At 43.5% G+C, this 71,938-nt stretch overlaps 3 protein-coding genes across 8 annotated transcripts; 2 read left to right on the top strand and 1 right to left on the bottom strand.

The window, feature by feature from the left end:
• The first annotated feature begins 13,461 nt into the window (after positions 1-13,461).
• On the top strand, positions 13,462-20,619 carry LOC119301491 (monoacylglycerol lipase-like). Of its 2 annotated transcripts, none has more exons than XM_037578465.1 (8): positions 13,462-14,079; positions 16,523-16,561; positions 16,636-16,706; positions 17,151-17,215; positions 17,317-17,409; positions 17,530-17,622; positions 18,776-19,191; positions 20,491-20,619. In XM_037578465.1, exons 1-8 carry the CDS (start codon positions 13,688-13,690, stop codon positions 20,492-20,494), a joined length of 1,173 nt encoding a protein of 390 aa, XP_037434362.1. In that variant the 5' UTR covers positions 13,462-13,687; the 3' UTR covers positions 20,495-20,619. The 2 variants fall into 2 exon arrangements, with proteins under 2 accessions (XP_037434362.1, XP_037434363.1); XM_037578466.1 differs by having other exon boundaries at positions 18,776-19,196; positions 20,491-20,593.
• Positions 20,620-21,658: 1,039 nt separating this feature from the next.
• On the top strand, positions 21,659-26,983 carry LOC119301490 (type IV inositol polyphosphate 5-phosphatase 9-like). 5 transcript variants are annotated; one of them, XM_037578462.1, is made up of 9 exons: positions 23,485-23,622; positions 23,722-23,749; positions 24,600-24,778; positions 24,858-24,965; positions 25,069-25,387; positions 25,488-25,672; positions 26,027-26,135; positions 26,240-26,391; positions 26,488-26,983. In XM_037578462.1, the coding sequence occupies exons 3-9, from the start codon at positions 24,651-24,653 to the stop codon at positions 26,645-26,647; spliced, it is 1,161 nt and encodes a 386-aa protein (XP_037434359.1). In that variant the 5' UTR covers positions 23,485-23,622; positions 23,722-23,749; positions 24,600-24,650; the 3' UTR covers positions 26,648-26,983. The 5 variants fall into 5 exon arrangements, with proteins under 5 accessions (XP_037434361.1, XP_037434360.1, XP_037434359.1 ...); XM_037578464.1 differs by lacking the exons at positions 23,485-23,622; positions 23,722-23,749 and adding an exon at positions 21,659-21,773; XM_037578463.1 differs by lacking the exons at positions 23,485-23,622; positions 23,722-23,749 and adding an exon at positions 22,907-22,997.
• Positions 26,984-28,710: 1,727 nt separating this feature from the next.
• On the bottom strand, positions 28,711-33,178 carry LOC119301489 (probable plastidic glucose transporter 1). Its single transcript, XM_037578459.1, has 12 exons — positions 32,853-33,178; positions 32,631-32,769; positions 31,893-32,093; positions 31,640-31,739; positions 31,384-31,496; positions 30,865-30,958; positions 30,641-30,791; positions 30,166-30,312; positions 30,012-30,085; positions 29,699-29,787; positions 29,350-29,464; positions 28,711-29,250 (listed from the first exon to the last, which is right to left on the bottom strand). The coding sequence occupies exons 1-12, from the start codon at positions 33,088-33,090 to the stop codon at positions 29,053-29,055; spliced, it is 1,659 nt and encodes a 552-aa protein (XP_037434356.1). The 5' UTR covers positions 33,091-33,178; the 3' UTR covers positions 28,711-29,052.
• Positions 33,179-71,938: the final 38,760 nt, after the last annotated feature.

Here is a 71,938-nt window from a genome sequence, read left to right as displayed (position 1 = left end):
ACATGAATATCTACTATAAGGGGGGAGTCTGCCATAATGGTTTGACCTTCCTCCCATCGTAATGCTATTATCAAGTTTTCTAACCAAAAATCATTTCTGAAAATTTGAATGGAGACACGAGACAATGGTGTTACTCTGGAAGATATGAATGGCCTGCATTATCTGTTTGTGCCGAACAACCTAACCCCATTATGAGGTGCACCATATCTTTCCTTTGCCTCTGCTATATTGTAATTTGTAGGGCTGTTACCCTGTTTTTTCCTTTCGGTTGCTCTATTTACTTTTGTACCATTGATATGAACTTCCGCTGCTGCAGCATGGAACAACTATACCACAAGACAGTGTATTTATTTTAGTGGAAACCACAATGAGCGTTATCTTAGCGACCTTTTGGTTTGTGAAGCTAATGTGATAGTGCAGAATGTCATATATTTTTGCATCCTACTTTATCGTTAGCTCATACATGGGGGCTATATGAGCAAATTATCTTCACACGCAAAAAATTCTATTTGATTGTGATAGCAACAGTGGCAAGATGTTTTTATTGGTCGGGTTAATTTTCCTTTTATATGATAGAATTGGCATGGTATTTACATAAAATTATGTGTAAACTTACTAGCTTTTATGTATGCATTACTTGGCCTTCATGTGGAAAGGGCTGGATAAATGGAGTCAATTAATTAAGTTCTGGACAAAGAAAAGTGCAATGTTTGTTCCCCTAAAATAGGTTGTCTGAGTTCTGATAGTCCAGGACTCCGTATAGGTTTCAGAACATAATTGAGCTTGAAGATTATGACTTAAGTAGGAAGGTTAGAGGCAAAAGTATACAAAGGTACATTCAGTAGATGAATAATTACACTTTATTGACAAAATATTAGTTTCAGTATGGTTTCCGTTTATGCATCATCATGCACTGAAATTTTTCGTTGTCATTTTTGAACAAGGTAAATGTACATATGTTTGTTCCTTCCGTCATGCTAAATTATACAGAGTTGGAATTACTTGTTGTGATAGAGTGACGACTAGATGTAACTACTAGATGTAATAAAAACAGAGTAACGGACTATTTGTCTTCAAGAATACACACTCCAAGCTTATGTAGAATTCACTGAAGGCACTGACAGAAGGGTGAAGAGCTTATAATAGCTTAGGCCCCTAATTTATTCCCCTTCTGTTTTGATTTGATCATTCATCTAAGCACAAATTCAGTTTCATTAACTAAATGTATCTGTAAGTTGCACTTATGCTTTCTTCACTTTCTGATCCATATTTCTATGAAGGACGTGTGTGATAAACAGCTGAAACTATCCATATTGTAATAGTATTGTAATGACTCTGCAAGCATATGATCTGACCAAAGCGTTACTATGTTAATTCTACTTCTAATTATAATGTTGCGTAGAAGATAAGGCTCACCAATGGTTGGGCTGTAACTTGAACATCTGGTCTGATTATCTTGGCATCTCGGTCTCATATGTGAGCGGAATTGGATGTGTTGAGGACTTCAGGTAAAGAAGTAGTTGTAGATATTGGTAAGTAATATTAGCAATGTGGCATGACTAAGGAGTCAGACATAAAATGCGTTATAACTTATAAATCAATGCAAACTACATGCTGAAATTTCGTAACGTTGTAGAGATGTTAAGTGGTACTCGCACCGATCCAAAATAAGACGTCACTTATTTTGGATCGGAGGGAGTATGTATGATTTTTCCAATTAAAATCCATCTTCTTATTCTTAGAATCAGCTGAATGGTTACTACTGCAGCACTTAAATCACTTAAATTTCATTGCCTTCATATAACATTTGGTACATTTCTCGTTGCTCACTTCTTGCATTTTCAGGAATTTTTGTTGTTGAAAATAGAAACCACTTGATTTTAAAATTATGCGGCTGCCTATCTGAACATACTAACAGTGGTCTAGCTTTCGAGGTTTTCATGCAACCTAATAAATATTAACGTTATTTAGACAAAGTATAAAAGTTATTTCTTAACTGAAATATGTTTTATCGTGGTTGCAGGAATGGTCTCTCATTCTCTTTCTATCATCTCTACACTTGGTGTTTTGATGTGTCTCAGCATCAAAAGATTTGGACAGTGAGCATTGGAGTTTGAACGGACACGTTTGATATGAGAGGAAGAGATGTCTTTGATGCAACTAGGAGTGGGTTAATGCCTTGACGGTGTGGCAGCTCTAGAAAATGTACAAGCTATTTGTGGCAGCTCAGGATACTGTACAAGTGATAACATGGATTTCATCTATCAAGTTCGATCAAATTATAGATCTTAATGTTTGCTTCCTTTCAGCACTTAGCTGTGGCTTTGTTCGCAGGTTTTCAATGTTATTTAGTACAATTGATATCTTAATTTTTACAGTATGTTTTGTGTGCTGATACGTCATGTAGGTTGGTACAGTATAGTAGAAAGACACTACTCTCTCTGAGCCCAAATAATTGACGCTGCTTTAGTACAATTTTATACTAAAATTGTACTAAAGTAGCGTCAATTAATACGGATCAGAGGGAGTACCTTTTTCTCAGGCTAGTCATAGTGGGAGTAACTTAGCTAGTAATATGGCACACTTTATTTTTTTTTTGCTTATGTGGCAAGTAATTAATGAGAGGTGGTAACATAATATGTTACTGTAACATAGCGCTTTCCAAAACAAGATGAGTCTACAAGCTAATAAATGAAGACATCTAAGATACTACTATTATGTTACTTTGCATTATGAAGATAGTAACTTAGGCTAGTGTCATATGCATGAAACTAGTCTAAATTACTCCCCACTATGACCAACCTCATGAGACCGAAAGAGATGTTCCACGGGGATGGAGTGGGTGGTACTTGGTGTAGGAGATATGCCCTAGAGGCAATAATAAATGATATTATTTATCTCCGAGTTCATAATTATGTTTATGTTCCATGCTATAACTGATATGGTTCTCGAGTCTGCAATAACCACGAGGCTCGGAGGAAGACTCATATGCACGTGTGGAATAATAAACGGTAAAATGTATTCCTAGTCTGGCCTCTAAGACTAGCTCAAGTGTTGCATGATGGTTCTGTTTTCCTGATCATGGGCATGTCTATGCCAGCAACCTTGAGGGCACAATGTTAAGAGAACATTTGTGTTGAATCGACCCGGATTGATGTTATGCTAAGAGATTCATTCGTCACAAGTTAATGGTACATAACACAGAGATGGTTAACGTTTGCATGATTCCTTAGACCATGAGAGTATCGAGTTTCTTCATGCTTGCTTCATGAACTTTGGGGTTTGTTAAACGTCATCCGTAAATGGGTGGCTATTACGGCGGCTTACGGGTTCATGGAAAAGTGTGTCAAGTAACTTGATAGCTCAAGATTGGGATTTGCTCCTCCGACGATGGAGAGATATTCTCGGGCCCTCTCGGTATTACGGTATCCATCATCGTCTGGCCAGACACAGTGTGATTTGATCACTGGGATGCCGGAACACGGAAACGAGAAAAGAGAACAAAACCAGTAACGAGGTAACTTGCATGGTGGACAAATGGTTCGTCCACGGGGATGCAACAAATCTCACCTCGGGTGTTTGTGACATATCACGAAGCAACAGGAATAGCTCACTGCAACTGGAGGTTCACTCGAATATTTATTCGTGTGGGTATAGGGGTCAATATGGGTGTCCACGGCTCCGATGTTGATCATTGATCGGAAGGGGTTCCGGGTCATGTCTATACTTCACCGAACCTATAGGGTCACACGCTTAAGGGTCATCTATCTGCTGAATACTAGACAAGGAGTTTGAGAGAAAAACACCAAAAATGTTTCGGACACCGGAAAATTTTTCGGACAGCGGAAAAGGTTCCGCAGAGAGAGGTCATCGAATGAGTTTCGATGAAACTGAAAAGTTGTTTCAGGGGATACCATTAAGTCAAATTGGTTTCAGCACATGCCTGATAATTCTTGTAGTGTGCCAGAATCATTCTGGAAGCTTTCTGGAATTTTCCGGGATAAAAACCGGATATGCTCCGGAGCTGCCGGAACCACTTCAGATGCTTTTCGCAGATGAAAATCACTAAACCGGAATTGTTTCGGAACACGTTGAAAATCATTTTGGTGGGTACTGGAAATGTTCTAAGCCCACATAAATATTTTCAGTTCGAATGGACGCTGAAAAATGTCCTCGTGAATAGTGAAAATCAGCTTTATGGTTACTTTGTGGAAAGCCACCTTTTGGGGCTTTGCTCCAAAAGATCTTGGGGATGACATGGATGGATAGGAGCCATTTTTTGGGCCCCTCATGGGGGTGTGGCCGGCCACATGGGGTATCCCCCCTTGGAGACCCTCTTGTTCCTTGGTTTCACTCCTAGGTCCTTGTGGAAGGACTTCATTCATGTGCATTTTGGGTTTTTGTGTGAAACTACCCTACCCCTTGGGATTTCCTATAAATAGAGGTGGAGGGGCAGCCCTCCACACTCACTCTTTCTCACATACAAGTGCCATGCATGATCTGGCTTCTCTCTCCCTCCCAGCGAAACAGTTTCGTAGAGCCGAAAGGCTGTCTGGGTTCCGGCAGGAAGTAGTTCTGGACGGCGAAGCCCTGCCGGATAGATGACACCGTATGTGTGCAACTCTGTAGAGAGGTCGTAGTTTCGATCTTAGTGCCCGAGGGGCTGTTCGAGAATGCCTCCCGAAGGGCTGTCCAAGTGACGGTCCGAGTTCTGTGAGTCCTCCCGAAGGGCTGTCCGAGTGACCGTCCGAGTTTCGAAGGTCCTCCCGAAGGGCTATCTGCAACACCGTCCGGGGGACTGTTCGACCGCCTCCCGGAGGGCTGTCTGAGGAGCAGATGAGGGTATACATCATCGCAGTTGGGAGGTTGTAAATCCTAGCTGCGGGGATCTGCACCGCCGATCGTCATCGACTCTACTTCCCGCTGCGCTACGAGTCGGTAACGAAACAGATCAAACCTTGTATGCAGTCTCCATAGTGGTCCTGGGCTGGTGCGTAGGTCGGAATTTTTTTGTTTTCTGCTGTGTTACCCAACAGTGGCATCAAGAGCCATACTATGCGTAGATGCAGGTTTCGATCTAGAATACATGGAGATGTATGGGTATTGCATAATATAATTAGGTTTTAGATGAGATCTATTGCTGAAAATTATTTATGCGGGTGACAGATGAAATCTGTTACCCGACATTCTTGTTGCTTTCCTAGAATTTGCGTTTGCTCAATCTCGAGATAGCATGATGGAATTTGACAAAGTTCTGGCAAACCGTGATCCTGATTGATCATGGAAGTGCTATCAGTTCTTTGGGTTCCGCCATAGTCAAAAGAAAGATGAAATTCGCTGATGAAAGGGCATTGCAGATATGATCTGCAGGGGGGTCATGCGTATGATGGAGTTTAGTATGGGGCTCGAGATTTAATTATCTCGTGTTTCATACACCCCGAGATGTTAATCTAGCAACTTGAATAATCATACTTGTTGATAAAATGTTGGTAGATGCGGTTTAAGTCAAAACCTTAGAAGCCACGTAAAAATAAATTTTTGCATAAACTGATTAGAGGCGTCTAACTTGGTTTTGCAGGATGTGCATGTGATGTGGTATAGCAATGCTCATATTCAATTTAATTATGTATGAGATGACTATATGATGTTATTAACATGACTTGCGTGTCATGATTCGGCATGATGGCTGGAGCCATATGATTGTCACTTTAATGACCTGCGTGTCAACCTTGTTGTAATGCATTATTTTATTAGCTATAGAGATAGCAATATTATCTGGTGCATCGACAAGGTGGTGGCAATCTTCGCGAAGGTGAACACCGACGCGAGTGCCGAAGACGAAGAAATGAAAGACTTCTCCGTCAGAAAGGGCTATACCATATCATGCTAATTATGAATTGCCTAAGATTTTTATCCCTTTGATGCACCCTTCTTGATTGCGCCGTAGTCGCTTTTTATTAGGGTGATCTCTCACAAAAATATCAAGTAGTTAGTGTTCTCCCAAGTGTAGCACCGTCACAGCACCTATCTTTTCGGGATGCGCCGTGTCACACGGGTACAAACGATTAGAGAAGTGTGAGGCGGGTGAGTTGAGACCTCGCAGCGAGATCACTTGGTTGTCTTGACGTTCAGGCATGACCGTCATGAGCTCGGAACACACGCATCGAAAGATGAACAAGAGTCACATAGAGATGTGATTGGCAAGTTGGCCTACCGGTTGAGATTTTTGTCATCAGTGGTGTTACACCAATGGCGTTGAATTGAAATGCGGATCTTGAATCACTCATGATCAATTATGAGAGATATTGATTTGAGTGGGAGCGCACTATAGAATTAACTCGTTTAATTCTCAGTGCAATTAATTATGAACACTGTCTAAGTGTTTCTTGCAAAATAGTTGTAGAATAATGGCTCGCGTTTCCACCTTCCCTATTACAATTGAATAGCTATTAAATATCTGGTTAAAACTTTACGATTGGTAACGTAATGTGAGGATTGTCCTCAAAAGTGCCGAGAAGGACTTTGTCCTATTGCATGCTTTCCGTATACTCCCGCTAAATGCAATGGATGATGAGACTCTCGTCCTTCGATCCAAAAGCTAGAATTCCATTGCGGTCAAGTGCAATATGTTTGCTTCCATGAAACTCGAACTTCGAAAGTTTGGGATAGTTATGTGATATTCATGGAACTGAAAATTATTTTCAGATACAAACAAAGCAATGTTTGTTTGCAAGTATTAGTAAAAGTGTTTACTATGCATTTGACTGTTGAGAAGGGGATCCAGAAGAACGCCTGTCATATAATGAAAGGTGAATAAAACAACAACTTAAAGAGAAAGGTAGTATCCAAAGGGTGTTAGTATGACTTACACGCCTAGGAAGTCCGGGGCTAACGCCACTCTTAAGTTGGGTGCTTCTTTTGCGAGTAGGAGAAATACTAAAAGTTAAACTGTTAAAAGTATAAAGGCAGAAAGAAAGATGACTGGAATATCCAGCTCATGTATGAATGTCATACAAGTTTTTGATGTATAGAAGGCTGGTTAAAGATATAGTCCTTGGGAATTATGATTAAATTGTTGATCACTGATTCTTGGGTATTGTGAGTTAAATAACAAAGATACCCGCTCGATTGCATTCTGTTGCAACTCGATGTAAGAACTACTATGGCCTAAAAGACTAGACAGAAATGAGGTTTAGGTATACACAGGGAACATAGTAAATGTTACTATACCTTCCATTGGTGTATTGCCGTCTGTATTTATTTTCATAATTCATTTAGAGTTTTACAAACTCTAGCCTCTTGCAAGAAGGTTGTTCATAAGAGAACTTTTTATGTTCGATGTTATGAATAACACAAGGGCCATACTTTCATTATGAATGAGATGTATGTTATGAATATTGATAATAATACAATACCTCTAGGTTTACTTTCATAATTCATTTTAGAGTTTCATACACTCTAGCCCATTGCACATTGTTTGTTGCAAAAGAGTTGTTCATAAAAACAACAATTATTGTTAAGTATTATGCATAACATGAAGGGCCATGCTTCCATCCAAGATGGGATGTATGTTATGAATATTGATGGTAATATGATACATCCGTAACACTGACGCTAAATGTCACAAGACTAAAAGAATACCACACAAGTGTGGCACTACATTTGTTCACATTGGAGAAACCCGCATGGAAAATTCCATTATGATGGATTTTGAAGTCTTTTTGATTTTGAATCATCTGACACTTGCAACTTTCCTCCGAAAAGTAAAGTGACTGAAATACTATTCACAGGCCATAAGGAATGAGCAACAAACATATTGGTGATCATACATTTTGATGTGTGTAGTTCAATAAATGTTGTTGCAAGTAGTGGATTTATATATCTTCAGAAATGACTCAAGTAGATATATGGATATTTGCTTGATGAGACGTAAGTCTGGATCCTTTGAAATCATTCGAAAGGTTTCCAAAAATGAAGTAGAAGTTATTGTAACAAGGAAATTATGTTTCTACAATTTGATTGCAGAAAGGAATATCTGAGTTACAAGTTTAGCGAATGTCTGATGAGTTGTGAAAAGAGTTTCATAACTTACACCTTCCGGAACACCACTATGAGTGGAATGTCTGTGAAGATGTAATCAAACTATTTATGACATGGTAAGGTCAAAGATGACATAAATAAATTTGTCATTATCCCTTTTAAAGTGATGCTTTAGAGACTACGGCTTTTACACTGAAAAGAGCTACATCGGGTCTGTTGAAATGAAGCCATGGTATGGTACACCCAACCATGTTATATCTTTTCTTAACATTTGGAATATGGGGCTTGTGTAAAATGTTATAAACCTATTCCAAATCAGACAAGTGCTACTTTGTAGGTTATACCAAAATGTTGGATATTCCTCCCTCACTATACCAAGGCAAATAGTTTTGCCACGAAACGGTGTGCTTTTAAAGAGAATGGTTCTTTCAAAAAGGTGAGTGGGAGAATAGTGCAACTCGACGAGATAAACAGTACCTTCATCATCAGATCAAAGGAAAGAGACCTTGGAAGTAATTCCAGAGTTTTCTACTACGACTGATACGGAAGTCTCTACAATAAAATGTATGAACTTCGATCGAACTTGCAGCTGAACCACGTAGGCAAGGCTCGTGCAAACCTCTCAGGTGCGCAAACGAGATATTGTTGTTAGACAACATTATACCTACGATACACAAGGAAGCGTTGATGGGCCTTGACTCCGGAATTGGCTAAATGCCAATACAACCCGAGTTAGTTTCCATATAAGTGATTCAAGATTAAAACCTTGATACACCTTTCGGAAGACTTAGAGTCTAACGAATATTTATGGAACTTAAAACTGATACGTATAAAAATGTTTTATCCATAAAGCTCGACTCGTTGAAATAACAAGTTCAAGAGTTGACTACGATGAGGTTGTTTTCACCGTAGCAATGCTTAAAGTCGGTTCGGGTTGAACTAGCAATTAATACATATTTCAATCTTGAGATATGATACATGGATAACAAAAGGATTTCCATCATGATGGAAAGGAAACCTAGGACTTGTATGTGATACAGTCCAAAGTAATTTGTCGATCCAGAGGATGCTAGTAGGTATGCAAACTTTAGAGTTCCAGCGATGGACAGAAGAGAGCAAAATGGAGTTGGAATCTTCGTGTTTTGATGAAATGGTCAAAAGGGGTTTTGACTTCATCAATGGGTAATGAAGATGCTTATAATTCAAGAAAGTAAGTGGGAGCACAAAAATATTTCTAAAAACCTTGTGTGCTTGACACATTGGTAATTGGAAATAAATTCCTTGACACGAATTAGGACTTCATTTGAAAATAGTTTTTCGACGAAGTGCTTAGGCAAAATAGCCTCAATATTAGGCATGATGATCTATGGAGATAGATTTACCTAATGGGGCTAAGCAATGAATACATATTGACAAGATGCTAAAACCTTTTAGCATTTAAAACACCAAGGAGTGATTCTTGCCGAAGTCACATGGAAAGAGTTTTTACAAGACTCGGTGTCCCAAAACACTGATGAGTAAAATACATGATGGAGATTCCACACACCTTCGTGTTTTGGATTAATCATGTATTCCATGGTATGTAAAACAACCAGATATGTCTGATACTCCAAAGGTGTTGTGAGTATAGATACCAAAATGGTCAAAAGTATTGATCATAGGACAACAGTGAAAGATGTCATTTAGTACCAGAGTAGTACTGATGACATGTTTTCTCGCAAGCAGAGATTATGAAAGTGCTCGTTGTAAGTAATTACATAGATACAGTCTTCATCAATGCTCCATGCGATTTTCGATTTAAATTAAGGGTTTTTGTGTGATACACAATATGGTGGCACGGTAGTTTGAAATTGTTCCAAACAATATACTGTGGCGATTTCTATAACAAGGGCTAAGTATGTTGATGCTTTAGAAGCGACAAACAATATGTTGAATCATATAGTTCATTCATGAACTTAGTATGGTTCCAAGAAGGCTTTGGTCAATGGGACACTATTGCAGATAGTTGCTCCATAACTCAGTTTGAGGAATCAGGTTTCGACCAATGATTCACATATATACAAAGCCAAGTCCGCACAAAATATGAATTTTGTGAAAGCGTGAAAACACGAGGATATGCAGAGATACACATGGAGCTGAAGTCGTCAGATCCGATGGACATCAGGCTATACCACATACGAAGCATTTTTTACACCGGTGTGCCATAGGTGTAAAGTGCATTTGCATTAACTAGATTATTGACTCTAGTGCAAGTGAGAGTCTGTAGGAGATATGCCCTAGAGGCAATAATAAATGATATTATTTATCTCCGAGTTCATAATTATGTTTATGTTCCATGCTATAACTGATATGGTTCTCGAGTCTGCAATAACCACGAGGCTCGGAGGAAGACTCATATGCACGTGTGGAACAATAAACAGTAAAATGTATTCCTAGTCTGGCCTCTAAGACTAGCTCAAGTGTTGCATGATGGTTCTGTTTTCCTGATCATGGGCATGTCTATGCCAGCAACCTTGAGGGCATAATGTTAAGAGAACATTTGTGTTGAATCGACCCGGATTGATGTTATGCTAAGAGATTCATTCGTCACAAGTTAATGGTACATAACACAGAGATGGTTAACGTTTGCATGATTTCTTAGACCATAAGAGTATCGAGTTTCTTCATGCTTGCTTCATGAACTTTGGGGTTTGTTAAACGTCATCCGTAAATGGGTGGCTATTACGGCGGCTTACGGGTTCATGGAAAAGTGTGTCAAGTAATTTGATAGCTCAAGATTGGGATTTGCTCCTCCGACGATGGAGAGATATTCTCGGGCCCTCTCGGTATTACGGTATCCATCATCGTCTGGCCAGACACAGTGTGATTTGATCACTGGGATGCCGGAACACGGAAACGAGAAAAGAGAAGAAAACCAGTAACGAGGTAACTTGCATGGTGGACAAATGGTTCGTCCACGGTGATGCAACAAATCTCACCTCGGGTGTTTGTGACATATCACGAAGCAACAGGAATAGCTCACTGCAACTGCAGGTTCACTCGAATATTTATTCGTGTGGGTATAGGGGTCAATATGGGTGTCCACGGCTCCGATGTTGATCATTGATCGGAAGGGGTTCCGGGTCATGTCTATACTTCACCGAACCTATAGGGTCACACGCTTAAGGGTCATCTATCTGCTGAATACTAGACAAGGAGTCTGAGAGAAAATCACCGAAAAAGTTTCGGACACCGGAAAATTTTTCGGACAGCGGAAAAGGTTCCGCAGAGAGAGGTCATCGGATGAGTTTCGATGAAACTGAAAAGTTGTTTCAGGGGATACCATTAAGTCAAATTGGTTTCGGCACATGCCTGATAATTCTTGGAGGGTGCCAGAATCATTCTGGAAGCTTTTTGGAATTTTCCGGGATAAAAACCGGATATGCTCCGGAGCTGCCGGAACCACTTCAGATGCTTTTCGTAGATGAAAATCACTAAACCGGAATTGTTTCGGAATGCGTTGAAAATCATTTTGGTGGGTACTGGAAATGTTCTAAGCCCACATAAATATTTTCAGTTCGTACGGACGCTGAAAAATGTCCTCGTGAATAGTGAAAATCACTTTATGGTTACTTTATGGAAAGCCATCTTTTGGGGCTTTGCTCCAAAAGATCTTGGGGATGACATGGATGGATAGGAGCCATTTTTTGGGCCCCTCATAGGGGCGTGGCCGGCCACATGGGGTATCCCCCCTTGGGGACCCTCTTGTTCCTTGGTTTCATTCCTAGGTCCTTGTGGAAGGACTTCATTCATGTGCATTTTGGGTTTTTGTGTGAAACTACCCTACCCCTTGGGATTTCCTATAAATAGAGGTGGAGGGTCAGCCCTCCACACTCACTCTTTCTCACATACAAGTGCCATGCATGATCTGACTTCTCTCTCCCTCCCAGCGAAACAGTTTCGTAGAGCCGAAAGGCTGTCTGGGTTCCGGCAGGAACTAGTTCTGGACGGCGAAGCCCTGCCGGATAGATGACACCGTATGTGTGCAACTCTGTAGAGAGGTCGTAGTTTCGATCTTAGTGCCCGAGGGGCTGTTCGAGAATGCCTCCCGAAGGGCTTTCCAAGTGACGGTCCGAGTTCTGTGAGTCCTCCCGAAGGGCTGTCCGAGTGACCGTCCGAGTTTCGAAGGTCCTCCCGAAGGGCTGTCCGCAACACCGTCTGGGGGACTGTTCGACCGCCTCCCGGAGGGCTGTCTGAGGAGCAGATGAGGGTATTCATCCTCGCGGTTGGGAGGTTGTAAATCCTAGCTGCGGGGATCTGCACTGCCGATCGTCATCGACTCTACTTCCCGCTGCGCTACGAGTCAGTAACGAAACAGATCAAACCTTGTATGCAGTCTCCATAGTGGTCCTGGGCTGGTGCGTAGATCGGAAAATTTTTGTTTTCTGCTGCGTTACCCAACACTTGGTTGTTGCGGAAACTGAGAACCGAAGAACTACGTTAATATTTGGCATGGCACAATCATATACCAGAGGCACGCATTGCTTGGCATTTGCATTCATATTTTTTTATCATTTCAATAATGTCTAGCATCTCTGTATTGTCTCGTGGCAACACACGAGCATTCAATTAGTATAGATATAGATATAGATATATTTTACCTGTCATTGCTTTACTCTCAAATGAACTTTTCGAACGGTCTCTGCACCCGGTCCGAGCCAGCCCTCGTGCACCGCCCTACACGCTTCAACTGGGACTGGGACTGGGACGTGCCCACCGCCACCACGTCCGAGCTACCCACACTATTTTATTGCACTGACCTAGAGCTCCCGACCCGTTCAACATCTCGTCCGGACCCATGTGCCATCGGTGCGTACCGTACGCCTTCCAGCGCAGCACTTGTGCGTAGGGGTGGACTAACGAGCAGCTCGGCTCGTTAAGCTCGTACTCGTTAAGCTCGTGCTCGTTAAGGCTCGGCTCGTTAAGCTCGTTAAGATTAACGAGCAGAAAACTCTGCTCGGCTCGGCTCGTTTAAAGCTCGTTAAGCTCGTGAGCGCTCGCGGGCGCTCGTTAACAGACTATAATGTGTTATGATGTACATGATGAATGTGGAGGTATGGTTTTCAAGATGAAATATGATGACAAAAAGAAATGAAGTAGTTTGTTGCCTCATATGTCGATTAGATTAAATAGATGGGCTGAGGTGCTACAAAAAAAAATTGTCACGTAAGATGAAAATATGCGTTGTGCTGTTACTAACGAGCTTAACGAGCTACTCGTGAAACTCGTTAGCTCGCTCGTTAAGCTCGCTAAAATCAATTATTGGCTCTGTTCATTAAGAAACGAGCTACGAGCTTAACGAACCGAACTATCAAGCCCTCATTAAGCTCGCGAGCTACGGCTTTTGGTCCAGCCGCGGCCCACCTCCTCACCTCCGCGTTGTTCCAAGCGCCACGGCGAATGTCTACGTTAGAAAACTCTCGCCAAATATAAACATCGAGCTCAAGGAGAGACCGAGGGGGAGATTTGACGACAGATTTCTCGCGAAGCGAAGAAGCTTCCATTGCCAGATCCCTCCCGCTTCCGCCCCCGTTGTTCCATTCGAGCCCACCGTTTCCACCAACGCTCCCTCCTCCTCGGAGCGACCCGCCCGCCGCGCTCGGCCGACATGTGGGCCCCGGCGGCCTCGCCGGCGGGCAGAGCGCCCCGACCACCCCTGCGGTTGCCGGCGGTGGTTCGGGTCGTCGTCCCGCTGCCTGTCGCGGCGAGGGCGCGGCGGCTGCCGCTGCAGCCCAGTCGGCTCTGCCTAGCCGCGCCGCGTGCATCGGAAATGGCGGCCGCGGCCGAGGACGGGGAGGGGGAGGGGGAGAGGAGGTGGTGGAGGGGCGCGGAGGAGATGGACGCGGCTGTGAGGCGCGAGCTGGCGATCCGGAGGCTGCAGGAGGAAGCGGAGGAGGCGGGGACGGGGAGGAGTAGGCGGGAGTTCGCCGTGTTCGAGACGGCAAGGGGAGACACGCTCTTCACCCAGTCGTGGACTCCCGCCGCCGCCGACCCCGTCAGGTATTCCCACCTCATTTGCCAACGCAGCATCGTGCAAATTCCATTTGTTATCGTAGTAGCACCGATTCACCCTGTAGCGGCGCTTTTTTCTCTGCTGCTCGACGCGGTTGTGGCATCACGCGTGTCTGCTCTCTGTAAGTTAGTAGTTGGAGATGATTTGATCTGTGTTACGCTTAATTTGGCGCAATTTGATTTGATCTGTGTTGGTACCATCGAGTAGTGCATACACATTTTTTGTCTTGGGTGCCATCCGTTGTTTGATAGTAGGGAATCATGAGAGAATGTCAGAATATTTTGGTTCCTTGCACGTGATTTTGTGGGGATTAGACCATGCAAACATGGGATTACATGACAAATATGTTTGTTTACCAACCATAAGGCTAGCTAATGTTAAGATTTCTATGTGCGCGGACTAGATTACAAGGGACTAATCATTCTGTCGGAGTGTTCAGGGACCAGTGTGGTTACTTGTGGTGGAATCTTTTCATTAGCACGGGGAAGCATACTGGGGAGACATTTCTGGTGATGGGTTTTATTACTATATATATTATTTGATTCATGGAGCTGGGGCAGCAGATATTCATGGAAAGCACTAGTTGATGAGATTTTAAGTTTATTTTTCTCAGAAGTATGAAGACAGGAAAAATTGTTAATAATCTCAGCCATAAATTGGGCTCTGTCTAGTTGAATGTAGGATCTACATGTGAAGCTGCACATGCAAAATTAATCCCTAGATTAAGTAGCATATCCAATATTTATTGTGTTATTAGAACATTGTGACAACAAAGTTCTGAAATGAGGGACTCCTGCAAAATAGTGGAAGCGATGGTGCTTACCAAGCCGCAGGCTATAAATTTGACATTTTGTTGTTGTATCAGATAAACCTACACATATATCTCCAAAAAAGAAAGACAAACTTTTATGGGAACTTAAAAGTGAAGTTAGCAACCTGTACATAGCTATAATGACTGACAAACCCACAAAAGAAGTTTTTGGCTGTTTTCTGTCTAGGCCGAAAACTACTTTGTCATGGTTGGCCCTTGGCGTCAACCTGTAATGACAGAGTGGAAGCATATTCTATCTAGGAAAAGACTGTTATGGTTCGCACTTGGCGGCAACTTGCTCATTAATGCTGCTATTTCGTATAGTTTAGTACTTGGGTAGGGAACTCGAGATACGTTACTGAAAATGTATATTACTTCACAAAAAAATTCATTTGTACTTCCTCCGTTCCAAAATAATTGAAGTTCTACAATTTTCATAAGTCAAACTTTTTAAAGTTTGACCAAGTCTATAGAGAAATCCGCAAAGATCTACGATATCAAATAAAATATGAAAATGTAATTCATAATGAATCTAACAAAGTAATTTTGGTTTTGTAGATGTTGATATTTTTTTTATATAGACTTGGTCAAACTTAATGAAGTTTGACTTAGGACAATTCCAGAACTTTGATTATTTTGGAATGGAGGGAGCAGCTCGTTAAAACATAAGAATGCATATATCATATTTAGACATTATGCGCTGCTACTGCATGCTTTGCATTTTCAGCATGATGTGCGGTTTCAGTACTACTAGGTGTGAGGAGGAGGAGGTTAGCCTTGATGGCCAGGTGGTACCTCAGAAGGACACCTTTCGGTTTTTGGGGTCAATGCTGCAGGAGGATGGGGGTATTGATGAAGATGTGAACCATCGAATCAAAGCCGGATGGATGAAGTGGCGCCAAGCTTCTGGCATTCTCTGTGACAAGAGAGTGCCACAAAAGCTAAAAGGCAAGTTCTACAGGACGGCGGTTCGACCCGCAATGTTGTATGGCGCTGAGTGTTGTCCGACTAAAAGGCGACATGTTCAACAGTTAGGTGTGGCGGAGATGCGTATGTTGAGATGGATGTGTGGCCACACGAGGAAGGATCGAGTTCGGAATGATGATATACGAGATAGAGTTGGGGTAGCACCAATTGAAGAGAAGCTTGTCCAACATCGTCTGAGATGGTTTGGGCATATTCAGCGCAGGCCTCCAGAAGCTCCAGTGCATAGCGGACTGCTAAAGCGTGCGGAGAATGTCAAGAGAGGGCTGGGTAGACCGAATTTGACATGGGAGGAGTCCGTTAAGAGAGACCTGAAGGATTGGAGTATCACCAAAGAGCTAGCTATGGACAGGGGTGCGTGGAAGCTTGCTATCCATGTGCCAGAGCCATGAGTTGGTTGCGAGATCTTATGGGTTTCACCTGTAGCCTACCCCAACTTGTTTGGGACCAAAGGCTTTGTTGTTGTTGTATGCTATTGAAAAATTTACAGGATGTATGATATATAGGAGTTTATAACTAGCTAACTGTCACTGTATCATCATATGAGCTGGATGCTACTTGATCTACTGCATTTTCTACTATATAGTTTTCTGTAGACACTTATCTTGACATCTTTGTTTTTTCAAATCCTGTAGGGGTATTGTTGTTCTGCTACATGGTCTGAATGAGCATAGGTATATATACTATATGGATATACCAAGATCGATTTCGATAGTGGGTTTTGCTGACAGCAGTGAGTGTCCCGCAGTGGAAGATACGACCATTTTGCAAAGTTGTTGAATGATCAAGGTCTTAAAGTTTATGCGATGGACTGGATCGGTGAGTTAGTTACCGTAATATACTGGGCTTTCACCTGATTATTGCTTTTAGTAAGATTCATAACTCATTATGTAATCCCTACTACCAACTATAAAGTTCACCTGAGGTTTATGATTTTAAGTTCTTTCAAATTAGATCAAAAATACAATATGAAGTTGATAGACTCATAATTTAATTAGGTTATCATCTTGCTCAAGTTAATCTACACTGTTCTTAGTAGTCGCAGGATACCTGTTGCCATGTCAGCTATGTATGCGGTTATTCAGTATAAACAACCTTATTAATATCATATATACATGGCACAGTATATACCTACTACCAAATATTTCTTCTGCTGCTTTCGTCCTGGAAGTTAACGAACTGGTTTCCATTCTCAGTCCTCCTTCTCTTCATACACTTGGAGTCTTTCTTATTAAATTGTTGCATTGTGTCTTTTCTCTCAAGGACATGGCGGAAGTGATGGTGCGCATGGTTATGTTTCATCGCTTGATCATGCTGTTGGTGACTTGGTAATGTTTCTTAATCTTTTGAATAACTGCAGAGATATGGAGTTCTAGTCATAGCTTCTTTTGTATCTGGGCTTTCTTGAACTAAGTTTCTCTGTGCGCAGAAAGAATTTTTAGAGGATGTCGTCTTAGAAGAAAACTATGGCTTGCCATGCTTCTTATTTGGCCACTCCACAGGTGGAGCTATTGTTTTGAAGGTATGCTGGTATAAGAAGCAGTTATATAATATTGTTTGATTCTCTTGGTGGTATTAAACCGTAAGCATCATAACTGGAATACTAAGTTACTAACTTGTATTCCTTTTGTTTGATTCAAAGGCAGCACTAGACCCTTGTGTGGAAGTTCATATAGAAGGTTTGATCTTGACCTCGCCAGCTATTCACGTTCAGCCATCTCATCCGATTATCAAAGTAAGCACATTTGAACAATGCCTTTCTTTCTAGTGGTTACTGCGCCTTTCTTTTAACCGAAGGTTGCTGTGGAGTGGCTCTGTGGCTGGGGTCTGTGTTATATGAACAACAGCCATCTTTCCATTTTCTACATCTTGCACTCCTGGAATACTATCCTCATATGCTTGATGTTACTTGAATGAAACGAGATTAGTAGGGTAATATCTATCGACACCGGGGAGATTTAGCTCCACATTTTAAATGATCTTATCATGTCAATACGTAGAAATATTGGTATGCTGTGCTAAAATCCATTATCCCTGTTACTCCCTACTTTCCTAATTATTTGTCTTTCTAGAGATTTCAACAAGTGACTACATACGGAGCAAAATGAGTGAATCTACACTGTAAAATATGTCTATATACATCCGTATGTGGTAGTCCATTTGAAATCTCTAAAAAGATAAATATTTAGGAACGGAGGGAGTACTTGCCATTGTGATATGCTTCCTTAGTTATGTTTGTTGTACATATAGTTTTAAAAAAATGAACTGTAACAGGTGACAACAATTGAAGGAAGGTGCATTTTATTATTCCTTTATTTATATGGATATATATACAGTGTAAAATATTTTGCATTTTTAACCTTCTGTGTGGACCAGGCCGTGAATACATGTAATATTATTTTAACTTGTAAGGGTTGCAATATACTCCCTCTGTCCCAAAATAAGTGTTGCTGATTTAGTACAACTTTGTACTCCCTCTGTAAAGAAATACAAGAGCGTTTAGATCACTAGATCACTAAAGTAGTGATCTAAACGCTCTTATATTTCTTTACTGAGTGAGTACTAAAGTTGTACTAGATGAGCGACAGTTATTTTGAGACGGAGGGAGTAGTTTGTTGTGAAGTTTAAACTTCAGTATTCCAACAAGAGGGTACATATTTAAACTGTAGAATCGAGTGTTGCATTTTTTGTTATGAAAGAATCACTGCTTTCCTCAGTAATTTTGATTTGTACTTTCCGTCATATTTATGCAAAGAATTGACTTTAGTTGGTAATCGACATGGGATGCAGTCGTTTCATTTGGTACTAGTGATTGCAGTAGGAACCTTGGTAAAAAATAAGTGCTGTTTTCAAATTCTTATATATTTTTTGGTTATTCTCAACACCAGGTTGTTGCACCAATCTTCTCGGTGCTAGCTCCGAAATACCGGGTTAGTGCTTTGCATAAGAGAGGACCTCCTGTTTCCCGTGATCCAGAGGCTCTGAAGATCAAGTATGCAGATCCACTTGTGTATACTGGACCGATTAGAGTTAGAACAGGCAACGAAATCCTCCGGATATCATCATACTTGCAGAGAAACTTAAGTAGAGTTACAGTCCCTTTTCTAGTTCTTCATGGGACAGCTGACACGATAACTGACCCAAGAGCATCCCAACGACTTTACCAAGCATCAATGTCGACTCATAAATCGATAAAGCTATATGACGGATATTTGCATGACCTTCTCTTCGAGCCTGAAAGGGATGATATAGCCAATGACATCATCACTTGGTTGAGTTCAAGACTTAATGCTCTCCACAGATGGTAAGGTGAATCAGCTACGAGGTGCTTTCACTTGTAACATGGTATATAGGACAAGATAATTGTAACACACGATGTTTTAGCATCTGCGGCTGTCTTCATAGATGTTTTTGTCTAGTTATTTACTTTTTAATAAAGGGTATGAAAGGAGCTTACCTGAGATGTAAGTTATGCAAGAAATAATGTACTTCCATTCTATTCCATTAGTTAAAAAGAAAAGTTATTAGTTCAATATTTGTTGCTGGATTGCATTTGGATGCTCTTACTGGTTTCTAGTAAATTTTGATCATCCATCTGATAGCACAACTTATCAATTTAATTTACATAGTAATGGTGTGGGCATAGAGCCAGGCGATATGTTACTGATGTGCGCACTAGCAGATTAATGATGAGCTGTATTGGTTATTGTGCAGTGTCAGCTATGTTATCACAATTGACTATTCTTTGATGGATTGCCACTTGCCAGTAACATAGTCCAACCCCTATTACAGTCTTGTGTGGTGTAAGTTACAATGGTAGTTTTGTCTGCAGACATTACAACCAGGCAACATTTCATGGTTACCTATTTTGTTAGTCCCAAAACTATCAATACCATGATCTTAATAGCATACTACATCATGCTATAGCCAATAGGATGTCGATATGCTTCTCCCTTTGTTGAGTCAGACTTCAATGGTATATTGGTTATTTCATCTAATCATCATGAAGTAAACTAATGCTATATAATTTTGCTTCTAACAAAGGTTGCACTTTAGATAGGGCATGTAATGTACATAACATACTTGCAGATGCCATTTGCTTCTATGTTAAATTTTGAGGTATGATGGTTGTTTCTGAAATGAAATGATGATGTGGAATAGATTACATTGGAGGATCATAGTTTTATCCTTAAAAACAATGACTATTATTGGTGTGTGCATATTATTAGCCTTTTGTCTGTGCAGCAAGATGTTTTATTAATGTATCTTTTTGTGCAACAGTGCAATCTAACCACTTACAGCACCGCTTGCATGCTTGTGCACATATGAGTAATATATGTGTATCTCTTTCAGTTCTTGTGTTATGCATCTGTGCTGTTGAAGGCAAAGATGATATATATGAACTTTCTTTTCGTGTCAACTGCGCTATAATTTGAAGTCCATCCTTCTGTACCAGCTATACTGACATGGCTATATCTTTTTTAATTCTGAAAAGTGGTGGAAGATTCACATCTTATTGGTTGCAAATATGTCGCTCTCGTGTATGTGGTGTGACCATCTCTGATATCATAAATTCAACCCTATTTCTTTGTGCATCTCGCAGGTAGTGTTGTTCACAAATTTGTACCTAAACTATTATCAGAAGATATCTGTATGAGGTTTGAGGTACCCCCTCTGTTCCACAGCAGCATGCATCGTTTCCTTTGAAATTTTGGTCTATACGTCGTTTGTCCTTGTACATTGTGTTTGATGGGTTCTGAAACAGATACAGATTCAGCTCATTTCCAGTAAATGATAATATAGAAATACTGCAATTGGAACTTGTAACAGTAAAAAATGTGTAGTTCAGTGTCCATCTTTTCATCAGTTGTGCTATTATCAGTAGAAAGTTCGACAATATATTGAACTGCTCTTGACCAGTTATTGATTGATATACACTAATTTATATGAAACAGATACAGTTCATGCTGGGTACAGTTCAGCTCATCTCCAATAAATTATAATATAGAAATACTACAACTGCAACTTGACAGAAAAAAAAGGTGCAACTCAGTGTCCATCTTGTCATCAGTTATGCTATTGTAAAGAAGTGTATCAATTTGCAAATATATAGAACTGCTCTTGACAAGTTATTGATGATATACACTAATTTATATGAAGTGGATATTCACATAGCGCCGTTGTGTCAAGCATTATGCACCAGTTTTTTTTTACCAATAGAGATTTGTTTTCCTGTGGTGGTATTGGTTTGTTTTGCTATCCCGCTGTGCTGAAGTTTTCGTGATATGATTGTGTAACAAGTGCCAATTAGGTGCATGCAGTGAATTAACAGTTCAGAAAATGCTGCAATCCATCAAGTGTTATTTGATATTTACAGAAGGCAGACGTTCTTATTTGTCACTGACCGCAGAAACCCCGATCACTTGTTTGCATGTACACAAAAATATATACTCCTAGTTTCTATCCATTTTATGGAAGGTATATAGTGACAGTTGAACAATCAGATATCTCCTTTGCTGAACTTATAGTGGGTTTCAATATTACTGAAGTTATAGTGGGTTTCCTACCATCGTCATAAAAGAGAAGATACCATGTATCTAACTCAGACCTGATCATGTTTTCGGAGTTGGATAACACAAGTTATTATGGGATTATGAGAACCATGATCACATCGATGTGGAAACTAACTGTTATTGGAGTTATGCTACTCAAATTATGTATGTAAGCTGACATGTAGATAACCTCTGAGTCGCGTGCTCGTGGCTCTTCGATCTGCATCGTCATAGTCTCTGGCACATGTGATCCTATCAGACGGACATCATCCAAGTTGACCATGCAACTCAAGTGAGCTGGTACCAGTCCGTTCTTTGTCAAGATCTCATCAAGGTTGCTTGCACAATTGTTTACTGTGCCATTTATCTAAATATCTGTAATGTGTGCTTGTAATATTGACTTATGATAAAATCTCCCTCCGTTCCAAAATACTTGAAGTTCAAAGTTTGTCCTAAGTCAAACTTCTTTAACTTTTGACCAAGTCTACAGAAAACTATACAGACATTTACAACACCACATTAGTTCATTAGATTAACCATAAAATATATTTTCATACTATATATGTTTGATATTGTAGATATTAGCAAAATTTCCTGTACACTTGGTCAAACTTAAAGAAGTTTGACTTAGGACAGACCTAGAACATCTAGTATTTTGGAATGGAGGGAGTAGTTAATTGGCAACTCTTTTCTTTGCGTGTTTAGTAGTTCCAAGCCCAATATTATTTTTAAACCTCATATACTTCGAACTGGAGGTACACCAGATATATTGTATGCTTTTCTTGTTCTTGTTTATAGATAAAAGGTGTATACCTGTTTATCAGTAGTATACAGAAGATTGTACATTTTTTTTTGAAGTAAAATGTTATTGAGTTATTGAAAATGGATATGCATGATGTTTTTTCAGTCGAACTCTTAAAATATGAACTTGTCATGGTGGTTGAAATGTTCGTAATAATGTTATAAGTTAAGTAACAGTACCGAAATATGTTTCTCATTCATACCACTGTTAGTGGTTGAATGCAAGATTGATTTTTTATAACGGGTCGTTGTGAATGCTTGACTAATTTCACATTATTCTTGTTATTTGTATGCATACAATTTCCAAAAAACTATCGCATGCACACAGCATCTCTTGACCCAAGGGTTGGCAACTTATACATTGTCTGCATGTTCATCTAGCCACTAGCCTTCTACCAGTACTGACGGTATGCAACTGGAGACTCGCTGGGAACCACCACCGTCCATTTACTAGGATCAGGATGATGATACATGTGGGCATGTGGTTACAAACCTGCTTTTAGATTCCCACAGCTGTGTGTGACTACATTCCAATGTGTAGTTAGGTACTTAGGTCTCTCATAGAAATGCACGAACACAATTTTTCCTCTTCTGGTTCAGGACCATCCTACTCCTGCCTTGGTTTCCTCGGTGCAAAAAGAACGATGATGGTTTCATGAGAATGGTGCCTTGTCCAATGAAGAAACATGGGACAAGCTAGTAGCCTCCAATTTAGTTGTTCGGGAAAATGGACGGTGGGCAGTAGTCTTGCCTAGAGGTGCTTGCTTGTCTCTTTTGATGTCCCTTTTTTTATATTCTTTTATTGCTCTTTTGTGATTCTTTTGTCAAATCACCAACTTGTAGCGTCTCCATGACCACTAGAACTAAAATATACTCCCTCCGTCCCAAAATTCCTGTCTTCAATTTATCAACATATCTAATCGTACGCACTAATAACAGGATTAGTTCTAACAGATACGGATGTATCTAATACTAAAATGTGAATAGATACATCCGTATGTAGACAAATCTAAGACAAGAATTTTGGGACGGAGGGAGTACAACATGAGTTCTTCTGTTCATTTTATCTCTAGTACCTGGCCCATGAATTCACCATTAGTAATTGTTTTTCTCTGTGAAGAGGAGCCCATGAATTCACTATTGGTAATTGTTTTTCTCCTCTGGGAAGAAGATCCTGTGAATTCACTATTAGTACTCCCTCCGTTCCATATTAGTTGTCGCTGAAACGGATGTATCTAGACGTATTTCAGTGCTAGATACATCCGTTTGAGCAACAACTAATAAGGAACGGAGGGAGTAATTGTTTTTCTCCTCTGTGAAGAGGAGCCCAACCTGATAAGTATCAAATGTAATAATATCTTCCACTTGGAATTCAGGCAGAGGTAAGCCTACTATGACATTTATGTTACTAAAAACACATAATTGAGCGCTTTAACTCTAATATGATTTTTTTGGGTCTATGTGCCATATGCCACCTGCAGGATCTATCCACACCATGGCACAAAGCTGGTACAACCTTGAGATCTTTTCTCTATCTTTCCTTTTCTCCTTCCGAGAAACGTAGTCTTGAGATCTTTTCAGATAGTGGAATAGCTACATACGTAAGTCCAAGTTCTAGCAAAGTTGAAACACCAGTTTGTGGTTTTCGTGCCAAAACCAAAGGTGTCATCACAAACAGATAATAATAACAATATATATTGGGTAAGCAAGTTGCACAAGTAGGCCTTTTTATATTCCCACCCAGCCATTATTCAACAGAGAATGGTTTCTTCCCCAGCCAATCAAGCATGACAGTGTAGCTCGCCTATCAGAACACTTTGGATTGCATATTTACATTATTTCTTATACCACTTGATCATTTTTTTTCTTCTGATGTTACCTGTAATATCTCTGTACTATTTTATATTATTTTAGCATAGAGCCATTGACACAAGTGACGCCAAAATTGTAAACTAGCTGTTATCTTCTGTTAAGATCAGAACCAGCAGTAACTAATTGGTCTACAGAAAGCTTAACACGTCTTGGACCAATTATGTATCATGTGAACATTTTAAGTTTTGCACAAAAGAGAAAAAAAAAATCATTTTTGGAGTTGGTGGAAACGATGAGAAGCCTCTTGACTTGCAACTCTGTCAACATCTTAGCTACTGCTTTCTCCCTTTTCTTTCCTGCCCATTTGCTCAGCTATATATTTGCAGCATTCGCTGTGTTTATGATTACTTGCTGCATGCCACTATTAGACAGCAAGACAATCTCTTCCTTGTCCATAGTAGGCTACCACAACATGGGAGAGAACAGGAAGTTTGGACAAGTGAGCCAACATGCATTTGTAACTACGCCTTCCTTCTTTCTGTTGCAGAGTTGAAGCATATAACATATGATGTTCTTCTTCTAGATCATCCTGCCAAGGATGACGACAAATAAGATACTGCACCACCAGGAGCTACATGGCGATCAATCCATCTCTGATGTTTCAGGCATAGTGGATGAGACCTTGGGAAAGAGTCCCTTGGATAGGCAGGGTACACTGAAATACAGGTGATTTTTGTGGTATACCTCGTAGCACCCGAGTTCGTTCATTGCATTTCGTTCCTGACAATGTCTTGTGGACATGAAGGGTGTTTGCTAGTACTTGGAATATCGGTGGTGTAGCACCAACAGATGATCTGGACTTGGAGGATTGGTTGGATACAAGAGCTAACTCCTACGACATCTATGTTCTAGGGTGAGTATCTAGTTCAGTTCAACGTGCTAAGTGCCAACCCATCTAATGTTATTAGTGCTGTTTAGTTCTAGCTGAATAATATTGTGTGCTGATGGTGTTTTAGGTTCCAAGAAATAGTGCCACTGAATGCAGTAAATGTGCTTGGTCCTAGCAAGAGGTGTATCTCTACAAAGTGGAACTCACTAATTGGGAAGGCACTAAACAAAAAGAAGACACGGGATGGAGCACAGTTGCAGCATACAACTACAAATAGTAGTGCAATGGAAAGCTTTGCACAAGAGGGGTGCTTTATATGCATCAGGAGCAAGCAGATGGTGGGCATCTTTACCTCAGTCTGGGTGAGAAGCAATCTTAGGTCATACATTCACCATCTGGATGTGTCATGTGTTGGTTCAGGTATCATGGGCTATCTAGGGAACAAGGTACACATTGCTTGCACTCATGAGTATTAATAAGTGTGTATCATCCGTCTGCACAATCTCATGACTGTTGGCCATGCATATGTTGATATGTGGATTGCAGGGTTCAGTATCAGTTCGATTTCTGCTGCATGAGACGAGCTTTTGTGTTGTTTGTTGTCACCTGGCTTCAGGTGGCAAACAAGGGGATGTGCTGCTAAGGAACTTTGATGCAGCGGATATACTTGCAAGGACGAGATTCCATGGTGGTGGACATAAAAAACTGCCAAAGAAAATCCTCGATCACGAGTAAGTTTACAGCATCCGCACCTCATGTGTTCGTATGTCCTTTGCATTTGGTGTTCCTCTTAGATTTCTTCAACAGGCAATCCCAAAGCATCTTTAAATTTGTGCTGTAGTATCAAACAACCACGGATATTAACCCCTATGGATTAGCTTTGACGTTATTCCAATGATTGCATTCTTTAGTCCTTACTTTGATGTGACATAAGGGCATCTCAACTGAGAACTACGAATCCAGCGAGATGCTAGATGATACAGTATTATACATACGTTACTATCTGCGTTGCTTATTTTGTCTTGATTTGCAGCACCGATTTGGTCATGACATTTATTTTGTGTTTCCTTTTATCATCTGTGCAGCCAAGTAGTTTTGCTCGGCGACTTGAATTATAGGATATCACTGGAAGAGCCTGAGACAAGGTTGCTGGTGAAAGCTAAGAACTGGTCCACCTTGTTAGAGAACGATCAGGTATTGTTTGCCGAGCTAACCTGATCTGCCATCCTTAACGAAACCACCAGAATTTTTTTACTGAATACCACTATGCTTTTCCTTTCCTCATGTTTCTATCGCAGCTAGTGTCTGAATTCTCAACGGGTCGGCTTTTTGAGGGCTTTCAGGAAGGGCCGGTCACCTTCTCTCCCACCTACAAGTACCAGCCAAACTCTGATCAGTACTACTGGTGCTTTGAAGCAGCGCGAGGGGAGAAGAAGCGTGCTCCCGCATGGTTAGCTAGCTTGATGCCTCAGAACGCCATAGATGAGATGGGATTATCTCAGGGACAAATTAATGTGACCTTGGTTGTGTAAATTTTTGTGTGCAGGTGTGATCGCATTCTTTGGCGCGGCAAGGGCCTGAAACAAATCCAATATGGGACCTGCGACTACAAGTTGTCAGACCACCGGCCGGTGAGAGCGGGTTTCATTGCCGAGTGCAGGATCAGGGGAGATGCGGAGGACTCTATTGGTGGCTTCATGCGCTGAACTCTGCAGCCGATGGTCGAGATGGAAGTTATGCACCATCCAACCAGAGGCTCTGCCGTCCGATCTAAAATATGGAACAATCACGGACATAGCGAAACCATGATGAATTTTGACGAGATCTTGAGTGTTCGTTGACGACCAGTGCGCAATTGGGAAGTAGACTAGTCTGATGTTCTTATCAGTGACGCTGTATAAATTTTTTGTTCTCATCCTCATCTCTAAAACGTCTTATATTTTGTTTACAGAGGGAGTATTTTACCTAGCAAGTATTTTGTACACACTATGGCTAAAAGAAATTAGGAGTTTTCCAGTTGAACATAGCGGTCTGATGTTTCAGCTCTTAATTTCTAAATTAGTGTTACAAGATCCACTTGAACAACTAGGCACGTAATGGTGCCTTTCCTGTCAATCCTCACTATGATGTTTAGAGACGATGCTGATCTCAAACACGAGGTGCGGCACCTGTTTGGACACACTTCCCGTGTCGCATTATCGTAAATGTGTGACCGTTGCAAAAGGTAGATCCCGTGGCTTGCAACAATGGACCCAACGTTGTCGTCAACTCGTCATGGATGGGGGAGAACATTCAAAAGCAAGGTGCCATTGCATGAGCTTTAAATTTAGACCAATGGACGGCTAGACTAAATTCTTTTACATGATACTCCCTGGGCTCCGGGAATATACATGTCGTCCTACCACGCTGGCTTTTTTAAGCATCAAATGTGCTGCACAAACTATTTCATGAATTACAAATGCTTCCTTAATTTTCCTTGCGACAACGGAAGAGAAAACTCAGCCAGTCCCTGCGATTGAGATTCAGTTTCACAAGTTACTACTATTACAGAATACTCGGGTTGTCATATGATGGGCACAGGAAGCGATAAGCTACATAACCATGATGAGCAAACTATAAGAAAATTGCACGGCCTGCTGTTAAACCGTCACCCATGCTTAGGCAGGTAGTTGCCGACTACCAGATATCTTCGAGACGTGCATCGAAATATCTCCACTCCTTTTGAACATTCAACACTCGCAATACCTCACCAAAAGATCTCCAGGCCTCTGCCCCAATAAACAACGACGATCAAAGAAAGGCCGGTCGGTCATTGCTCACGGTTTACCACGAGCATCCTATCAGAGAGTTGGGGCTGGTTACGTCGAGCAAATTAAATAATCCCGAGAATGTTATCTTGAGATTGGGGGGTGGGGTGGGCGGAGCGGAGCGGATGAAGGCGGGTTTATGTTATTACCCGTACAGGATACGTGAGTACCGCAGCCAAGCGAGCAGTCGAGATAATATCAGCTCCGCTCGCTTTCCTTTCGAGTTAACTAAGGTGTGGTATAGTCGTAGTGAGTAGGAATCCGGTCGTGCAGTGGGTAGAAGCGTGTGTGTGCACACTGCACAGCTCTTAAAAATACTTTTTTTTTGTTGCGATTAGCTCTTAAAAATACTCGTCGCCTAGGCAGGTCAAGCAACCTTGTTTCAAAGTAGAAGAAAGGAAATCCATGCATGGCCTTGATTTAGAACTATAAATGATTTGCCCTGGGAGTTTTGGCTGCTAAACACCGGCGATAATATCTCCAGCGCGGGTGCCTCAGCGGCGAATGACCAGCGCGTATAAATTGTTTCCTGCGCGAGTCTGTCCAGATGTGGGGCTTACGAGAAGTGCTCTGCGAGAAAGAAAGAAAGAAGGCGTAATTTACGATATAGTCTGTTATGTGCTCTTGAAAAAGTTCCAACTTCGAATTCGTGCACTTCGCAAAAAAGAATAAAGAAGACAAATGGATGTGAAACAGTCGCTACTCACAGCAGATTTGTTTTCCTTGCACCCGAGAAATACTCCATCTATCCCAAATTACTTGTCGCAAAAATGGATATATCTAGAACTAAAAATACATCTAGATACATCGATTTCTGTGACCAGTAATTCGGGACGGAGGGAGTACTTTGAATGCCAAGTTGAAACTATCAATTTGTATAGGATACGTTGCCCTCAAGCCATATCGATGCTATGACTACACATCTTTGGAAGAATACACAATGTTCATGCATAAAGACCCGCAAAAAAAAAATTCATGTATAAAGAACTGCAAACTACATATACAAGAATGGTATTTGCTCTACCCAGTATTTAGACAGCACACCAATGGCTAGCGCTATTATCAACTGGGGTGTATTTTCAATTACAATATGATGTATTATATACATGGGCGTAATGATCGAAGTTAGGCAAAACCGTGTCTCTGTGCGATAAATTGTTGCTGCTAAAGAGCTACTGCTTCTACATGACCTCCAGATATACCCACAGGCATTGGTGTGCATGTACTTCTCGGCTCAAAAACTCATCGAGGCAGTTGAATGCTGTTTTTTGGCCCATCGGCATAACTTAATACAACAACCTGTTCTACTTTTGTTCTCCAGGGGCAGCAGGGCTCAGAGACAACTCAATTTCCTCAAGAGAACGTCCTTTTGTCTCAACTATGAAATTATAAGCGAAAAGTGCGGACAGCAAGGAGACTCCGCCGAAACCTGCATACACCGCTCCGACGCCAAACAACTTTACGAGCTCCAGGAAATATAGTCCCACCACAAAATTACATATCTGACAAACAATCAATTCCATAAGCATATAGGGGTAGACAGGACAGTTTTTTTTTGAGACTGGACAATACTCTTGATACAGAGTGAGTAGAGTGCATACCCAATGTACAGTGAAGCTGAACCCCATAACTTTTGAGCGTGTCCGGGCACTGCTCAGCTCAGGTATGATAATTCCAGTGACTGGCCCAGCACCAAGAGCAAAAGAAAAAATGTACCTGAAAATGCAATCATAAGTTTTCTGTACACATGGACAAAAGAGCGACATACCTAGCCAATTTCAATACTAGTGAAACACAAATAGCATGAGTGAGGTCTCTAACCAAGATTCTGGTTATTTGTCACAACTGTCAAGTGATTGCAATGCAACGAGGTTTAGTCCTCACATTTTAAATTGCTGTGGACCATGGAATGAGGAATATGCTAGAGAGAAAGAAGGTAAAAGTGCATACAAAAGAGTTCCGGTAACTGAGAGGGTATGTCCAACGCCTTCATCAAGGGGAAAGCTGATGGAAAACACTATGAGGAACATAGCAAATGCCTGAAAATGGGAAGAAAGTGGCATTAGATTATTATTTTTAACAAGAGCAGTATTTGCACAAGGACCATACCAACATAGCAAGATTGCCTGAATATCAGGAAAACCATATCGGCGCACCAAAGGAACAATATACTCGCCATCAACTCTCCAATAAAAGGAAAATGCAGATATTTTTTTACAAAAATTTTAAGATTATGTCGGACTGCCTGAAAAATGCTGCATACCATTCCAAGATAGCTCCCTATCAAAAGATTCTTCCGTCCTTGCTTGTCCATCAAATTTGAAGCAACAAGTGCCCCTAAAACCACCCAAAACATGGTACATGAGTTTATGAATAAAATACAACATAAAGAACATGAATAACGGAGTTTAACTAACCTCCAAAGTTGGTTACTCCAACATATAAGCTTGCCAAAATACCACTGGTAATACCAACATCACGGAATGTTAATGATGAAAAATAGAGAACACCATTTATTCCAGCGAACTGTTGCAGAAAGAAAAGCGACCCTCCAATCAATGCAACTGCATATACATTAGAGAATATTTATTGCTAATGAAAAAAATCATAATATACCAAAGAAAAATGCTTCCAGGTAAGGTCATGGCCTCTCCTTTACAAAAGATGTGTGGAGAAAGAATGATATTTGTGTTCAAAGTTATGCAAAAATGAGATGCAAAACCTCAAGCAGGCATGTAAGTGCAGGAACGTGCACATCCATACCTAGATACATAAGCGGGCATGCACAAATCCGAACATATACAGTTCACAAGCATATTATGGTTATTCATAGCAGGAAGAGAGACCAAAAGAAGGAACAGCAAAAGGAAATATATAGGTAATGGAAACAACCTCTATTGTGGGGTTCCGCCAGAAGTTCTGACCAGCTAGCCTGTGAATCGTCGTTTGCAACAACAGATTTCATTTCTTCCATGGCCTTCTCCGCTTCAGAAACTCCCCAAATATTATCTACCACTTTTCTGGCATCATCTAATCTCCCAAGCTACATGATGGAATGTACTCATGCGAATGGTCTTGATCAACTAAATGAAACTCACAATTAAGCAAAGGCACACCTTGGCAAGCCAGCGTGGACTCTCAACGGCGAATTGCATTCCAACAACAATGAAAAAACCAGGCACACATGCTGCATAAAGCATTGTTCGCCACCTATGGAAAGGAACCCAAAATATTAATTAGGCAACATGTTAAGAATCTACTAAAAATAAAATGCATGTGGTTAGAAATTTGTTCACAAAGCTTAACAAAAATGTTAAGTGTTCAAAATCAAAGTGTTTATTTTAATATGTAAAGTCTCGAGACTTAGTAGTTAAAGCTAGAAATTTGGGCTCCTGTAAAGCTGTAACAGTGCAATATTCTTCATATGACTATGATTTATTTCAACAATTGATAACCTTTGCATTGGTTCTATTCTTCTATACTACTGAGATATGTGAGAAAAAAGGTTATGAATCTGCTTGATTAATAAGTAACTGTTATGAATCTGTTCCATGATCACGGGCACTGTAAAAAAATTAAACCAATGATAACTTACATCATTAACATAGCAGAAAAGCCAACGAAAGGTGCCTCACCAATGTGGATCACTTTCAGAAGGTATCCCCAAGGAAAGTGCAGCAATTATTCCTAAACATGTTCCAATCTGGCATAGAGTACCCAAAGTGCCTCTGTATTTTGTTGGAGCAACCTAGTATGTAGTAGCATGTAAAAAGAGCGAAAACTGATACAGAGATATTGGAAACAATCAAGACATGAGAACTGGGTATAAGACTAAGCATAGTGCTATAGCACTGCAGTTCAATTCTGAAGCATCACATTTCTGAAGTGTACCTCAGAGATGTATATTGGAACAAGCACGGTATTCACGCCAATTCCAATGCCAACAAGGAACCTTCCCAGGAGCATCTCATCCAACGAATGTGCCTGTGCGCTGTATTATTGTTTTAGACGTAACAAATGATGTTTATGAAATGGACATGCTGTTAAGAGGAAAGACTGAATTTGATGTTAACTTCTGTACAACTATGTTACGACAGCAGTTAGAAGAAGAAACTCCATAAACCTACGAATGTAGAAAAAGTACCTGATGAAAGCCCCAAGAATTAATGGAATACTATCAATCTGAAGAGTCCTTCTACAACCTAAATAATCAACTAGCGCAGACGAGCCTAAGCTCCCAAAGAATGCACCGACAATGAATATGCTGACCACAAGACCTTGGAGAAACGGATTTCCTTGAAAACCAAGCTCTCGTGCAATATCCTCTATCGGACCATTCATGACCCTGCAAATTACATCATGCACCGAGACTTTACTAGAATGTTTTAACATAACATAGATATCAGCACCAGTAAACTGAAAATAACATTGCAATGTATAGCCCATTAAACAGTCAAATACACATACTTCAACATACATTCCAAATTCAGTGTTCACATTTCAACTGACATTGATCATTTAAATTTCCTTGAAGCCACACGAATTTTGATGACAGCTGCACCATTTCCTATACAAAATTTATGTAGTAATGATGTGACTACCAGCTACTGCATAACAACTGATTGAGATTACTAATCAAAGATATTCAAAAACAAGTTCAGGTCTATGCATGTTTTCTAAACTTTAAACTTTAAATCTAATTCAGAAAGAACACATAAATGGCACGTCCAGTTCAACACTCGTAGAAAGGATATGTAATCGTAAATCCTGAGGTTGCTAACTACTCCCTCCGTGTCTTTGATTTAGTACAACTTTTTTAGTACAAAGTTGTACTAAACCAAAGACAGTTATTTTGGGACGGAGGGAGTATTCTCTTACGCACCCAATGTGGTAGCCAAAGAGGAAATTGGCCATGGACGCCGTGAGCACGTGCGGGAACGCCCGCACCCACCCGAGATCAGCGTCACCACCTCTATCTCCACCACCACCACCACCACCGCCTCCGAACCCCGCATCCAATCCTGTCAAGAACAGCGAAAGCTCGCATCATTACATCAACGCACCAACACGTGCACGAGCAACAAAGAAGCAACGGATGCCGAACCTGGGATGCCGCCCAGCAATTCCGAGCTAGGCTGAGGCGGCGGGGCAGAAGATTGGCTGGAAGGAGGCCCGCTCTCTACGGCGGCGAGGCGTGGGTGCCAGAGCTCGAGGCGGCGCGGCAGGGCATGGAGGGCGGCTCCGCGCGCGCGGCTAGAGGACGGCCCGAGGCCGAGCCGCGGTCGCAGCGAGGGCGCCGAGGGAAGGATAAGCATCGCGGCAAGTGGCGCCGGCGGCATCATCGCTCCGGCGACGGGACGGGCAATTCGTCGAGCAGCCGGCGGGCGGCGGGCGGAGTGGGGAAGTAACGAACGAATTTGGGAGGGGGGGAGGTAGGCGAGCGCGCGCAGAGGAAACGGGTGAAGGGGAAGCCGCGACGCGGAACAGCTGATTTTATGTGGGCCCAGTTTGTACCATGGCTCGTGAAGAAGCAGTGGCCACGTGTCACAGTGTCACCTGCTTGACTGAAAGTGAGCACAAGATTTTTTAAAATCTTTTTTGGCAAAAAGTGCAAGTTTTTGTTTCCCTAATGTGGAACTCAACTGGGCTCATGTTCCTTTTTCTTATAAAACACACTAGTTTCTTGTACATAAGTGTGAAGTGTCTTATGCCAATAAAAGCAATTTGTTGAGTGGAAACAACAGTTAATTAGGGGGCATAGTAGCAATGTGATCTCGCTCGTTCCTCGCCGCCATCTTCAGGGCGTCTACTACATGGCAGGTTGGCAATGGGACCACCTGCAAATTCTGGAGCGACCACTAGATCGACGGTAGATCAGTGGTAGAGATCGCCCCCCTCGTGCACTCGCTCGTTCCTCGCCGCCGACAAAAATCATGCACTCTGAGGGATGCTCTCCACCTCAGATCTTGGGTGCAAGGCATCATGGGTGCACTGGGACCCACTGCCTTGATCCAGTACGTCGAGCTATGGAGGCGTGTACGACACATTGTGCTTTCGCCCACCCACGACACCCTCAGTTGGAGATGGACGACCTCCGGACAATACTCTGCCAGCTCATGCTACCGGGCCCTACTCATTGGGTCCTGCGAAGATCCCCACTGGAAGCTCACATGGAAGCCATGGGCACCATTGCGTGTCAAGTTTTTGTTGGGGAACGCAGTATTTTAAAATTTTTACCTACGATCACGTAAGATCTATCTAGGAGATGCGTAGCAACGACAGGGGAGAGCATCTTCATACCCTTGAAGATCGCAAAGCGGAAGCGTTTATCAACGTGGTTGATGTAGTCGTACACCTTCACGATCCGTCCCGATCAAGTATCGAACGTACGCCACCTCCGCGTTCAGCACACGTTCAGCTCGATGACGTCATCGCCTTCTTGATCCAGCAAGACGGACGAAGTAGTAGATGAGTTCCGGCAGCACGATGGCGTGGTGACGGTGTTGGTGAAGAACAATCTCCGTTGGGCTTCGCCAAGCACAACGTAAACTATGACGGAGGATAAACTAGAGGGGACAGAGTTGCCAGCACACAGCTTGGTGATTCTTGATGTGTCTTTGGTGCTAGCCCTGCCCCTCTATTTATATGTTGAGCCTTGGGGTTGAAACTTGGAGTAAAAGCCTCCACAAAGTCAGTTTCACCCGAAAGGTAAGAGTCCTTCTCGGACTCCAGGGCCAGACGCCAGGGACCTTGGCGTCTGGCCCCTGGACTCTGCAAAACTTCCTTTTGCGTTTTTCCAAAAATCTTGTGGGCTTTTCCCTTTGGCCCAAATAAAGTGTTCTCGTACCCAAACATTTCGGGAAACATCTGGAGCCCCTTCCGGAGACCAAACACTATTATCCCATATATCAATCTGTACCTCCGGACCATTCTGGAGCTGCTCGTCATATCCATGATCGCATCCGGGATTCCGAACAACATTCGGTTACCAACATACATAACTCATATAGTATTATATCGTCAACGAATGTTTAAGCATGCGGACCCTACGGGTTCGAGAACTATGTAGACATGGCCGAGACACTTCTCCAGTCAATAACCAATAGCGGAACCTGGATGCCCATATTGGCTCCTACATATTCTACGAAGATATTTATCGGTCGAACATTATGACAGCATACGTAATTCCCTTTGTCCGTCAGTATGTTACTTGCCCGAGATTCGATCGTCGGTATCCTCATACCTAGTTCAATCTCATCACCGACAAGTCTCTTTACTCGTTCCGTAATGCATCATCTTGTAACTAACTCATTAGTCACATTGCTTGCAAGGCTTATAGTGATGTGCATTACCGAGAGGGCCCAGAGATACCTCTCCGATACTCGAAGTGACAAATCCTAATCTCGATCTATGCCAACCCAACAAATGTTGGGGAATGCAGTATTTCAAAAAAAATTCCTACGATCATGCAAGATCTATCTAGGAGATGCATAGCAACGAGAGGGGAGAGTGTGCCTACGTACCCTCGTAGACCGAAAGCGGAAGCGTTTAGTAACGCGGTTGATGTAGCCGAACGTCTTCGCGATCTAACCGATAAAGTATCAAACGCACGACACCTCCGCGATCTGCACACGTTCAGCTCAGTGACGTCCCTCGTACTCTTGATCCAGCTGAGGCCGAGGGAGAGTTTCATCAGCACGACGGCGTGGTGACGGTGATGGTGAAGTTACCAAAGCAGGGCTTCGCCTAAGCACTACGATAATATGACCGAGGTGGAAAACTGTGGAGGGGTCACCGCACATGGCTAAGAGAAACTTTGGTGTGTCTTTGGGGTGCCCCCTCCACCGTATATAAAGGAGGGAGGAGGAGGAGGCCGGCCTAGGAGGGGCGCGCCTATAGGGGGAGTCCAACTAGGATTCCCAATCCTAGTTGGAGTCCCCTTCCTTTTCCAAGAGGTGGAGAGAGGGAAGGAGGAGGAGAGGGAGAAGGAAAGAGAGAGGCACCGCCCCCTCCTAGTCCAATTAGGACCAGCCCATGGGGGGCGCGATGCCTCCCCTTGTGGCCCTTCTCTCCTTTCCACTAAAGCCCAATAAGGCCCAATACTTCCCCCGATGAATTCCCCTAACTCCCCAGTTCTCCAAAAAATACCCGAATCACTCGGAACTATTCCGATGTCCGAATATAGCCTTCCAATATATGAATCTTTACCTCTCGACCATTTCGAGACTCCTCGTCATGTCCGTGATCTCATCCGGGACTCCGAACAAACTTCGGTACATCAAATCACATAACTCATAATACAAATCGGCATCGAACGTTAAGCGTGTGGACCCTACGGGTTCGAGAACAATGTAGACATGACCGAGACACATCTCCGATCAATAACCAATAGCGGAACCTGGATGCTCATATTGGTTCCCACATATTCTACGAAGATCTTTATTGGTCAAACACATAACAACATATGCTGTTCCCTTTGTCATCAGTATGTTACTTGCCCGAGATTGGATCGTCGTATCATCATACCTAGTTCAATCTCATTACCGGCAAGTCTCTTTAATCGTTCCATAATGTATCATCCCGCAACTAACTCATTAGTCACTTTGCTTGCAAGGCTAATAGTGATGAGCATTACCGAGAGGGCCCAGGGATACCTCTCCGAAACACGGAGTGACAAATCCTAATCTCGATCTATGCCAACTCAACAAACACCATCGATGACACCTGTAGAGCATCTTTATAATCACCCAGTTACGTTGTGACATGTGATAGCACACAAGGTGTTCCTCCGGTATTCGGGAGTTGCATAATCTCATAGTCATAGGAACATCTATAAGTCATGAAGAAAGTTATAGCAATAAACTAAACGATCATAGTGCTAAGCTAACAGATGGGTCTTGTCCATCACATCATTCTCTAATGATGTGATCCCGTTCATCAAATGACAACATATGTCTATGGTCAGGAAACTTAACCATCTTTGATTAACGAGCTAGTCAAGTAGAGGCAAACTAGGGACACTCTGTTTGTCTATGTATTCACACATGTACTAAGTTTCCGGTTAATACAATTCTAGCATGAATAATAAACATTTATCATGATATAAGGAAATATAAATAACAACTTTATTATTGCCTCTAGGGCATATTTCCTTCAGTCTCCTACTTGCACTAGAGTCAATAATCTAGATTACATAGCAATGATTCTAACACCCATGGAGTCTTGGTGTTGATCATGTTTTGCTCGTGAGAGAGGCTTAGTCAACGGGTCTGCAACATTCAGATCCATATGTATCTTGCAAATCTCTATGTCTCCCTCCTTGACTTGATTGCGGATGGAATTGAAGCATCTCTTGATGTGCTTGGTTCTCTTGTGAAATTTGGATTCCTTTGCCAATGCAATTGCACCAGTATTGTCACAAAAGATTTTCGTTGGACCCGATGCACTGGGTATTACACCTTGATCGGATATGAACTCCTTCATCCAGACTCCTTCATTTGCTGCTTCCGAAGCAGCTATGTATTCCGCTTCACACGTAGATCCCGCCACGACGCTTTGCTTAGAACTGCACCAACTGACAGCTCCACCATTCAATAAAAATACGTATCCGGTTTGTGACTTAGAGTCATCTGGATCAGTGTCAAAGCTTGCATCGACGTAACCGTTTACAACGAGCTCTTTGTCACCTCCATAAATGAGAAACATATCCTTAGTCCTTTTCAGGTATTTCAGGATGTTCTTGACCATTGTCTAGTGATCCACTCCAGGATTACTTTGGTACCTCCCTGCTAAACTAATAGCAAGGCACACATCAGGTCTGGTACACAGCATTGCATACGTGATAGGACCTATGGCTGAGGCATATGGAATGACTTTTATTTTCTCTCTATCTTCTGCAATGGTTGGGCATTGAGTCTCACTCAATTTCACACCTTGTAACACAATCAAGAACCCTTTCTTTGACTGATCCATTTTGAATTTCTTCAAAACTTTATCAAGGTATGTGCTTTGTGAAAATCCAATTAAGCGTCTTGACCTATCTCTATAGATCTTGATGCCCAATATATAAGCAGCTTCACTGAGGTCTTTCATTGAAAAATTCTTATTCAAGTATCCTTTTATGCTATCCAGAAATTATGTATTATTTCCAATCAACAATATGTCATACACATATAATACTAGAAATGCTACAGAGCTCCCACTCACTTTCTTGTAAATATAGGCTTCTCCAAAAGTCTGTATAAAACCATATGCTTTGATCACACTATCAAAGTGTATATTCCAACTCCGAGATGCTTGCACCAGTCCATAAATGGATCGTTGGAGCTTGCACACTTTGTTAGTACCTTTTGGATCGACAAAACCTTCCGGTTGCATCATATACAACTCTTCTTTAAGATATCCATTAAGAAATGCAGTTTTGACATCCATTTGCCAAATTTCATAATCATAAAATGCAGCAATTGCTAACATGATTCAGACAGACTTAAGCATCACTACGGGTGAGAAGGTCTCGTCGTAGTCAACTCCTTGAACTTGTCGAAAACCTTTCGCAACAAGTCGAGTTTTGTAGACAATAACATTATTGTCAGCGTCAGTCTTCTTCTTGAAGATCCATTTATTCTCTATGGCTTGCCGATCATCGGGCAAGTCAACCAAAGTCCATACTTTGTTTTCATACATGGATCCCATCTCAGATTTCATGTCCTCAAGCCATTTCGCAGAATCTGGGCTCATCATCGCTTTCTCATAGTTCGTAGGTTCGTCATGGTCAAGTAACATGACCTCCAGAACATGATTACCGTACCACTCCGGTGCGAATCATACTCTGGTTGACCTACGAGGTTTGGTAGTAACTTGATCTAAAGTTTCATGATCATCATTAGCTTCCTCACTGATTGGTGTAGGAATCACTGGAACTGATTTATGTGATGAACTACTTTCCAATTCGGGAGAAGGTACAATTAACTCATCAAGTTATACTTTCCTCCCACTCACTTCTTTCGAGAGAAACTCCTTCTCTAGAAAGGATCCATTCTTAGCAACAAAGATCTTTCCTTTGGATCTGTGATAGAAAGTGTACCCAACAGTCTCCTTTGGGTATCCTATGAAGACACATTTCTCCGATTTGGGTTCGAGCTTATCAGGTTGAAGCTTTTTCACATAAGCATCGCAGCCCCAAACTTTGAGAAATGACAACTTGGGTTTCTTGCCAAACCACAGTTCATATGGTGTCATCTCAACGGATTTAGATGGTGCCCTATTTAACGTGAATGCAGCCGTCTATAATCCCAAAACGATAGCGGTAAATCAGTAAGAGACATCATAGATCACACCATATTTAATAAAGTATGGTTACGATGTTTGGACACACCATTATGTTGTGGTGTTCCAGGTAGCGTGAGTTGTGAAACTATTCCACATTGTTTCAAATGAAGAACAAACTCATATCTCAAATATTCTCCTCCACAAGCAGATCATAGAAACTTTATTTTCTTGTTATGATGATTTTCCACTTCACTTTGAAATTCTTTGAACTTTTCAAATGTTTCGGACTTATGTTTCATCAAGTAGATATACCCATATCTGCTCAAATCATCTGTGAAGGTCAGAAAATAACGATACCCACCGTGAGCCTCAACACTCATCGGACAGCATACATCAGTATGTATTATTTCCAACAAGTCAGTTGCTCGCTCCATTGTTCTGGAGAACGGAGTCTTAGTCATCTTGCCCATGAGGCATGGTCCGCAAGCATCAAGTGATTCATAATCAAGTGATTCCAAAAGTCCATCAGCATGGAGTTTCTTCATGCGCTTTACACCAATATGACCTAAACGACTGAGGGAGTCCTGGATTAGGGGGTCTCCGGACAGCCGGACTATATCCTTTGGCCGGACTGTTGGACTATGAAGATACAAGATTGAAGACTTCGTCTCGTGTCCGGATGGGACTCTACTTGGCGTGGAAGGCAAGCTAGGCAATACGAATATGTATATCTCCTCCTTTGTAACCGACCTTGTGTAACCCTAGCCCCCTCTGGTGTCTATATAAACCGGAGGGTTTTAGTCCGTAGGACGACATACAATCATACCATAGGCTAGCTTCTAGGGTTTAGCCTCTCTGATCTCGTGGTAGATCAACTCTTGTAATACTCATATCCTCAAGAATAAATCAAGTAGGACGCAGGGTTTTACCTTCATCAAGAGGGCCCGAACCTGGGTAAAACATCGTGTCCCTGCCTCCTGTTACCATCTGCCTTAGACGCATAGTTCGGGACCCCCTACCCGAGATCCGCCGGTTTTGACACCGACATTGGTGCTTTCATTGAGAGTTCCTCTGTGTCGTCGCTGTTAGGCTTGATGGCTCCTATGATCATCGATAGCGATGCAGTCCAGGGTGAGGACTTTTCTCCCCAGACAAATCTTTGTGTTCGGCGGCTTCACACTGCGGGCCAACTCGCTTGGTCATCTGGAGCAGATCGAAAGTTACGCCCCTGGCCACGAGGTCAGATTTGGAAGCTTAAACTACACGGCCGATATCCGCGGAGACTTGATCTTCGACGGATTAGAGCCCCTTCCTTGTGCGCCACGTGGTCACGATGAGTACGATTTAGCTCTACCATCGGACCGTATTCAGGAGATCGCACTGGCAGACGCTCCGAGCCTCGATTCGGAGCCAGTTGCGCCATCCATGGACGGGTGGATGGACCCCGTCACGGAGGCCGTACCCTCAACGGCGATCGAGCCGAATATCGACCTTACCCTTCACGAGAGCCGTGTTGCCAAACTGTCAGATTCTTCTCTGGCCACGGACTCCGAACTGCCTGCGCTCGTCCTTATCGAATCCGATTGGGCGCCGATCATGGAGTTTACCTCCGCGGATATTTTTCAGCACTCGCCTTTCAGCGACGTACTGAACTCATTAAGGTCTCTCTCCTTGTCAGGAGGATCCTGGCCGAACTACGTCCGGCGGGATTGGGATGCGGGTGACGAAGATTTTTGCCGCCCACCCATCACCCACTTAGTAGCCACTGTCGATGACTTAACCGACATGCTCGACTTTGACTCCGAAGACATCGACGGTATGGACGACGATGCAGGAGTAGAAGAGGAATCACTGCCCAGAGGGCACTAGACGACCACTTCATCACATGATGTATACATGGTGGACACACCCAAAGAAAATAACGACGAGGAACGGAAGGACGCAGCGACGAGTGGTTCCCTCGAGCAGCAGTCAAAGCGGCGGCGTAAACGCCGCCCAAAATCCCGTCCCGGCAGAAATAACGATCACATAGGCCCAGCGTTAGAGCAGGGTGAACCATTGCCCGACCACGGTAACACGGAAAATCAAGCCGAACAACCCAACCCCGTCGAAGATAACAGTCCGGACGACATCACACCAGACAGGCGCCAGGAGCAACATAATGCCCACCAAAGGCTTGTTGCCACGACAAGGAGTCTGAAAAATAGAAGCAAAGGCTCAAGGCTGCACAAGACTGATACGTCCATTTTGCATCATGCTTTTATATCGATATGTATTGCATTATGGACTGTTATTTCACTTTATGTCACAACACTTATGGCTATTCTCTCTTATTTTACAAGGTTTACATAAAGAGGGAGAATGCCGGCAGCTGGAATTCTGGTCTGGATAAGGAGCAAATATTAGAGACCTATTCTGCGCAACTTCAAAAGTCCTGAAACTCCACGGAACGTCTTAAAAGAAATAAAGAAAAATCCACGCCAAAGATGAAGGCCAGGGGGCCCACACCCTGCTCACGAGGGTGGGGGGGTGCGCCCCCCTAGGGCGCGCCCCCCTATCTCGTGGGCCCCCTGGTGGCTCTCCGACGCCCATCTTCTCCTATATGAGGTCTTTCGATGAGAAAAAAATAGGAAGGAACTTTTCGGGACGAGACTTCGCCACCATGAGGCAGAACCTTGGCGGATCCAATCTAGAGCTCCGGCAGAGCTGTTCTGCCGGGGAAACTTCCCTCCCGGAGGGGGAAATCATCACCATCGTCATCACCAACGCTCCTCTCATCGGGAGAGGGCAATCTCCATCAACATCTTCACCAACACCATCTCATCTCCAAACCCTAGTTCATCTCTTGTATCCAATTCTTGTCCCAAAGTCCGGGATTGGTGCTAGTAGGTTGCTAGTAGTGTTGATTACTCCTTGTAGTTGATGCTAGTTGGTTTATTTGGTGGAAGATCATATGTTCAGATCCTATATGCATATTATTACCCCTCTGATTTTGAACATGAGTATGCTTTGTGAGTAATTACGTTCGTTCCTGAGGACAAGGGAGAAGTCTTGCTATGAGTAGTCATGTGAATTTGGTATTCGTTTGATATTTTGATAAGATGTATGTTGTCTAGCCTCTAGTGGTGTTATGTGAACGTCGACTACATAACACTTCACCATTATTTGGGCCTAGAGGAAGGCATTGGGAAGTAATAAGTAGATGATGGGTTGCTAGAGTGACAGAAGCTTAAACCCTAGTTTATGCGTTGCTTCGTAAGGGGCTGATTTGGATCCATATGTTTCATGCTATGGTTAGGTTTACCTTAATACTTTTGTTGTAGTTGCGGATGCTTGCAATAGAGGTTAATCATAAGTGGGATGCTTGTTCAAGTAAGAACAGCACCCAAGCACCGGTCCACCCATATATCAAATTATCAAAGTATCAAACGCGAATCATACGGACGTGATGAAAACTAGCTTGACGATATTCCCATGTGTCCTCAGGAGCGCTTTTCCTATTATCAGAGTTTGTTCCGACTTGTCCTTTGCTACAAAAGGATTGGGCCACCTTGCTGAATTTTATTTACTTTTGTTACTTGTTGCTCATTACAATTTATCCTATCACAAAACTATCTGTTACCACTTATTTCAGTACTTGCAGAGAATACCTTGCTGAAAACCGCTTATCATTTCCTTCTGCTCCTCGTTGGGTTCGACACTCTTACTTATCGAAAGGACTACGATAGATCCCCTATACTTGTGGGTCATCAAGACTCTTTTCTGGCACCGTTGCCGGGGAGTGTAGCGCCTTTGGTAGGTGGAATTTGGTAAGGAAAAATTTATATAGTGTGCTGAAATTTACTGTCACTTGTTACTATGGAAAGTAATTCTTTGAGGGGCTTGTTCGGGGCATCTTCACCCCATCCAGTAGAGCAAAGAGTTGCTCCTCAACCTACTGAACCTATTGAAAATGAAACTCTTTTTGAATTTCCTGCGGCTATGATGGAAAAACTGCTAGCTAACCCTTTTACAGGAGATGGAACAAAGCATCCTGATGAGCACTTAATAAATGTGGATGAAGTTTGTGGATTATTTAAGCTTGCAGGTATACTCGACGATGTTGCTAAGAAGAAGGTCTTCCCTTTATCTTTGAAGGGAGATGCATTGATATGGTATAGGCTATGTGATGATATGAGATTCTGGGACTATAAAAGATTGAAGTTGGAATTTCATCAAAAGTATTACCCTATGCATCTTGTTCATCGTGATCACAATTATATATATAATTTCTGGCCTCGCGAAGGAGAAAGCATCGCTCAAGCTTGGGGGAGGCTTAAATCAATGTTATATTCATGCCCCAATCATGAGCTCCAGAGAGAAATAGTTATGCAAAGTTTTTATGCTCGGCTTTCTGAAAACAATCGCAACATACTCGATACTTCTTGTGCTGGCTCTTTTATGATGAAGACTATTGAATTCAGATGGAATTTATTGGATAGAATTAAACGCAACTATGAAGATTGGGACCTCGATGAAGGTAAAGAGTCAGGTATGACACCTAAGTTTGATTGTGTTAAATCTTTTATGGATACCGATATTTTCCGTAAGTTTAGCACTAAATATGGACTTGACTCTGAGATAGTAGCTTCTTTCTGTGAATCTTTTGCTACTTATGTTGATCTTCCTAAGGAGAAGTGGTTTAAATATCATCCTCCCATAGAAGTAAAAGTAGCTGCACCTATTAAAGTTGAAGAAAAGACTGTCACTTATAATGATCCTATTGTTCCTACTTCTTATATTGAGAAACCACCTTTCCTTGTTACAATAAAGGATCATGCTAAAGCTTCAACTGTTGTTCGTCAAAGCAATATTAGAACTTATACACCTCCTGAACAAGTTAAAGTAGAACCTAATATTGCTATTGTTAAAGATCTCTTGTCTGATAATATTGATGGGCATGTTATTCAGTTCGAAGGTGAAACTGCTAGAATTGCTAAACCTTGTGCTAAAGATAAACATAGACCCGTGGTAGGCGTGCCTGTTATTGCTGTTAAAATAGGAGATCATTGTTATCATGGCTTATGTGATATGGGTGCTAGTGCTAGTGTTATACTGCATACTTTATATGAAGAAATTAAGAATGAAATTGCACCTGCTGAGTTAGAAGATACTGATGTCACAATTAAACTTGCCAATAGAGATACTATTTCGGCAATGGGAATTGTTAGAGATGTTGAAGTCTTGTGTGGGAAAACTAAATATCCTGCTGATTTTCTTGTTCTTGGTTCCCCACAAGATAGCTTTTGTCCCATTATATTTGGTAGACCCTTCTTAAATACTGTTAATGCTACCATAGATTGCACAAAGAATGTTGTTACTGTTGGCTTGGATGATATGGTTCATGAGTTTAATTTCTCTAAATTTAGTAAACAACATCGTGAGGAAGAATTACCTAGTAAGGATGAAATTATTGGTCTTGCTTCTATTGCGGTACCTCCTAGTGATCCTTTAGAACACTATTTGTTAGACCATGAAAATGATATGTTCATGAATGAAAGAAGGGAAATAGATGAAGTATTCTTTAAACAGGAACCTATTCTGAAACACAATTTGCCTGTTGAAATCCTAGGGGATCCTCCTCCACCTAAGGGTGATCCCGTGTTTGAGCTTAAACCTTTGCCTGATAATCTTAAATATGCTTATCTTGATGAAAAGAAGATATATCCTGTTATTATTAGTGCTAACCTTTCAGAGCATGAAGAAGAAAGATTATTGAAAACTCTGAAGAAGCATCGTGCTGCTATTGGATATACTCTGGATAATCTTAAGGGCATTAGTCCCACTCTATGCCAACATAAAATAAATTTGGAAGCAGATGCCAAACCAGTTTGTGATTCTCAATGACGTCTGAATCCTAAAATGAAAGAAGTGGTAAGAAAAGAAATACTAAAGCTTCTGGAGGCAGGTATAATCTATCCCGTTGCTGATAGTGAGTGGGTAAGTCTTGTCCATTGTGTCCCTAAGAAGGGAGGTATTACTGTTGTTCCTAATGATAAATATGAATTGATTCCACAAAGAATTATCACATGTTATAGGATGGTAATTGATTTCTGGAAATTAAATAAAGCTACTAAGAAAGATCATTACCCCTTACCTTTTATTGATCAAATGCTAGAAATATTATGCAAACATACACACTATTGCTTTACAGATGGTTATTCTGATTTCTCTCAAATACTTGTGTCGGCTAAAGATCAATCAAAGACTACTTTTACATGCCCTTTTGGTACTTTTGCTTATAGACATATGCCTTTTGGTTTATGTAATGCACCTGCTACATTTCAAAGATGCATGATGGCTATATTCTCTGACTTTTGTGAAAAGATTTGCGAGGTTTTCATGGACGACTTTTCCGTCTATGGTTCCTCTTTTGATGATTGCTTGAGCAATCTTGATCGAGTTTTGCAGAGATGTGAAGAAACTAATCTTGTCTTGAATTGGCAAATGTGCCACTTTATGGTTAATGAAGGTATTGTCTTGGGGCACAAAGTTTCTGAAAGAGGTATTGAGGTTGATAAAGCCAAGGTTGATGCTATTGAAAAGATGCCATGCCCCAAGGACATCAAAGGTATAAGAAGTTTCCTTGGTCATGCCGGTTTTTATAGGAGGTTCATTAAGGACTTCTCAAAAATTTCTCGGCCTTTGACTAATTTATTGCAAAAAGATATACCATTTGTCTTTGATGATGATTGTGTAGAAGCATTTGAAATACTTAAGAAAGCATTAGTCTCCGCACCTATTGTTCAGCCACCTGATTGGAATTTACCCTTTGAAATTATGTGTGATGCTAGTGATTATGCTGTAGGTGCTGTTCTAGGTCAAAGAGTTGACAAGAAACTAAATGTTATTCATTATGCTAGTAAGACTCTAGACAATGCTCAAAGAAATTATGCTACTACTGAAAAAGAGCTTTTAGCAGTTGTATTTGCTTGTGATAAGTTCAGATCTTATATTGTTGATTCTAAAGTAACTATTCACACTGATCATGCTGCTATTAAATATCTTATGGAAAAGAAAGATGCTAAACCTAGACTTATTAGATGGGTTCTCTTGCTACAAGAATTTGATTTGAATATTGTTGATAGAAAGGGAGCTGAGAACCCCGTTGCAGACAACTTATCTAGGTTAGAAAATATTCTTGATGACCCACTACCTATTAATGATGACTTTCCTGATGAACAATTAAATGTTATAAGTACTTATCTTAGTACTCCATGGTATGCTGATTATGCTAATTATATTGTTGCTAAGTTTATACCACCTAGTTTCACATACCAGCAAAAGAAAAAGTTCTTCTATGACTTGAGACATTACTTTTGGGATGACCCACATCTTTATAAAGAAGGAGTAGATGGTGTTATTAGACGTTGTGTACCTGAGCATGAACAGGAACAGATCCTACGCAAGTGTCATTCCGAGTCTTATGGAGGACACCACGCTGGAGATAGAACTGCACATAAGGTATTGCAATCTCGTTTTTATTGGCCTACTCTCTTCAAGGATGCCCGTAAGTTTGTCTTGTCTTGTGATGAATGTCAAAGAATTGGTAATATTAGTAGACGTCAAGAAATACCTATGAATTATTCACTTGTTATTGAACCATTTGATGTTTCAGGCTTTGATTATATGGGACCTTTTCCTGCCTCTAATGGGTACACACATATTCTAGTTGCTATTGATTACATTACTAAGTGGGTAGAAGCTATTCCAACTAGTAGTGCTGATCATAACACTTCTATTAAAATGCTTAAGGAAGTTATTTTTCTGAGGTTTGGAGTCCCTAGATATTTAATGACTGATGGTGGTTCACACTTTATTCATGGTGCCTTCCGTAAAATGCTTGCTAAATATGATGTTAATCATAGAATTGCATCTCCTTATCACCCATAGTCTAGTGGTCAAGTAGAGTTGAGCAATAGAGAGCTCAAATTAATTTTGAAAAAGACTGTTAATAGGTCTAGAAAGAATTGGTCTAACAAACTTGATGATGCATTATGGGCATATAGAACTGCATACAAAAATCCTATGGGTATGTCTTCGTATAAAATGGTCTATGGAAAAGCATGTCACTTACCTCTCGAACTAGAACACAAGGCATATTGGGCTATTAAAGAGATCAACTATGATTTTAAACTTTCCGGTGAGAAGAGGTTATTTGATATTAGCTCACTTGATGAATGGAGAACCCAAGCTTATGAAAATGCCAAGTTGTTTAAAGAAAAAGTTAAAATATGGCATGACAAAAGGATACAAAAGCGTGAATTTAATGTAGGTGATTATGTATTGCTATACAACTCTCGTTTAAGATTTTTTGCAAGAAAACTTCTCTCTAAATGGGAAGGCCCCTACGTCATCGAGGAGGTCTACTGTTCCGGTGCCATAAAAATCAACAACTTCGAGGGCACGAATCCAAAGGTGGTAAATGGTCACAGAATTAAACATTATATCTCAGGTAATCCCATAAATGTTGAAACCAATATTATTGAAACCATAACCCCGGAGGAATACATAAGGGACACTTTCCGAAACGTTTCAGACTCCGAAAAGGAATAGGTATGTGGTACGGTAAGTAAACCGAATCCAAAACAATTTTTAAGGCAATATTTCTCCATTTTGGAATATTTAGAAAAATTGAAAAATAAGTAGCAGTCCGGGAAGGACACGAGGGCCCCACGAGGGTGGTGGGCGCGCCCCCCTACCTCGTGAGCGCCTCGTGTGCCCTCCGGACTCTGTTTCTTGCATGTTACGTATTTTGGTTGATAAAAAATCATTATATATATATCCCCCCGAAGGTTTTGACTCCCGTATCATGCAAAAATCTCATGTTTTTGTTTCGAGCTGTTTTTCTGACAGATCTAGGTTATCATGACGGCCCCAAGCGCCTCCAAGGACAAGTTCTTCGAGAAGGTCATCAACCCTTACCTCGCGGAGGTGCTGCGACACCCTCAAACCATTGAGATGCGTGATGGGTTGCCGCACATCCGCGATGAAGAGGGACCAAAGGGGACCGGAAGCATGGAGACGAGGCTCGAAGTAGTGGAGCAACAAGTTTTCAAGTGCCAAAGGATGGTGGAGCGTGGAATCAACGCTAGCCACATGATGCTCGCGGAGTTCACTAACAACTACAAGCCGGATGCCAAGAACACCAAGGAGGCCATCTTCAAGCTACATGAGAAGATCGAGCACCTCCAAGCCCAAGTCTATGACCTTCAAAACCAAAACTATGAGTATGAATATAGATTGAAAAGAATGAGTTTGGCTGCAGATTTGAGGATTCCGGAGACTCGATCATCTTTCTATGATGGTGAACCTATGTCTTGGAAGATGGATGACAAGCCCGCATCATCAACAACACCTCCACTGTCTCCTCCAACAAAGAAGAATTGAGTATCTGGGTATGGGCACTCCCCTTGGCAACTGCCAAGCTTGGGGGAGGTGCCCCGGTATTGTATCACCATCACAACTCCTACCTTCACCGTTTTTCTTAGTTCGATCCTATTAGTAGTATCTTGATCTAGTAGAATAAAGTTTATGGCATGATCTAGTTTTGAGTTTTGCTTTGTGATCTCTCTATGTAATTGAGTCCGTGAGTTATATATAATAAAGATTAGTGTTGAGTCAAGGGCTTGATTATTTTGCCATGATCTTGGGTGAATAAAAGAAAAGAGAAAAAGAATAAAAAGAAACAAAAAGTTCATATTGATCTTATTAAGAGTAATGACTTCACATAGAAAGAGTATGATGATTAAAAGTTGTTGGGAATTGGCAGACATAGCTTTGGTCATTGTTGCAATTAATAGGAAGTAATAAGGAAAGAGAGGTTTTCACATATAGATATATTATCATTGACATCTTTTATGATTGGGAGCACTCATTAAAATATGACATGCTAAAGAGTTGATGTTGGACAAGGAAGACAACGTAATGAGTTATGTCTTTCTTATATCTGAGATAAAGTATGTTGTCATGGTTCCTCTAACTTGTTGAGCTTGCCTTTCCCCCTCATGCTAGCCAAATTCTCAGCACCAAGTAGAAATACTACTTGTGCTTCCAAATATCCTGCCATGAGAGTCCACCATATCTACCTATGGATTGAGTAAGATCCTTCAAGTAAGTTGTCATCGGTGCAAAGCAATAAAAATTGCTCTAAATATATATGATTGATTGGTGTGGGAGAAATAAGCTTTATACGATCTTGTGATGTGGAAGTAATAAAAGCGACGGACTGCATAATAAAGGTTCATATCACAAGGGGCAATATAAAGTGACGTTCTTTCGCATTGAGATTTTATATATCCAACCATAAAAGCGCATGGCAACCTCTGCTTCCCTCTGCGAAGGGCCTACCCTTTATTATTATCTTCTGCCTTATGCAAGAGTCACAGTGATCTTCACCTTTCCTTTTTCATTTTTATCCTTTGGTAAGCTCAACATGTTGGAAAGAACATGATATATATATCTAATTGGATGTAGGGGAGCATGAACCATTATTGTTGACATTACCCTTGAGGTAAAAGGTTGTGGGGCAAAACTATAAGCTCCTATCTTTCTCTGTGTCCGATTAAAACTCTGTAACCACAAGTATTGCGTGAGTGTTAGCAATTATGGAGGACTAAATGATAGTTGAGTATGTGGACTTGCTTTTTAGCTCTGACATAGACTCTTTCCGATGTTATGATAAATTGCAATTGCTTCAATGACCGAGATTATAGTTTGTTGGAACCCAATAAGGTTTATGATTTATACTTTTGCATTGTGAATAGATCATCACTTGAACATAAGTAATCATATGACAAAATCTATATATGTTGCTGTTATAAGAATAATCATGATACCTTCATGTCCATATTTTATTTTTATCGACGCCTCTAACTCTAAACATGAGGACATGTTTATTGTTATCGGCTTTTCGCTTGAGGACAAGCGAGGTCTAAGCTTGGGGGAGTTGATACGTCTATTTTACATCATGCTTTTATATCGATATTTATTGCATTATGGACTGTTATGTCACTTTATGTCACAACACTTATGGCTATTCTCTCTTATTTTACAAGGTTTACATAAAGAGGGAGAATGCCGGCAGCTGGAATTCTGGTCTAGATAAGGAGCAAATATTAGAGACCTATTCTGCGCAACTTCAAAAGTCCTGAAACTCCACGGAACGTCTTAAAAGAAATAAAGAAAAATCCACGCCAAAGATGAAGGCCAGGGGGCCCACACCCTGCTCACGAGGGTGGGGGGTGCGCCCCCCTAGGGCGCGCCCCCCTATCTCGTGGGCCCCCTGGTGGCTCTCCGACGCCCATCTTCTCCTATATGAGGTCTTTCGATGAGAAAAAAATAGGAAGGAACTTTTTGGGACGAGACTTCGCCACCATGAGGCAGAACCTTGGCGGATCCAATCTAGAGCTCCGGCAGAGCTGTTCTGCCGGGGAAACTTCCCTCCCGGAGGGGGAAATCATCACCATCGTCATCACCAACGCTCCTCTCATCGGGAGAGGGCAATCTCCATCAACATCTTCACCAACACCATCTCATCTCCAAACCCTAGTTCATCTCTTGTATCCAATTCTTGTCCCAAAGTCCGGGATTGGTGCTAGTAGGTTGCTAGTAGTGTTGATTACTCCTTGTAGTTGATGCTAGTTGGTTTATTTGGTGGAAGATCATATGTTCAGATCCTATATGCATATTATTACCCCTCTGATTTTGAACATGAGTATGCTTTGTGAGTAATTACGTTCGTTCCTGAGGACAAGGGAGAAGTCTTGCTATGAGTAGTCATGTGAATTTGGTATTCGTTTGATATTTTGATAAGATGTATGTTGTCTAGCCTCTAGTGGTGTTATGTGAACGTCGACTACATAACACTTCACCATTATTTGGGCCTAGAGGAAGGCATTGGGAAGTAATAAGTAGATGATGGGTTGCTAGAGTGACAGAAGCTTAAACCCTAGTTTATGCGTTGCTTCGTAAGGGGCTGATTTGGATCCATATGTTTCATGCTATGGTTAGGTTTACCTTAATACTTTTGTTGTAGTTGCGGATGCTTGCAATAGAGGTTAATCATAAGTGGGATGCTTGTTCAAGTAAGAACAGCACCCAAGCACCGGTCCACCCACATATCAAATTATCAAAGTATCAAACGCGAATCATACGGACGTGATGAAAACTAGCTTGACGATATTCCCATGTGTCCTCAGGAGCGCTTTTCCTATTATCAGAGTTTGTTCCGACTTGTCCTTTGCTACAAAAGGATTGGGCCACCTTGCTGAATTTTATTTACTTTTGTTACTTGTTGCTCATTACAATTTATCCTATCACAAAACTATCTGTTACCACTTATTTCAGTACTTGCAGAGAATACCTTGCTGAAAACCGCTTATCATTTCCTTCTGCTCCTCGTTGGGTTCGACACTCTTACTTATCGAAAGGACTACGATAGATCCCCTATACTTGTGGGTCATCAAAGACACACTCAAAATCAAATGGAGTGAAGTACTCAACACAGCAGCGAAGTACGGCAGTAATCGCCACACCAAGAGCTACCCGAAGCGGAAGTTGCTACCTGAATTCGATGAGGAGGCCTTAGATCCCCCGCAACCAAAAATTAAAATGGCCATCCAACCGGATAGACGACCTCACGGCCAACATAAAGCGGCGAACAACGCCGCACATAAGCCATTACGCGACCCACGCGAGGTCTTGCATCAAAAGGACGGCGCAACCAGATCCATTTATGGACCACCCAAGCGCGCTCCAGCATATGATGCAACAAACCAAACATCCGAACACCACGGTACACCCAGATACAGGGGTGCCGCACACCCCCTATCTTTCACCGATGAGGTGCTAGACCATGAATTTCCAGAGGGATTCAAACCCGTAAACATAGAGGCATACGACGGAACAACAGACCCTGGGGTCTGGATTGAGGACAATATCCTCCATATCCATATGGCTCGAGGAGATGATCTCCACGCCATCAAGTACTTACCCCTCAAGCTCAAAGGGCCAGCTCGGCACTGGCTTAAAAGCCTCCCTGAAAGCTCCATTGGAAGTTGGGAAGAGATCAAAGACGCCTTTCAGGCAAATTTTCAAGGGACATATGTCCGACCACCGGATGCAGACGATTTAAGTCATATAACTCAACAGCCCGGAGAGTCAACCCGAAAGCTTTGGAACAGGTTTCTTACTAAAAAGAACCAAATAGTCGACTGTCTGGACGCCGAAGCCTTGGCAGCCTTTAAGCACAGCGTCCGAGATGAATGGCTTGCCAGGCACCTCAGCCAAGAAAAGCCGAGAACAATGGCAGCATTAACAAGCCTCATGACCCGCTTTTGCGCCAGCGAGGACAGCTGGCTAGCCCGATGCAGCACCAGCGACCCAAGTACATCCGAAGTTAGAGATGGAAACGGGAAATCATGATGCAGCAAAAATAATAAGCGCCGGAATAAAGAAGACAACCCGAAGAGCACGACGGTAAACGCCGGGTTCAGAAGCTCTCATCCAGGTCAGCAAAAGCCGCCCTCTAAAGGCGCCAGAGATGAATTGTCCAGCTTAAACAAAATTCTGGACCAAATATGTCAGATCCATAGCACCCCCGATAAGCCTGCAAATCATACCCATAGAGAATGTTGGGTCTTCAAGCAGTCCGGCAAGCTCAACGCCGAACATAAGGGGCAGGATACACCAAGCGAAGACGAGGATGAGCCTCGCAAGCAAAACACTGGGGAACAGAAGAAATTTCCACCAGAAGTCAAAATAGTAAACGTGTTACACGTGATAAAGGGGAGAAGCAAAGCGGCACTCCCAGACAAACATGCCCAAGGGCCTATCACCGCGGAGTTCTGCCACTAGCCGTCTCAACCGATCACCTTCGACCATCAGGATTACTCAGCAAGTATCCGGAACGCAGGGTGGGCTGCCTTGGTATTAGATCCAATAATTGATGGATACTACTTCACACGAGTCCTGATGGACAGCGGCAGTAGCTTAAACCTGATATATCAGGACACAATCCGCAAAATGGGGATAGACCCAACGAAAATTTGCTACAACAATACTACCTTTAGAGGAGTAACGCCAGGCCCAGGGGCTCATTGCACGGGCTCCCTGCTACTAGAGGTTATATTCGGCTTCCCTGATAACTTCCGTAGCAAAAATTTAACCTTCCACATTGCTCCGTTCCAAAGTGGCTATCAAGCACTACTTGGACGCGAAGCTTTCACTCGCTTTAATGCAATACCGCATTACGCTTCCCTCACACTTAAGATGCCCGGTCCACATGGCATCATTACAGTAAATGGAAATATTGAGCGATCCCTGCGCGCCGAAGAGAGTGCGGCTGCCTTGGCAGCCGCACACTAAAACGGCCTCACCAACTAAAGCATTCGATAGGTCGTCAAGACCACGGACACGGTTAGACGAGTCCGGCGCAGCTATATGAAATTCACATAGGTTTGATGGCCACACCCCTATTACAAATACAAGGGGCTCAATGCGCGCAGACAAGTGGCAATTTTTACTCATCTTGAACTGTAAATGGTTTCTTTAAACCCACCTTTTTGCATGACAACTTTTCACCTAAGTTCCTCTCTTTTACAGATGACAATCGTGCTACACCCGTCCAGGATACGGCACAACGGAGATGCAGGCGCAGATGTGCAGCAGGGACCCGTTCCAAGGATTCTTTTTAGATTAAGACCCTGCGTCAACCTTTTTTACTGTCTCTTGTTGATACACTTCCCTCGTATTCTCAGTACAATTGAGAAGGATGCTGACGTCTTGGCATGTGGCCACGTCAGAACAATGCACGTACCTGGACACTAGGGCCTTCTTACAAAGGGCACTGTTTAGGCCCGGTTTACACCGTAAAGACCGAATACCTTAGGGAGTGTTCGGCGTCGCGAGTTTGGCCTTATATGCATCAGCTCCGAATCATGTCTTGGGTCAAATGTTGGGTTTGCCCGGCTCCTGTGTTTTGCTGCCTTACGTTCCGCTCTATCGGCTAAGGCGGCACCAGGAGAACTACTGCGATTGTGCCCTGGTTCATCCGGACAAGCACCTCAGTAGAGAAAGCTGAAAACTGACTGTCATGATATATCGCGCGACTGGTCAACCACTCGATAACCTATCAGAATCCTAGAATTCCTCCGCCTTAACGAAGGGCTGTTTCCCGGCCGGGCATGTACGCACCCCGAACTCGGGTGAGTGCGGAGCCACCAGGGGCTATATAGTAGCCCCACTGTCAAACTCCTATGGCTAAGTGAAAGTGTTAAAGCATCATAGTCCGGTTGCCTAGTTCGCTGCGCTATCACCTCCTTATTAGGACCAAGACGTTGGATTAAGTGTGAATACGCGCCTTCTGCAAACACCCCCGCATTATATGCGTGGGGGCTGAAGCCGACGACTGCAATCTTTTAGGTTATATACATGTATACATAAAACGGCCGCACAGGAGGCATCACAATACTTTTGGGCAAAAGTATAAATACAGCCTTGATAACATTAATAAAACATTGTTTTTACAATGGAAATACATGTCACTCAAACATAATATTCTTCGAGCACTGGGCCTCTATCAAACGAGCACCCTCAAGAACTTCTTCAAAATAGTGCTCGGCAGCCACTCGGCCTATGGCCGAACCCTGCGCCGCGATAGTGGTAGCATCCATCTCCGCCCAGTATGCTTTGACACAAGCAAGGGCCATCCGCGAGTCTTCTATGCACGCCGACCTGTACATCGCATTGATGCGTGGCACCGCACCAAGGAACTACTGCACTAGGCTAAAATAACTGTTCGGCTTTGGCCTTTCCGGCCACAGTTGATCCACGACAGACCTCATGGCGAGTCCGGACAACCTATTGAGTTTGGCCCATTCGGCTAGCTGATCGGTCAATGGAAGCGGACGCTCTGGAACGTTAAACTGCGACCAGAACAGCTTGTCCACTTCCTGATCTGTTTGATCTCGGAAGTATTCGGCCGCATTGACAGCGCTCGCCGCCAAGTCCAGATATGCATCTGCCGAACTCCACAGCCGATCCAGAGGGGCATACCGTAGATCTCCGAACTTCCTCCACAGCAAAAAGGGCTTCCCAGCCACAATGTCACAGGCTTCACGCAGCTCCTCCTTCTTTGCTCTCATGGCAGAACGGGTGTCTTTGGTCGCCATCGTGGCCTTTTCAAGGTCCGTCGCCTTCGCTCGGTTTTCTTCCTCAGGGAACTGGCAACGGTCGGCCATGTCTTTTAACTTTAGAGCCATTTTGGCCATTTTCTCTTTGCTCTCGCAATGCGCGGCCTTCTCGGCTCTTAACTCTTCGGCCGCCTTCAAAGCAGCCGCATTACTACTCCTTGCTTGTTCTTTGGCTCGGGCAAGTTCCGCCCGAAGGGTCTCCACGGTGGCAGATCCATTTGTAGTCACAAAATATTAAAGATACTGGCATCACACTGCTCTTACTATGTGACATTCACCAGAAAACATCACTTACCCTATGCCTCGTCAAGCAGCTTGTTAACAAGCTCGATGTCGGCATCCGCCGCATCCAGTTGCTGCTTTAGTTCGGCAAACTCATGAGTCCGGCTAGCCACCGGAGCCTCCACTACCTGCACATAAAGGCGGTATGATTATTACGTGGGACTACGATCCTCTGTTCGCCGCCGTTCTCGGTGACAACTAGAGTCTCAGGGGCTACTATCTACATAGGGCACACCTAAAAATGTGCGGTACTATCACGAAGTTATATCATTTTACGTACCTCAAAGCCCGTTAGTAGACTCATAAAGGCGTCATGCAACCCGCCTTCGGCGGACGAAATCCTTTCCATCACCGTACCCATCAACACACAGTGTTCTTCCGAGATGGTCGCTCGCTTCAACAGATCCCTCAGTACGTCCGACCGCATACCAGACGGCGCCGGACTCTTTTGTCTACCCTCTTCAAGAGCCGGATGCTGGGGACTTTGGGTGACTATGGGATTATCTTCTGGCCTCACCGGATCCAGAGAGGCCCTCAACGACGACACTTCAAGGTTGCCCGCTTCTTGTGCGGGGGAGTCCAGGGGAGGCGTTTTGCTCTCCATCATCTCCGGAAGAAGGTCCCCTGAAGACGAGCTCTATTGAGAAGGGCTAAGATCCGAACTGCAAGATAAACACTTCGGTTATTTTCCTCGGAAGTAAGGTAGAATATCTCTAATATTAAGTAAATTTTGATCACTTACGACTCGTTAGAGGGCTGATCCCCGCACGAACTTTGTGCGGCAAAAGCACCCTCCGAGACAGGATCCTCTGGTGGAGTTTTCTTCTCCTGTTTGGAAACCTTGGTTTCCGGATCATTAGAGGTAGTCCTCTTTGTCCCCCGAGGCGAAGGAATGTCGGACTCCTTCTCTTGGTTATCCTCCCTCACGGAGGCGCTCGTTCCCTCGGTTGGAACAGATAGCGGTGGAGGCCCGCTTTGGCCCTCTTTATTCCCCCCTTCATCTTCCTTTGTGGGCACCAGGAAAGGTGCTGGCTCGAGCATCTTTTCCAGCACCAGATTGTCCAAGCCTTCGGGAAGGGGAGCCGAACACCGGATCATCTTCGCCTTTTCTCTCCAGTCCTGGTCAAAGAGCGATCCTTCAGAATGATGTCATGATAAAAGAAAGACAGTGTGTTTGGCTAGAGGGTTACTTACTTGGGCCGCGGTGCGGTTGCTGCTCAGGCCCACGTCATCGGAGGTGTCCGGACACTCTATCTGGGGTCCGAAGAATGACTTGTACATCTCCTCGTGCGTTAGGCCGAGGAAATTCTGAATAGCACACGGTCCTTCTGGGTTGAATTCCCATAAACGGAGGGGCCGGTGTTTGCAAGGCTGGACTTGACGAACCAGCATGACTTGCACTACCATAACCAAACTAAAATCTCCCTCGAAGAGATCCTGGATGCGGCTCTGCAGTATGGGCACATCCTTGGCTGGACCCCAGCTCAGCCCCCTGCTGATCCATGACATCAGTTGTGGTGGAGGGCCCGAGCGAAAGGCGTGGGGAGCTACCCACTTGGCACTTCTTGGAGTGGTGATGTAGAACCACTCCCTTTGCCATAATCCGGACACCTCTGGAAAGGAACCTTTTGGCCATGGAGCTCCAGCAATCTTGCTTATTAGTGCACCTCCACACGCTGCATACTACCCCTCGTCTGTCTTCGGCTTCACATCAAAGGTCTTGAGCCACAGGCCGAAGTGAGGGGTAATGCGGAGGAAGGCCTCACATACGACAATAAATGCTGAGATGTGGAGAAAGGAATCCGGGGCTAGATCGTGGAAATCAAGCCCGTAATAGAACATTAAACCCCTTACGAAGAGATCCAGAGTGAGGCCTAGTCCTCGGAGGAAGTGGGAGATGAACACGACGTCTTCGTTGGGTTCGGGAGTAGGTACGACCTGCCCTCGGGCGGGCAGCCGATGCGAGACTTCGGCAGTCAAGTATCTTGCCTCCCTCAACTTCTTGATATCCTCTTCTGTGACGGAGGAGGGAATCTACTGGCCCCAAAGGCTGGATCCGGACATGATTGAAGGTCCGAAGCACCTGACCTGGGCTTTGGGTGTTAGAACTCGAGGCGGGGGAAGGATTCGATTGAGCACGGGAGGAAAAAAGTAAAAACCTTGACCCTTTATAAAGAGGGTGAATATCAAGCGTCCTCCTCGTGGCCGTTTGGGACTTTCCTAAAGTCTAGGAGTCCTAGGCGTGGTTGGGTTACCCACGCCCGTATTGATGAGATACCCATAATAAGGGGGACACGATCTCTGCTTTGACAAGACGTGTTGAAAAACTGCCTCGCGTTATGTGCGGGGCTAGTTAAAGGAAGCGGTTCGAATAATCACCGGGCCATGGCATAATGTCATGTTGCCAAAACAAGTCAGCAGATTAGATTTGTGGAAGTATTATTCTCTCTACGGTGGTATGTGGAACTTATTTTGCAGGGTCAGACACTATCCTTGTATTCAGATTCTTCCGTGGTGTATTCGGAGGAGGAACCCGCCTTGCAATGCCAAAGACAATACTGCGTGCCGGACTCAACGTCATTGAAGCTTGGTTCAGGGGCTACTGAGGGAGTCCTGGATTAGGGGGTCTCCGGACAGCCGGACTATATCCTTTGGCCGGACTGTTGGACTATGAAGATACAAGATTGAAGACTTCGTCTCGTGTCCGGATGGGACTCTACTTGGCGTGGAAGGCAAGCTAGGCAATACAGATATGTATATCCGACCTTGTGTAACCCTAGCCCCCTTTGGTGTCTATATAAACCGAAGGGTTTTAGTCTGTAGGACGACATACAATCATACCGTAGGCTAGCTTCTAGGGTTTAGCCTCTCCGATCTCGTGGTAGATCAACTCTTGTAATACTCATATCATCAAGAATAAATCAAGCGGGACGTAGGGTTTTACCTCCATCAAGAGGGCCCGAACCTGGGTAAAACATCGTGTCCCCTGCCTCCTGTTACCATCTGCCTTAGAAGCACAGTTCGGGACCCCCTACCCGAGATCCACCGGTTTTGACACCGACAACGACAGTGCCACTATCATTATTAACCTTGCATCTTTTGGCTTCAATATTATGAATATGTGTATCACTACAATCGAGATTCAACAAAAATAGACCACTCATCAAGGGTGTATGACCATAAAAGATATTACTCACATAAATAGAACAACCATTATTCTCTGATTTAAATGAATAACCGTCTCGCATCAAACAAGTTCCAGATATAATGTTCATGCTTAACACTGGCACCAAATAACAATTATTCAGGTCTAAAACTAATCCCGAAGGTAGATGTAGAGGTAGTGTGCCGACCGCGATCACATCGACTTTGGAACCATTTCTCACGCGCATCGTCACCTCGTCCTTAGCCAATCTTCATTTAATCCGTAGCCCATGTTTCGAGTTGCAAATATGAGCAACAGAACCATTATCAAATATCCAGGCGCTACTACGAGCATTAGTAAGGTAAACATCAATAACATGTATATCAAATATACCTTTCACTTTGCCATCCTTCTTATCCGCCAAATACTTGGGGCAGTTCCGCTTCTAGTGACCAGTCCCTTTGTAGTAGAAGCACTCAGTCTCAGGCTTAGGTCCAGACTTGGGCTTGTTCACTTGAGCAGCAACTTGCTTGCCGTTCTTCTTGAAGTTCCCCTTCTTCCCTTTGCCCTTTTTCTTGAAACTAGTGGTCTTGTTAACCATCAACACTTGATGCTCCTTCTTGATTTCTACCTCCGCAGCCTTTAGCATCGCAAAGAGTTTGGGAATTTTCTTATCCATCCCTTGCATGTTATGGTTCATCACGAAGCTTTTGTAGAACTCTGTCAATGACACTATCATCAGGAAGATTAGCTCCTAGTTGAGTGAAGTGGTTGTGGTACCCAGACATTCTGAGTATATGTTCACTGACAAAACTATTCTCCTCCATTTTGCAGCTATAGAACTTATTGAAGATTTCATATCTCTCAATTCAGGCATTTGCTTGAAATATTAACTTCAACTCCTGGAACATCTCATATGCTCCATGACGTTCAAAACATCATTGAAGTCCTGATTCTAAGCTGTAAAGCATGGCACACTGAACTATCAAGCAGTCATCAGCTTTGCTCTGCCAGATGTTCATAACATCCGGAGTTGCTCATGTAGCGGGTCTTGCAACTGGCGGTGCTTCCAGGACGTAATTATTCTGTGCAGCAATGGGCATAACCCTCAAGTTACAGACCCAGTCCGTGTAGTTGCTACCATCATCTTTCAACTTAGCTTTCTCTAGGAATGCATTAAAATTCAAGGGAACGGTAGCACGGGCCATTGATCTACAACAACATAGACATGCAAAATACTATCAGGTACTAAGTTCATGATAAATTAAAGTTCAATTAATCATATTACTTAAGAACTCCCACTTAGATAGACATCTCTCTAGTCATCTAAATGATCACGTGATCCATATCAACTAAACCATGTTCGATCATCACGTGAGATGGAGTAGTTTTCAATGGTGAACATCACTATGTTGATCATATCTACTATATGATTCACATTCGACCTTTCGGTCTCAGTGTTCCAAGGCCATATCTGCATATGCTAGGCTCGTCAAGTTTAACCTGATATTCTGCGTGCGCAAAACTAGCTTGCACCTGTTGTATGTGAACGTAGAGCTTATCACACCCGATCATCACATGGTGTCTCGACACGACGAACTATAGTAACGGTGCATACTCAGGGAGAACACTTATACCTTGAAATTTAGTGAGAGATCATCTTATAATGCTACCGCCGTACTAAGCAAAATAAGATGCATAAAAGATAAACATCACATGCAATGAAAATAAGTGATATGATATGGCCATCATCATCTTGTGCCTTTGATCTCCATCTCCAAAGCACCATCATGATCACCATCGTCATCGGCTTGACACCTTGATCTCCAACGTAGCATCGTTATCGTCTCACCAACTATTGCTTCTACGACTATCGCTACCGCTTAGTGATAAAGTAAAGTAATTACATGGCGATTGCATTTCATACAATAAAGCGACAACCATAAGGCTCCTGCCAGTTGCTGATAACTTTTACAAAACATGATCATCTCATACAGGGGCGGAGCTTTGTAGGGGCTAAACCGGGCCATGGCCCGCCCAGGATTTTGACCCCCAAAAAAATTATATAGGCATCTTCCAAGCCCACTAGCCCAGCCCACGTGCATCCTCTCGCTTTCTCTCAGAGACTCACGCACAGAACAGCCATAGAGAGGCAGGGACCGCTGGGAATCCCCAATTCACAAACTGTCCCGCAACCGAGCAGGGAGCACTGGAGCAAGCCACCGCCGCCGGCCAACCGACGACTTCTATCCTCTCTCGCTAGAATCCCACATATCTTGCAGCCACGGTCAAGCCCCTTGCCTTCCTCCCTTCCTCCGACTCTCTGCACCTGCTCACAGACGACATCTGCTCGGGCTCAGCCACGCCATCGTGCTGCCGGCCTGCGGCCTGCCGGACCACTCCTAGCGGCTGGCGCATGGGCAGATCAGTGGATGAGCTCTCCTACCCTCCTCGCATTTTATCATTTTTGTTCAGTTCTTTACATCTACTCATGAGTCATGAACTCATCTATTTTCAGTGTCCAGTGTTTATAAGAAACATATTTTATGCATATGGAATTTCACCTGTACGGAACCCTATTGAGTGTATAGTGGAATTTCTAACCATTAGCGCCAACTATTCATCTGTTTTGAGTGTCAAGTGTTGATAAGAAATAGTTGTGTCCATTTGATAAGAACGTGAATAGGATTACAACAGCAGCTCAAGCATTTTAGATTTTCACCAAGATGTTTATGGATTACAAGTTACAAAAGCAACTCAAGCATTTTGTTTCGGATGCTTCCAAGGATGATGATTTGAAAAATATATCTACAACTTGTGGAGACAAGAAGACATACCATCTACAACTTGATTGATAGATTACTTTGTCCGCTAATTACTCTTCCAGTTTCTGCAGCAAGTGCCAAACGTGCCTTTTCTAGTATGAAGATCATTAAGACAAGATTGCGCAATAAGATGGAAGATGAGAATCTTGCCAATAATCTATTAGTTCACATAGAGGGTGGAATTCCAGAGAACTACATCCACGAAGATGTCGTTGCATATTTTAGAAGCAAGGGTGACCGAAGAGTTGATTTCTAGTATATAAGTCCATGTCTAATGTCTCAAAGCTTTTGTATTAGCTAACGTAATAGTGGTTTATGGTTGAAATGTATTTTTCTGTATATATACATACTGCTTTCTCCATCCAGTAATCATACTGATGCTTATGATTCAGAATTTCAAAAAAAATATGCTCTTGTTTAGTCTGGCCCGCCCAACTTTTTCTTTCAAGCTCCGCCACTGATCTCATACAACAATTTATATATCATCACGTCTTGACCATATCACATCACAACAAGCCCTGCAAAAACAAGTTAGACATCCTCTACTTTGTTGTTGCAAGTTTTACATGGCTGCTACGGGCTTCTAGTAAGAACCGTTCTTACGTAAGCATCAAAACCACAATGATTTTTCGTCAAGTGTGTTGTTTTAACCTTCAACAAGGACCAGGTGTAGTCAAACTCGATTCAACTAAAGTTGGAGAAACTGACACCCTCTAGCCACCTGTGTGTGAAGCACGTCGGTAGAACCGGTCTAATGAACGCGATCATGTAATGTCGGTTCGGGCCGCTTAATCCAACAATACCACCGAATCAAAGTAAGACGTTGCTGGTAAGCAGTATGGCTATTATTGCCCACAACTCTTTGTGTTCTACTCGTGCATATAACATCTACGCATGGACCTGGCTCGGATGCCACTATTGGGGAACGCAGTATTTCAAAAAATTACCTACGATCACATAAGATCTATCTAGGAGATGCATAGCAATGAGAGGGGAGAGCATCTTCATACCCTTGAAGATCGTAAAGCGAAAGCGTTTATCAACATGGTGATGTAGTCGTACACCTTCACGATCTGTCCCGATCAAGTACCGAACGTACGGCACCTCTGCGTTTAGCACACGTTCAGCTTGATGACATCCTCGCCTTCTTGATCCAGCAAGACGGGCGAAGTAGTAGATGAGTTCCGACAGCACGACGGCGTGGTGACGGTGTTGGTGAAGAACAATCTCTGCAGGGCTTTGCTAAGCACAACGGAAACTATGACGGAGGATAAACTAGAGGGGACAAATTTGTCAGCACACGGCTTGGTGATTCTTGATGTGTCTTTGGTGCTAGCCCCGCCCCTCTATTTATATGTTGAGCCTTGGGGTCGAAACTTGGAGTAAAAGCCTCCACAAAGTCGATTTCACCCGAAAGGCAAGAGTCCTTCTCGGACTCCAGGGCCAGACGCCAGGGTTCCCGGCGTCTGGACCCGACGCTAGGGACCTTGGCGTCTGGCCCCTGGACTCCGCAAAACTTCCTTTTGCGCTTTCCAAAAACCTTGTGGGCTTTCCCCTTTGGCCCAAATAAAGTGTTCTCGTACCCAAACATTCCGGGAAACATCCAGAACCCCTTCCAGTGATCTCCGGAACCCTTCCGGAGACCAAACACTATTATCACATATATCAATCTTTACCTCCGGACCATTCTGGAGCTCCTCGTCATATCCGTGATCACATCCGGGATTCCAAACAACATTCGGTTACCAACATACATAACTCATATAGTACTATATCGTCAACGAACGTTTAAGCATGCGGACCCTATGGGTTTGAGAACTAGGTAGACATGGCCGAGACACTTCTCCGGTCAATAACCAATAGCCGAACCTGGATGCCCATATTGTCTCCTACATATTCTACAAAGATCTTTATCGGTCGAACCTTATGACAACATACGTAATTCCCTTTGTCCATCGGTATGTTACTTGCCCGAGATTCGATCATCGGTATCCTCATACCTAGTTCAATCTCGTTACCAGCAAGTCTCTTTACTCGTTTCGTAATGCATCATCCTATAACTAACTCATTAGTCACATTGCTTTCAAGGATTATAGTGATGTGCATTACCGAGAGGGCCCAGAGATACCTCTCAGATACTCAGAGTGACAAATCCTAATCTTGATCTATGCCAACCCAACAAACACCTTTGGAGACACCTGTAGAGCATCTTTATAATCACCCAGTTACGTGTGACGTTTGATAGCACACAAGTTGTTTCTTCGGTATTCAGGAGTTGCATAATCTCATAGTCAGAGGAATATGTATAAGTCATGAAAAAAGCAATAGCAATAAAACTTAACAATCATTATGCTAAGCTAACGGTTGGGTCTTGTACATCACATCATTCTCTAATGATGTGATCCCATTCATCAAATGAAAACACATGTCTATGGTCAGGAAACTTAACCATCTTTGATTAACGAGCTAGTCAAGTAGAGGCACACTAGGGACACCTCTGTTTTGTCTATGTATTCACACATGTACTTAGTTTCCGGTTAATACAATTCTAGCATGAATAATAAACATTTATCATGATATAAGGAAATATAAATGGCAACTTTATTATTGCCTCTAGGGCATATTTCCTTCAGTTCTTCATATGGATCGCGATGCAAGAACGTTGCTGGACATGAGAGTGTCTAGCGCGGCACAGCCTCACCGACGACGACCTATGTGTCGTATGCGACCAGGAGTCAGATATGATGCAACATCTCCTCGCGTGCTATTCGTTCTCTAGGCAAATTTGTCATGAAATACTCGGTTGGGTGCGAGCACCAACTACCCTTCCTAATGGCGACACCCCCTTCCAAGCATGGTGGTCAGCTTCGTCCGACCAAGCAGTAGCCTCCGCTCGCAAAGGCCTCGCATCCATCATCATCCTCGCTGCATGGTGGATTTGTAAACATCGTAACAGATGTGTCTTTGACCATGATCGGCCATCAGTCTCTCAGCTTACCACCACCATCAAAGACGAGGTGTGCCTTTGGGCCAAGGCCGACGCCGCAGGGATAAGAAACATCATTCCAGAGAGTTAGCCTTTTTGCTTTTGGGGATGAGCAACCCCTTTGATCTATTTTCTCCAACATCTGCAGACTTACCTTGCGGGTGTGTGTAACCTCATGTTAAAAGTCTTCTTATATCAATGAAAAGATACGCACCTTGCGTATTCGTGAAAAAAGCAATGTGATCTCGCAAAGATTAGCAGAGCGCGTAGCAAAGAGATCGTATCAGGACAAATTGATTAGCAGAGCACGTAGCAGAAGACATCGTACAAGGACAAATTTTGGCACTTCAATGTTTTTTGAACAAGTTGAGTCTGCATCGACGAAATGCGACCTAGTCCTATTTAGAAAGGCTTCTAGGGTGATTTTATCTTCAAATATTGTGGCACCGATAGAAATTCTAAATAAGCTACAACCGGAAGCAAGCCATATGGTATTTTTATCTGTTATCCAGTATCACATGTGACCTATGCGGTTATTGTCTTCTTCACCCCCTGACTCCACCCCTACTCAAGGGAGGTTTTGGGTAGGCTCGAGTTGTACGAGACTCCTTGGCACCCCTCTACAAACTTCTCTTCCTCACGCCGATCCAATTCATACAAGACTCTTTGGGATCGATCCTAGAGCTCCCCGAACGAGTTTTGGATTTCTAGTGCCCTTGGTACATACCCAAGGAAATTATATAGGCTAGTGATCCATGACAAATGATTTAAACTACCCTTGGGATGGTAGGAGGATGGAGTAGTGAAGGTAATTTTGGTCCATGAGTCCATGGTGGACTAGGTGAGTGAAATGGGTCCATAGCTCATGGTGGATCAATCCCTCTCGTCCCTCCACCACGGCGGGCTTCTCTTCTTGGATGTCCTTTTGGACTTCAGCTTATTTGCATTTAGCTACTCCTTTGACTTTGTATTATCTTTTCCACTACATTTGCTAGTTGGTTACTTAACTTTTACCAAATTGGCTTGTCCTTGATGCTTTGTTAAGTGTATGCTTTTGGGGGCTAAGTGGAATCTCGAGTAGCATTACTTAGTCCCACAACACAACTAAAACTACAATCACGGATAATTTATGTGGTACTAAATAGATTATTGTGTGTCTTTGTTCTTTGGTTTCGGTCCCTGTTGGACCATGTAGGAAGAGGTAGGGATCCAACTTGCTTTGATATTTTTTTCATTTATAATGTGTGTATATGAAACTTTTTGCTGCAAATTGCATTCTTCGCCATGAATGAAAGCTCGTGCTTTTATCTTCTATAAGGGGACTAGGAGCAGAAGATAGGAGGTAAGGTGAACCTTTATTTTGGCCTAGGGATTGGTAAATTGGAAGACTACGTCGCGGTGTGATGGCGATTATCACCCAGCCACCTACACGTTGCATGTATGGAAGCCGGTAGAGGAAGGGAGCACATAGTCAGGGGGTGCACCTTCAAAGGCCCTTAAAGCGGGCGTTTTGATGGTTGCGGGCATGCCAAGCGGTGCGCGCATCCACCGCCACATGTCGCGCAAAACATGCACTCGCGGAAGCACGACTTTATGTGCACGAGTTTTGGGGGTTTTTGAACTCTTTAGGACTAAAAAAAGAAAGCAATAAGATTCAAAGTGATTTTAGATCTGGCATTGCCTAGTTTTTTTCTAGGTTTTACTAGCTTTTTTTTGGTTTCTTCGGGTTTTTTGGTTTGCGTTTGGGAGGATCATGTGCTTTCCACATGAAGCACATTTGTCCTTTGGCGTGAGAAAAGCAAAACTGTGCTTCACGCTTGTTGAGGGAGTCCTGGATTAGGGGGTGTTCGGATAGCCAGACTATACCTTCAGCCGGACTCCTGGACTATGAAGATACAAGATTGAAGACTTCGTCCCGTGTCCGGGAGGGACTTTCCTTGGCATGGAAGGCAAGCTTGGCGATACGGATATGCAGATCTCCTACCATTGTAACCGACTCTATGTAACCCTAACCCTACCCGGTGTCTATATAAACCGGAGGGTTTTAGTCCTTAGGACAACATACACATCAACAATCATACCATAGGCTAGCTTCTAGGGTTTAGCCTCCTCGATCTCGTGGTAGATCTACTCTTGTACCACCCATATCATCAATATTAATCAAGCAGGATGTAGGGTTTTACCTCCATCGAGAGGGCCCAAACCTGGGTAAAACTTCGTGTCCCTTGTCTCCTGTTACCATCCGGCCTAGATGCACAATTCGGGACCCCCTACCCGAGATCCGCCGGTTTTGACACCGACATTGGTGCTTTCATTGAGAGTTCCTCTGTGTCGTCGCCCTCAGGCTCGATGGCTCCTACGATCATCGATAGAGATGCAGTCCACGGTGAGACCTTCCTCCCCGGACAGATCTTCGTCTTCGGCGGCTTCGCACTGCGAGCCAATTTGCTTGGCCGTCTGGAGCAGATCGAAAGCTACGCCCCTGGCCGTCAGGTTAGATTCGGAAATTTAAACTACACGGCTGACATCCGCGGGGACTTGATCTTCGACGGATTCGAGCCACTGCCAAGCGCGCTGCACTGTCATGACGAGCATGATCTAGCTCTGCCGCCGAACAGTGCCCTGGAGGCCGCATCCGCATTGGCTCCGACCCTTAATTTGGAGTCAACTGCGCCGATCGAGGATGGGTAGTTGGACGCTACCGCGGGGGCTGCAACCCCAACGGCGATTGAGCCAAGCACCAGCCCCGTACTCTGCGAGACCCGTGACTCCAAGGAGCCGGACTCCTCTTCGGACTCTGAACCCTCCACGCCCCTGCCAATCGAATCCGATTGGGCGCCGATCATGGAGTTCACTGCCGCGGACATCTTTCAGCACTCGCCTTTCGGCGATATCCTGAAGTCACTAAAGTCTCTCTCTTTATCTGGAGAGCCCTGGCCGGACTACGGTCAGCAAGGTTGGGATACGAACGATGAAGAAATTCAAAGCCCACCCACCACCCACTTTGTAGCCACTGTCGACGACTTAACCGACATGCTCGACTTCGACTCTGAAGATATCGACGGTATGGACGCTGATGAAGGAGATGATAAAGAACCAGCGCCTACTAGGCCCTGGAAAGCCACCTCGTCAGATGACACATACATGGTGGACACCCCAAAAGAGGGAGATGGCGATGGAACAGCGGAGGATGACCCCTCCAAGAAACAGCCTAAGCGCCAGCGTCAACGGCGCCGCTCAAAATCCCGCCAAAACAAACACGGTGATTCCAGCACGGGAGATAATAATACTCCGGAAAGCGCCGAAGAAAACCCCCTCCAGCAAGATTTAGCACAGGAGGATGGAGAAACCAGTCCTCATGAGAGAGCGGCAGACAGAGAGGTCGAGGACGATAATTATATGCCTCCCTCCGAAGACGAGGCAAGCCTCGACGACGACGAATTCGTCGTGCCAGAGGATCCCGTCGAGCAAAAGCGTTTTCAACGCAGGCTTATGGCCACGGCAAGAAGCCTCAAGAAAAAACAACAATAGCTTAGAGCTGATCAAGATTTGCTAGTCGACAGATGGACTGAAGTCCTTGCGGCCGAAGAGCATAAACTCGAACGCCCCTCCAAGAGCTACCCAAAGCGCAGGTTGCTACCCCGATTAGAGGAGGAAGCACTTGATGCGGCCGACCGGCGACCTCGTGGTCACGACAGAGAGGCCTCTCGGCCCTCCACTCAAGCCGCACCCCGTACCAAGGCACGGGAATATGCGCCGGACTTATGAGACATGCTGGAGAACAAGGCAAGGCAAACAAGATCGATCTACGGATCGCGTGGGCGCCCCACGGCTCGAGACGGTAACCGTCACGCCGGCCACAAATTCGGCAGGGCCGAACACAGTAGACAAGGCTCATTGGAGCTACGTCACGATATAGCCAGTACAGAGGCGCCGCACACCCACTCTGCTTTACAGACGAAATAATGGATCATCAAATCCCCGAGGGTTTCAAACCCGTAAACATCGAATCATATGATGGCACAATGGATCTTGCGATATGGATCGAGGATTATCTCCTTCATATCCACATGGCCCGCGGCGATGATTTTCACGCCATCAAATACCTCCCACTCAAGCTTAAAGGACCAGCTCGGCATTGGCTTAACAGCTTGCCAACAGGATCAATCAGTTGTTGGGAGGACCTGGAAGCCGCATTCCTCGACAATTTCCAGGGCACTTATGTGCGACCCCCAGACGCCGATGACCTAAGTCACGTAATTCAGCAGCCAGAGGAATCGGCCAGGCAATTCTGGACATGGTTCCTAACAAAGAAAACCAAATAGTCGACTGTCCGGACGCTGAGGCCCTAGCAGCCTTCAAACACAATATTCGTGACGAGTGGCTGGCCCGGCACCTTGGACAGGAAAAGCCGAAATCTATGCCAGCACTCACGACACTCATGACCCGCTTTTGCGCGGGAGAAGACAGCTGGCTTGCTCGTAGCAACAATATGACCAAGAACCCTGGTAATTCGGACATCAAGGACAGTAGTGGCAGGTCGCGTCACAACAAGCAGAAGCGCCGTATTAACGATGGCAATACTAAGGATACGACAGTTAATGCCGGATTCAGAGGCTCTAAATCCGGTCAGCGGAAAAAGCCATTCAAAAGGAATCCTAGGGGCCCGTCCAGTTTGGACCGAATACTCGACCGCTCGTGCCAGATACATGGCACCCCCGAAAAGCCATCCAATCACACCAACAGGGATTGTTGGGTGTTCAAGCAGGCAGGCAAGTTAAATGCCAAAAATGAAGACAAGGGGCTGCATAGCGATGACGACGAGGAGCCCCGGCCGCCGAACAACAGTGGACAGAAGGGTTTTCCCCCACAAGTGCGGACGGTGAGCATGATATGCGCAACCCATGTCCCCAAAAGGGAGTGGAAGCGTGCGTTAAGGGACGTATATGCGGTAGAGCCAGTCGCCCCAAAGTTCAACCCATGGTCCTCCTGCCCGATCACCTTTGATTGAAGGGACCATCCCACTAGGATCCGTCATGGCGGATTCGCCGCATTGGTTCTTGACCCAATTATTGACGGATTTCATCTCACTAGAGTCCTTATGGACGGCGGCTGTAGGCTGAACCTGCTTTACCAGGATACAATGCGCAAAATGGGCATAGATCCCTCAAGGATTAAGCCCACCAAAACGACCTTTAAAGGCGTAATACCAGGTGTAGAGGCCAACTGTACAGGCTCAATCACACTTGAAGTGGTCTTCGGATCTCCGGATAATTTCTGAAGCGAGGAGTTAATCTTCGACATAGTCCCGTTTCGCAGTGGCTATCACGCACTGCTCGGGCGAACCGCATTCGCTAAGTTCAATGCGGTATCGCATTACGCATACCTTAAGCTCAAGATGCCAGGCTCTCGAGGAGTAATTACGGTCAATGGAAACACCGAATGCTCCCTCCGAATGGAGGAGCACACGGCGACCCTTGCAGTGGAAGTACAAAGCAGCCTCTCCAGGCAGTTCTCCAGTCCAGCCACTAAACGACCGGACACCGTCAAGCGTGCCCGGAGTAACCTACAACAAGACCGCCTGGCACGATCCAAGCAGGCGTAGCAATGCGGCCCCAACCCCAACCCCCGCAAAAAGGCGATGCCAATACTTCGCGTACATAACTACGCTCTAGAGATACCATGGGCACAGGGGGAGGGGCACCATCATGGCACGCCCAAAACACGGCTTAAACCGTACCAGGGGCTGCCGATTTTTTAAATTTTCTCTTACTTTCAGGACTTCATCCTTCGGAAGGCCTGTTCGGCAGTTCAATTGCCGCACAAAACGATGCAAGAACCAGGGAAGTAGACAAGCCACGCCGCACTACGGAACTCCCAGGTGGTCTCTATCACGAGCAGTATACCCGTTCCGCATACTATTCCACAGCTTGCCCCTGGAACAGACATGTTAACTAGTCCAACCTTCCACTTATCGCATTATTTGTATCGTTCTGCTTTGATCGCATCCCTTTTTAAAAACAATGCATAGCTTTTGTCTATTTTTGCATTATCTTTTTTTCTTTATATATGTTCCTTAACGACATGTTGCACCCGTACACGTTGGTACGGCCAAAATACGCCAGGGGCTTTAGTACCCCTCAATATGGTGTGAGAAGTCCGAACACTTTAACAAGTGCGGTACCTCGAACTTATAACATTATATGCATCGGCTCCGAATCATGTCTTGGGTCAATAGTTGGGTTTGCCCGGCTCCTATGTTTTGGTGCCTTACATTCCGCTATATCGGCTAAGGTAGCACTAGGAGAACCACTACGATTGTGCCCCAGTTGAGCTGGGTCGAGCACCTCAATGGAGAAAGCTAAAACTGACTGTCATGATGAAGCGAGAGCTGGTCGCTGTTTGAGAGGTTTTTTCGAGTCCCTAAAGACTTATGCCACTTAGGGAGAGGAGCCGGCTCTGTCCGGCCAAGGCGTGGATAGCGCCCCGAACTCGGTCTTCCGAATACCAGGGGCTTCGCCGAAATTTTAAATTATAGAATTCTATGGCTAAATGAGAGTGTTCACGCATTATAGTCCGATTGCCTTGTTCGTTGGGCTGAGCGCCTCCCTCGAAGGACCCAACCATGAGAAAAAGAGCGCTCAGGTTTATCCTCGAACACCCCAGCACTAGCGGCACGGGGGCAGAAGCCGATGACTCGCCATCTCTCAGAATTGATAAACAGCCGCACAGAAGGTAATATTTTAAATTCAAACAACATTGCTTAGCGCATATGAACAAGTTTTCAGCGCACGGGACAAAACAAGCGAGTTTTACTCAAAAATTACATCCATAGAACATTCATCCGCCACAAGGCGGGCACCCTTCAGAACATCCTTATAGTAATTCCCGGGCTTGCGATGCTCTTTCCCCGGCGGTGGCCCGTCCTTCACAAGCTTCTCAGCATCCAGCTTGCCCCAGTGCACCTTAGCACGGGCAAGGGCCCTACGGGCACTGACGGTGTCCTGGACTCGGGGGTACTCAACACATCATCTCCCGATCTGATAGATTGGGCCGACGACCCCCGTGGCCGTATACTCATGGGCCAGTTTGGACAACTGCCGCATACAAGGAAGATTCCACAAGACTTGACGATCAAGACAAGGACTTCTCCCCACCGGTGTATTCGGCTAGGACTCTTGTTAACCTGGGCCTCTGGTGCATTATATAAACCAGGGCCAGGCTAGTCGATAGATCATATATACATACAATCATACCATATGCTAGCTTCTAGGGTTTAGCCTCTACGATCTCGTGGTAGATCAACTCTTGTACTACCCATATCATCAATATTAATCAAGCATGACATAGGGTTTTACCTCCATCAAGAGGGCCCGAACCTGGGTAAAACTTCGTGTCCCCTGCCTCATGTTACCATCGATCCTAGATGCACAGTTCGGGACCCCCTACCCG

This window comes from Triticum dicoccoides, chromosome 5A, assembly GCF_002162155.2.
Source record: "Triticum dicoccoides isolate Atlit2015 ecotype Zavitan chromosome 5A, WEW_v2.0, whole genome shotgun sequence".
Taxonomy (NCBI): Eukaryota; Viridiplantae; Streptophyta; class Magnoliopsida; order Poales; family Poaceae; genus Triticum; species Triticum dicoccoides.
The sequence above is the reverse complement of the archived record's forward strand: the minus strand, read 5'-3'. Positions and strand labels throughout refer to the sequence as shown.

What these genes read in the sequence shown, in the direction of transcription:
- LOC119301490 (XM_037578460.1), top strand. Translation starts at nt 24,273, where the DNA reads ATGTATCATGTGAACATTTTAAGTTTTGCACAAAAGAGAAAAAAAAAA. An exon ending in CAGGGTACACTGAAATACAG is followed by an intron (nt 24,779 to 24,857) that starts GTGATTTTTGTG and finishes GTGGACATGAAG; the next exon opens with GGTGTTTGCTAGTACTTGGA. An exon ending in AAGAAGCGTGCTCCCGCATG is followed by an intron (nt 26,392 to 26,487) that starts GTTAGCTAGCTT and finishes TTTTGTGTGCAG; the next exon opens with GTGTGATCGCATTCTTTGGC.
- LOC119301491 (XM_037578465.1), top strand. Translation starts at nt 13,688, where the DNA reads ATGTGGGCCCCGGCGGCCTCGCCGGCGGGCAGAGCGCCCCGACCACCC. An exon ending in TTATGCGATGGACTGGATCG is followed by an intron (nt 16,707 to 17,150) that starts GTGAGTTAGTTA and finishes TTTTCTCTCAAG; the next exon opens with GACATGGCGGAAGTGATGGT. An exon ending in GTGGAGCTATTGTTTTGAAG is followed by an intron (nt 17,410 to 17,529) that starts GTATGCTGGTAT and finishes TTTGATTCAAAG; the next exon opens with GCAGCACTAGACCCTTGTGT.
- LOC119301489 (XM_037578459.1), bottom strand. Translation starts at nt 33,090, where the DNA reads ATGATGCCGCCGGCGCCACTTGCCGCGATGCTTATCCTTCCCTCGGCG. An exon ending in GTCCACGCTGGCTTGCCAAG is followed by an intron (nt 30,792 to 30,864) that starts GTGTGCCTTTGC and finishes TCCATCATGTAG; the next exon opens with CTTGGGAGATTAGATGATGC. An exon ending in TGGAGTAACCAACTTTGGAG is followed by an intron (nt 30,086 to 30,165) that starts GTTAGTTAAACT and finishes GGGTGGTTTTAG; the next exon opens with GGGCACTTGTTGCTTCAAAT.